The sequence below is a fragment of the Oryx dammah genome, unplaced genomic scaffold (assembly GCF_014754425.2).
Source record: "Oryx dammah isolate SB20612 unplaced genomic scaffold, SCBI_Odam_1.1 HiC_scaffold_25, whole genome shotgun sequence".
NCBI lineage: Eukaryota > Metazoa > Chordata > Mammalia > Artiodactyla > Bovidae > Oryx > Oryx dammah.
In genome coordinates, this window is record NW_024070209.1 from 93,257,170 (window position 1) to 93,329,258 (window position 72,089).

General features: G+C 46.2%; 1 protein-coding gene, 1 long non-coding RNA gene and 1 other non-coding gene across 5 annotated transcripts in view; 1 reads left to right on the forward strand and 2 right to left on the reverse strand.

Moving 5' to 3' along the window:
* The window catches only part of LOC120851972 (spermatid perinuclear RNA binding protein), a 145,136-nt gene extending 131,225 nt beyond the window's left edge, over positions 1–13,911 (reverse strand). For 2 of the 3 annotated variants that reach the window (XM_040225086.1, XM_040225084.1), the window contains exon 1: positions 13,752–13,911. The gene's annotated coding sequence lies outside the window, so the exon portion shown is untranslated. Of the gene's footprint in view, positions 1–9,895; positions 13,440–13,751 lie in introns of those variants that run through there. The other variant, XM_040225085.1, reaches the window with a different exon arrangement.
* A 36,630-nt stretch (positions 13,912–50,541) lies between these two features.
* TRNAY-GUA lies at positions 50,542–50,613 on the forward strand. Its single transcript has one exon. It is a non-coding gene; the product is annotated as a tRNA-Tyr (tRNA).
* A 7,564-nt stretch (positions 50,614–58,177) lies between these two features.
* Positions 58,178–72,089, reverse strand: part of LOC120851975 — a 20,003-nt gene continuing 6,091 nt past the window's right edge. The window contains exon 2 of the long non-coding RNA XR_005718447.1: positions 58,178–58,328. This is a non-coding gene — a long non-coding RNA (uncharacterized LOC120851975). The remainder of the gene's footprint in view (positions 58,329–72,089) is intronic.

Consider the following 72,089-nt stretch of genomic DNA (forward strand, 5'->3'; position numbering starts at 1 on the left):
TAAAATGGAAAAGTCAATCCAAAAGTGTTATGACTAGTCAATACTCATGCAAATCAATTTACAATTTTAAAAAGAAAGTAACAATTCACAAAAAATTAATGAGAAGGCAAAAAAGAAATATAGCATTCTAAGAACACACCTCAGAAACTACACTGCAATCTCTTCTAATTGTATATATATATATATCCATTAAAGGGTTCCAAAGGTTATTTCCTATTTTGCTTTTCCTGTATGGAATACAGGTATTAATTGGTCAGGAGAAAGTAGTTATTACTGGAGACACTACCAAGACCAGTGAACTCAACTACTCTCCCCTTCTCTTATACACCTTCCTGCTAAAATAGTCCTGGCCCACCCCCAAACACCACCCTTATGGCAGAAAGTGAAGAGGAACTAAAAAGCCTCTTGATGAAAGTGGAAGAGAAGAGTGAAAAAGTTGGCTTAAAGCTCAACATTCAGAAAACGAAGATCATGGCATCTGGTCCCGTCACTTCATGGGAAATAGATGGGGAAACAGTGGAAACAGTGTCAGACTTTATTTGGGGGGGCTCCAAAAATCACTGCAGCCATGAAATTAAAAGACACTCCTTGGAAGAAAAGTTATGACCAATCTAGATAGCATATTCAAAAGCAGAGACATTACTTTGCCAACGAAGGTCCATCTAGTCAAAGCTATGGTTTTTCCAGTGGTCATGTACGGATGTGAAAGTTGGACTGTGAAGAAAGCTGAGCGCTGAAGAATTGATGCTTTTGAACTGTGGTGTTGGAGAACCCTTGAGAGTCCCTTGGACTGCAAGGAGATCCAACCAGTCCTTTCTGAAGGAGATCAGTCCTGGGATTTCTTTGGAAGGAATGATGCTAAAGCTGAAACTCCAGTACTTTGGCCACCGCACGCGAAGAGTTGACTCATTGGAAAAGACTCTGATGCTGAGAGGGATTGGAGGCAGGAGGAGAAGGGGACAACAGAGGATGAGATGGCTGGATGGCATCACCAACTCAATGGACATGAGTTTGGGTGAACTCCGGGAGTTGGTGATGGACAGGGAGGCCTGGCATGCTGCTATTCATGGGGTCGCAAAGAGTGAGCGACTGAACTGAACCCCCAAACAAGAAAATCCCTTCCATTTGTTGCTGTTAGCCAACTTTTGGAACCAAACCGACATGGATTCAAAAAACAAGTTCACAATTTACCAGTTAAGTAATGCCAGAGTTACTGAACAAAGCCTTAGTTTTCTTATCTGAAACAGAGTAATCTTTCTGAAAGGCTAGTGTAAAGATTAGAGGTAATATGTATAATGCATGTCGGCTCGTGTTGTTAATCATAATATGACTGACACTTTCTTTGTAATGCTGTTGTTGTTGTAAATAAAATATGTCCACTACTAAATAATATAAAAAAAGTTCTCTCCTTCTGGCAAATCAGAGATGGGTGACCTCTAATACAAACCTGCTATTGCTGACCTGGTCAAAGTAAAGACATTTATTTTCATTATTTAAAAATTTTTATTTTAATCGCTTAAATTTTTTTCAAACTGCTTAATGGGTCAGGGGTTTCACTTTGGAATGACAGAAATGTTTTGAACTAGTTAGGGTGAATGGTTGCTCAACATGTGAATAAACTATATGCCACCAAATTGTTCACTTTAAAATGATTAACCTAAAAACAATAATTGTCAAAGGAGACAATCTCCACACCTGGAGATTAAGAAAGCTATTTCTCATCCTAACTCTGCCGCCAGTGAGGTGTGTGATTTTGAACAAGTGCCTTAACCACATCTGTCAAAGAACAAAACAAGACTAAAAAGATTCTTACAGGTTCCTCATAATATTAAAATGGTACACTTTATATTCTTGGCAAACAAATTTAGTGAAAATTGCCTATGGTCAAAAAAATTATAATATACGCTACATCTGCTAAATTAACTACCATATGTACAATATAAGCACCTCCTTTGGACTGAAAAATGTAAGTTATCCTAAACAAGAAAACTTGCTCATTTCAGGGTACTTGGGTCCTGCAGACTCCTATTCACTGGGAAGTAAGAACAGACTCTGTAAGGACAGTGCCAAAACCATATTCACTGACATTATGATCTAAGCACAAAGGAGAGATGACTAATGTGGTAAACTCAAGGTCACCATTCCAAACCAAGCTGGTGAAGTTGCAAGTTCTCAACTAACAAACTCAATGATGCCTTTTTATTCAACTATTTTAAAAGGCACCAAGTATAAAATTATAAATATCATGCATCATTAGACAGTCTATAAATAAAAACTGTATACCTTAATCAACATTATTTTGCAAATAATTCTTTTTTCCTATAAATAACCTTGGGGTTAAAAACTCCTCCTGCGACAAGGCTCATGAAAATGATATAAATCTAAAAAGACCTTATTCTGTTTTTGAATTTGCCTGGAATAGAAGCTAAATCCTCTTGTTATCTTCTGGTATTTTGTTAAGTGTAGGTTGTTAAAGAATTGTTTTGGCAACGAACACCTTAACTACCATCAATTAGCATAGAAGGCTTGTCTTCCTCTCCGATGCCTGTAAGTCCCAAGGGGAAAGAAAAAGAGCAGTATGGCCTGATCCTGCAAACCTTTTCAGTCAAAGCAATCTCAACAAAGTGATCAAGGTAACGAGTTGGGAACTCTGTTGTTTTCACTGCTAAGATATCCACAGCTAATGAATCAGCAGTAAAGGGACATTCAAAGGGCAACATTTAAGTTGTTTCAAGCTGCTAAAATGCTTTACAACTTAGAGAAGCTCATCTAACAAACAGTGAAACAAGCAGAGCCACTCACAAATCAAGAGTTTTTGGATGACTTGAAGCTTTCCAAATCAGTTATCAAGACTCAGACCTCCGGAACAGTTTCAGCAGCTGAATCACTTCTCTGTCATTAATTGTATCAAAATGAAGGCACAAAGCCACAGATGCGCATCCTTTCTAAAGATTCCTGATTTTCTATCAGAGCAACAATCACCTATGATGTCACCACCACACTTGCAAACTGAATATCAAAACTAAACTAAAAATGTCCCTGATCCCATCTCTTCTGGGTTCCCAACTTCTCCTCAGGGCACCCCAGCCTGACCTGTCAACTACACTTGAAACCTTGTAGGCTTGGAGCTCAGCCCTCACATCCAGCTGCCAAGTTTCATCAATTCCAAGGCATCCTTTTTTATACCCATTTGCACTACCTTTATCACGTTTTTCCTCAAACTGTTATAATGGCATCGTTAATCACTATATGTGTTCTGGCCCCTCTTTTCGCATAAAGTTGTCAAATTCATAAAGAAAGCTCTAATAATGTCATCCCTCCACTCTTGCTTAAATCAAAACCTTTCACTGAAGCCTCACTATCGACAATAAAGTTTGAATTCCTCATTCTTACACTCAAGACCTCTATCGGTGACTCCAATATTCCACTCCAAACACACTCCACCAATTCCTTTCATATTCCCCTATCTTTAACTAATTGAACCACTTTGTTCTTTTCCACAGAAATCATTCTTATTTTGCCAGTGCCGTCCCCTCCATATGGAATTCTCTCCCTCTGTCTCATAATCTAATCCCAATTTTTACCTGTGACTCAGCACAGGTACCACATACCAGAAGTCTCTCCCTATTCCCCTTAGCAGAAATAATTTCTTGCTCTTTTAAATTCCTCAGCCATTTTATCTCTTAAGTACTTACTTTAAAAAATTTATCGATATCTCAAAATCATACCATCACCTACCCTCATAGACTAAATTTTTGAAGGTCAGGGTCAATGTTTTATCTTTGTATCCTCCAATGCAACTAGTACATAACAAGGACTCAAAATTATAATGAATGACTGCCTATTAGCAGTCTCAAGAAAAGATATTCATGAAGAAAACAGAAATACATCATAAAAACTTAAAGGTACAACACATCCAAGGGAAAAACCAAAATCCCAACTATAGCATCCATTACAAAGTGACAGACTATAACTAATAAAGAATAGTTCACTGAACAAATTACTCAAGTGCTTACTTAGTGCTAGGCACTATTCTAGCTGCTTTTGAATCTACAGAACACAAAGACAACATTAACCCTTGGTTTTACGGAGCTTATATATACTAATGGAGGGGAAAAAGCAATAAACAAAATAAGCGCGCAAAATATACCATAAGTTAAATGGTTTAAGTGGTATGGAGAAAAAGAAGGTGGGAAAGGGAGGGCAGGGAGGGCCGGAAACAGACGAACTGCCATTTCGACAGTGTGGTAAGAGAAGGTCTCTGGTTTCCTAGGTGGCACAGAGGTGAAGAATCTGCCTGCCAAGACAGCAGACGCAGGAGACAATCCCTGAGCTGGGAAGATCCCCTGAGCTGGGAGTAGAAAATGGCAACCCACTCCAGTATTCTTGCCTGGAAAATTCCATAGACAGAGGAACCTGGTGGGCTATAGCCCTGGGCGTTGCAAAGAGTTGAACACACACAAGCACACACACGTACACACACACTAAGGCTCATGGAAAGGGGAGACAGGCACAAAGACCTGAAAAAGATGGAGCCACCCATATATCTGAGAAACAGTATTCTAAGCAGGGCAAATAGCAAATACAAAGGACAGGAGACAGGCATGTGCCTCTCACGTGAGAGGAACAAGAAGGCGACTGTGGCAAGAATGGAGTAAGCAAAAAGAAAAGTTCCAATGTCAGAGAGGAAAGAAGGGATCCAATCACTCACAGCTTTAACAGAACCTGGCCTTTTACTCTGAGAAAAGATATGGAATCCCTGAGAGTTCTGACCCGAAGGAGACAAAAATGACTTAGCTTCTTGAAAGAATCATTCTTGCTAGAGTACTGCAAACAGACTATAAGAGGGCAGGAGTAAAAAGGGCCACTGTAGTAATTCAGAGGAGTTGATGTAGACTTAAACCAGTAGCGCTGATGAAAACTGCTCAGAGTCTGGATACACTTTGAAGAAAGGACTGGCAAGATTTCCTGGGGAATCAGATGTGTGTGAGAGGAAGAGAGGCAAGGATGACTCCAAGTTTTGGCCTGAGAAACTGGAAAGATGGAGGAAGCTGCTTTACTAAAATAAAATGTGGAAGACCATGAAAGAGGCAGAGGAAATAGGGAGTTTGGTTAAGACAAGTTCAGTATGAGATGCCAACGAAATATCTAAGTGTCAAAGTACGCAGTAACCTGGAGTTTCAGATAAAATTTGGAACTTATTGGCACATATATCATATTTAAAGCCATGATGTTGAAAGAGATCACCAAGAGAATGAGAATAAAGAGCAGAGATACCACGGGACAGTCCAATATTAAGAGGTAGGAGTGATAAGAAAGAACCAACAAAGGAGACAGAGAAGAAGCCAAGGAGGCAGAAGGAAACCAGCAGAGTGTGGTGTCCCAGAAAGCAGAGCATAAAGCGTCTGAAGGAAGGAGGCGTCTACTGCACCCAGTGCTGCTAACAGGTCAAGTAAGAATTAAACACGGTGGTTTTGACAACAGCAGTGATGAGCTGGAAGTTTCACTGTAGTAGGTTCAGGAGAGGACAGGAAAACTGAAGATGAGCAGAAACAACCTTTTCAAGAAGCTGAAAAATTGAGTTGTAGTTAGAAGAGACAGTTTGGTCAAGAAAAGGTCATTTTAGAAAAACAATAAATGAAATAATAGTGTATATATGCTGACTGGAATGAGCCAGTACGAGAATAATGTTGCTACAGGAAGGAAGGAAGAATGGATATGATTTCAACGGTTACAGAATTTCACCAGAAGAGTCAGATAGCTCGATGAAGAGAAATTTTACTAGGTTAGTGGGCAGTAATTCCAGAGTACTGTTACCCCTTGTGATACTCGAGAAGGGAGGAGGGCACCCTGTAATTCTAATTCACATGCCACAGGAGGCTCAGAAGAGAGGTTGGGCCATTTACTGAGAATCTTCATGTTAAGCATTTTATATGTTATTTCATTTAAAATAACTTCATAAAGTATTATCTTTATGTTACAGATAAGGAACCAGAAGCTCAGACAGCGCTAGTAATTTGATTAACACACAAAGCTGGTGAGTGGTAGAGCTATGTTTCAAATTCAGCTCCTTCTGAGTATTAGATAAGGAATAATTGTTAATTTAGAGGGTTAAAATAGTTTGTGAGGTTCTTTTTAAGTTTCTGATCTGCTAGAAATACACACTGAAGTATTTATGAACAAAAGCATATAATGTCTAAGATTTGCTGTAAATACACCAGCAAAAACAATGACAGATAGTAACTGTGAATGAGGGAGAGATGAAACAAGAGCAGCACCTTGCTGCTAACTGTTGAAGTTAGCTGATGGGTATATGGACATTCACTGTACTGTTCCTTTTTATGTACCTCTGAAAATGCCATGATAAAAAATAAAAATCTAGGACCTGAGTCAAACTGCTTATTACTTCAAAGCCTGTCCTTAATTTCTGCTCAATCTTCCCTTCAAAAAAAAAAAGCCATATGCTTCAGAGCTTACAACTTTCTTATCTTGTTTAATTCTCACTATAATTCTGTAAATTAGGGGTTTTATTCCAATTTTATACATGAGAAAAGAGATCTACGACTAGTAAACAGCAGGAGGAGATCTCTGGGCCAAGTCTTTTCTGTGTCAAAAACATCCTTCTCTTACCCGATCCAGCCACTGAGCTTGCACAGGCCATCTCTGTGCCCACCTATAGGAAGAGCCCACCCAAGTCTAGCCTGTTCCCTCAGATTCACTGCCACTGCATCACCCTATGGCCCTGCGCCTCCTAAGGAGGACAAGCATTACTCCAAGTAGACCTTAGGAAGACACTAACAGAGGCAGGTTTCAAATTTGCCCAGCCTTCAACCTTCCTTGCAAACTGTGGGGACTATCAGGAATTTGATATACAGCTTCATAAAGAGTGCTCTGAAAGTCTATCTCTGCTCTAGGGTCAACTCTTGGTTCCTCCATTTCTTTAAATGTAATACTCTGCTGTTCACTTACACAGCTATCACAGGGACCAAAGTCCAGGTATGTGAACCCTGAGCTCTAAAAATAAAAGACACTACTAAACAATAATGCTGACCAATTTCAAAAGCCTATTTTGTATAACTCCACATTCACCCCAAAGCTGGCTTATCAGAAAGCATCATGGTTAATACTCATTTTTAAGATACTATCTTTTAAAAAGCCTCATCACTAGTATGGGTATCTGTTCTTCCACCCAAACCTTGGCACTGTAAGCTTATTTACAGCTTACATCAAAACAACCAAAAATATGCATAGCTATGGTGCCAAATGCTTATTTTCTCTAGCTGCTAACCTACACTACCAAAACTACAACACCTTTCCCTTCCAGTTCAATAGCTTCGCTAACTGAACCTGAGCTGTCCAGGTTAAGAGCTACATGGTTCCATCAAGTTAAAATGTAGATTGCCTAAGCTCTAGAAGCCTAACACTGCATAATTAGATGCAATGTTTGAGATTTATCTGGAATTATAAACATCTTAAGAATGAACTGCCTTCATCTTAACTTTCAGAAACAAAACACTTCATCAGGTCACCACTATCCAGCTGTCTTAAAATATAATGATTCTCAGGCAGGCTGACTGAACATAGGTAACCACAGTTATAGGCTTCATTTCCATGTTTAGGGCCAGTCTATCTAGGGAAGGATCTGTTCTTTACTGAAAACAATATTATTGAGCCCTACTAAGAAATCTCAGGTCTGACACAAAACATACCTTTAAGCCTAAAGTCAACACGTGTTTGCTGACTTAAACGGACAAAACAGGTAAGCAACACAAAAAATAAAAATAAATCTAGACAGTCTTTAGGACAATTACTTTCTGCTTTATGTCCATAGTATTAACTGTTAAATTCAACTCATAAACAAAATGCTGATCTAACCAACTGGATATTGTGTTTCCCAGCACCTAGAAAACTGCAAAGAACAGGAAAATCTGCAGGTGCAGGAAGAAACTCCATCTTAACCATGACCCAGAAATGCCTTAGAATTTATCACACAACCTGCTACAGAATTCTCACTTCTCAAATGGAAATGAACCATGAAGTCACACAATGCAAAGCTGTGATTTTATTACTGATATAATCTACTGTACCCTTTCAAGTTGTGCTAAAGTTAACTAAAGAAAGCAGATGTTCTACATAGTGTTAGTTATGTCAGAAGTTAAGAGAATTTGAATACCAAATAACTAAAATTTGAAGCTGCTTCATTCACTCTGCAACACACATATTGTTAGACATCATAATTCTCAAAAATGATACACTTATAAGGCAGAAAACCAACAGAACACTATAAAGCAACTTTTCTCCAATTAAAAATAAACTTAAAACACCAATACAGTGTTTTAAGAAAAACACCAATACAGCATACTAACGCATATATATGGAATTTAGAAAGATGGTAACGATAACCCTGTATGTGAGACAGCAAAAGAGACACAGATGTATAGAACACTCTTTTGGACTCTGTGGGAGAGGGAGAGGGTGGGATGATTTGGGAGAATGGCACTGAAACATGTATAATATCATATGTGAAACGAATCGCTAGTCCAGGTTCGATGCAGGATACAGGATGCTCAGGGCTGCACTGGGATGACCCAGAGGGATGGTACGGGGAGGGAAGTGGGAGGGGGGTTCAAGATGGGGAACACGTGTACACCTATGGCGGATTCATGTTGATGTATGGCAAAACCAATACAATATTGTTAAGTAATTAACCTCCAATTAAAATAAATAAATTATATTTAAAAAAATAAACTTGAAAAAAATGATACACTTAAAGGCCCCTCAAGACAAGAAATAAAAAGCATGAAAGTGACAAATCAGGTCCTTTGGTCACCTTATTATTTAATGTATGACCTAAAAGTTAAAGAATTGCAAATCTTTCAGGCTCAAACCATTTAAGTATTCAGCTCACCATTAATCTGGTCTCAGTATTTTATTCCTTTCTATTTTAACTGACATAAATTTAACATACATCTCTCAATAAACAGTTTTCTAAAATTAGACTGTGAAGCCTCTCATAATTACCTGTCAGAAACAGTTTTTCTACAGCTGAATAAATTTTTAAAAACAAGCAATTTTCCAATAAAAGGATCCATGCAAAACAAATGAAAACAGAAGAGCAGTAAGATGGATAACGGTGTCCAAAATGTTATAAAAGGTAGTAAATGACTAAGAATAGATCAGTTAGCATAGAAAGACTATTGTCAGGGCTTCACATATTATCAAGCTCAAGCAAATTAATGCCTAATAAAGCAACTTACTATTTACATTTTTGCAATGTCAATCAGGACCAAAATCTGGAGGTTTTTTACAATAAACCAAATAAAACATTTTGAAAGCATTTAAAAATTATCCCCCCACAGAGCATAACCTGTCAATGGGCTTAAGTAATGTCAAATAGATACGGTGATTATTTGCTAACTAAAACTTGAAAAAGGAAAAAGTATTCAATAAATCTGAAAAAGGAGGCTTAATGCCACTAGAAGCAATAGCTCCATTTTTCTGTTCAAGTCACCCAAAATTAATCAATTTTCTACAAAAAACCATAGGGAAATGTATTACATGTATTATTTCTGATTTAGAAATTGAACTCTGAGACATGAAAAACATTCTGTCCCTGGAAATTCATACTTAGAATGTCTCTCACAAGTTTCTGCTTAGACTCAAGAATTCAAATCAGCACCAATACTTAGCTGCACAAATGAGCCAGGAAAAATCAGTAGACAGTAGAGCAAAGAATGAACAAACTTCAATTTGCAGATATCTCTAAAATTCACAGAAGCTTCATCTCTATCCAAGTTTCTCACTACAAATTAACCCACCTAATGCCAAATTATTATTTGACCAGGCTAAAATGAAATAAAGAGTCAAAGAAATAACAGCTATTACCCCTACTTACATAGTGCTAACCTTCCTGAAAGGTTTAAACTTGTTTTATATAAACCATCTCAATTCTCCTGGGAGGTAGATAAAGAGTCAGGTTTCTGAAGGAGAAACAAGCACAAAGGGATTAAGTATCTTGTCCAGCAAGTCACCAGTGAAAATAAAACCAGACCCAATTATTTAGCCTACAAAGTCTAAACAACCTGCTTGCCTTGGTTCATAAACTTAGGATAATATTTTAAAGTGCCCACAAATTATCCCAAACCTTAGAACTTCACGGAACAATACATAGAAACAGAACACTAAACCAGAATTGAATATTTTGAACAAGGAAGTACTACTTGCTCCAAATCAATTAAATGAACCAACACAATGGACTTAAAAAATACAAAGAGAAAACAACAGTCAAATGGGAAAGAATTTTCAAAGGTCACTCTATTCATCTTATATCTTACTGCTCAAATTCTCTGCCAGGAAGCCAAAGGGGTCAAACATGTTCATTATAATTACATTAAATACATGTATCAAATCTCAAAACACTGCTAAGAATTTCAATAAGAGGCATCTATATTTTTAAAAACTTTGTCCTCCAAAAATAAAATCTTATAGCAATGCCTTTAGAGCATTATTTTGCTGCCTTCATGATACACTTCAAATTTGAATTTTAAGAATGATTGGTTTCCAGTTTATTTTTAAAATATTTATACTTACAGATAGAGATTACTTAAAATGTGGTGTTCTGTTCAGCCTCATTATGTTTAGGCAAGATTCCCACTTCCACTCAAACTTATTTGAACTCACAATGGCTGCATTATTCAAACTAACAATTTAGATACTTCCTAAATGGACAAAAGAAGAAAACTAATCAACCCAGAAAGCTTCCCAAGGTACCAAAGAGGACCTTTCATGTGAGATCATACGAGGTACCATATTAAACACTACCCAAAGCCCACAAAGCAATAATTGAAGTTACATCTGCAACATGATTAAATTTTTTTTTTGCAAAATCTGACAAGACTGAACCTTCAACTATCAAAAAGGAAATCGCTTTCCAAGATTCTAGAAAACACTGCTTACTGAGGCAGTCTCAAAGCAGTTTCCTTAATCCTTTCAAATCCCAAAGAATCTAACACAAGCCACAGAACACTGAACAAGTCCTGCTGAAAAGTCTGTGTTCAAACACCTAAAGGTTATTTCATATGTCCACATAACCCCCAAAGTCGTTCCTCAATAAAGCTAACACCGCACTCCCCAACTCAAACTAAAATAACAGAAAATCCAAAAGCCTCTACTAATAAATTTTACTTGAACTATTCGGGAGACAACCGAGGATCTGTTATCTCCACCTTGAAAGTCATAAAGCTCCATTCCTGCCACTTTTAGAAGCTGGATGTATTTAATACATTACCTCTGTCTGCCTCTAGCATGGGACTGAGATATTACATCACTCAAATGCCTGAAAACTGCCCTATTACCCAGAAAGCACCAAGGTACCTGATACACCGCACCAAGGTATCCTTTCCTCCCTCTGAAAAACAGCCCTCAAACACGCTAGGCCCTGCTCTCTTGCAGAATCTTCACAAAGAAACCTGCCCTGAACCTGCTGCAGTCCTGCTTCTACTCACTCCAGGTGCTCTCCTCTGGACCCTGCGTGGCTCCTCTATTTGCCCACTCATCAGGGCAATGTGCTAGAATGATACTCCACCCACAGCTCCTCTAACCTGGGAGTGTGTACTCAGCTCTCCCTTATCCCATCCCCATTCACTGGGTTCTGGAACTAAAACCAAGGCTTCCTGATCTCTCTGATCCTAGAAGCATGAACTTTCATATATGGTAAAGGGCTTAATATCCTCCATTTTCCATTAACATCATTCCAGGATCCACACACACCCTCACACACTCTCCAGTTCCTCTAAGGCAATAATTTAATCCTCTCCCTTTAGGGTTTTTTCTCCCCCAAATTCTACACTCTGCCCTTCCACATACTTTCACTGACCCAAAACACGGTGGCTCCTTTAGTCTCTCAGGACCCAAAGTTTTCCAGGCTTTCCTCACATTTCAGCACCCACTCCTTCCACACTCTTTCAAGCAACCAGTTTTCCTAATTCTCTCCAGCCTGAATAGTCATTTCCTGCTCTAAACCTGGGCATCCTACTTCCCCCACCACCACCCCAAACCCAATCTACCCCGTTCTAGTCACAGACATGTCTACACACATACCCATCTCACCCTTGCCTTACCCCACTACTGCTGGCACTGGGCATTTTTCAGCATCCTCTACCCAAAAATATCCTATCTTCCCCCTTTCCTTCCCTTTGTTCCCTCCTACCCACTTCTACCACAGCCCCCAAACCCATGCCTCTCTCCCTCTCATACTGTACACAGACCTGTATACTTCTTCGAACTTACCCCTACTGCACCCCTCTACTCATCTCCCTTCAGCACGCACCCCCCACCCCCTCTCTTTCCTTCTCCCCAACTTCCCTCCACAGGTCCTGCCCTAGAAACACTTCCATCCGTCCTCACACCTCACCTGCCACTCCAAGAACATTTCCCTCCCCCCACACACACCTCTGGCCCTCCGCACTGCACTCCACTGGTCCCCTGCAAAGTCTCCCCAACCCTTAAGTCCCCTCTCTTGATACTCCCCACCTTCATTCATACTTCCTCCAGAACACCCTCCTTTTCACTCACTCTGATCTCTACTAAATGCCCCAGCACCTCCTCTCCGTCCCCACCACCCTTCACTACCGTCAGGACTTCTCTCCCAAACCCCTCAAACTCGGGCCCTGCTCCAATCGCCCGCCCTCTACTCTTCTCCCCTGAGCGCCTCACCAGATCAGATACCCGCTTCTCCTCTCACATGCTCTTCCCTGGCAGGGCCCATCTGTCCAGCCTCAGCACCCTCCTGCCTCCTTCCTGGACAAACCCTGTCCTCACACCGCTCACCGGGTCTCCTGAAGCCTCTGGGCCTACCCTCCCGTTCCTCCTGCCTGAACACCCTCCATTTCCCTCCCCATCACTCCAGAGACCCTCCTTCCACCCACCCCCACAACCTCTTTCCACGCTCACCCTGCCACACTGCCCCGAGCCGGACACCTTCCACATTTCCCTTTACATTTCTGTCCACCGTCTTCCTGCTATCTGGCCCCACTCCGTGCCCCTCACACGCAGCCCCGGCCGGGACATCCGCCTCTTCCATGCCTCCCTCGATTCCTTCCAATCCCATCACACTCGCCCCCTGTCCTCCCTAAGCCTCCTTCACACCCTCCCGAACCCCCACAAGCTGCCCCCACTCGCTCCGGCCCCCATGGGTCTCCCGAATCTGCCCGAAAGGCCTCACCCTCCAGTGGGCCAGATCCCTCCACCCTTCCTTCTCACCCAAATCTGCCCACACCCTCCAGCCGCCCCCCGTAGCCTCTCCCCCAGCCCCTGCCCCCAACGTCCTCCAACACCTGCCCAGAGCCCTTCACCCTCCATCCTACCCAGAGCCCCCAGCTTCGGGTCTCCTCACACAGCCCACGCCCTCTCCCCGCTCGGGGCCGGGACCCGGCCCCCCCCCCCCACCCTCCACGAAGGTGAGGAAGACTGCCGGCTGCCCTTGCCCGAAGCAGCCAGGGCACCGCAACTGCGGCGGCGGCGGCGGCGGCCACAATGCCGGAGCCACGGGGGCCGGGATTGCTCCCTGCTCTCCGCCGCGGCCGCCGCTGCCGCCACCGCCACCGCCGCCGCCGCCGCCGCTGCTGCTAAGGACGCACAACAAACAATGCGGGGCCCGGGCCGGCACCGCCAACCGCCTCAACCGCCGCCTCAACCGCCGCCCGCCCGGGACGGCCCGCCGCGCAGGCGCCTGCCCCTCCGCTGCAGCCTACCCGCACCGCCGCGCTCTGCCCGCGCCCGGTCCCTGCTCCCGCTCCGCCGCCGCCGCCACCTCGTCAGCCTGCGTCTCCGGCTCCTCAGCCCAGCGGCGGCGGCTGCGGCGGCTGCTGCCCTGGTGGCGCTCGCGGCTCCGGTCTCCGCTTCGGCGGCGGCGGCGGCGGCGAGCACGTGACGCCGCCGAGCGCGCCCATTGGCCGGGCCAGGGGGCGGGCCCCGCGGCTGCCGGGGAACGGAAAGCCCGCCCCCTCACTCGTCGCGCGCCCCCTCCACGCGCGCTCTGCCGCACCTGAGAGCGCCGGCCAGCGCCCGCCGCCGCCGTGCCGCGCCGCCGCCTGCGCCAACTACGCACCTGGGAGCGCGCAAGGAGCACACGCTGGTGGCGGCCGCATGCACCTGCGAGGAGACGCTTACGTAAACTGCGTCCCTGCCTCCCTCCCGGCGGCAGGCCCCCGCCAGCGGCAGCACCTGAGCCCTACTGCGCTAGCGGCGTAAGTGCTGCGGAGCGGGGACGAGCTGCGGAAGGGAGGCGAGCGAAATCCACGGAAACTTCGTAACGTCCGAATCTGGGAGCGGCTCCGGGTCGCCGCTAGGGCGAGCCGGCCTCTCCCGCCCCGCGCCCCAGTGCGCTGTATCCCCGACCTCGCGGCTACGCAAATGGAGTAGGTGCCGTAACGCCTCCTCAGGTGGAGGAGGGGGAAGTTAATGAGCTTTGACTAGTTAAATGGTTGAAACCCAGCCTCCACCCCGCCAGCACCAACCAGCTGTGTGACCTTGACCAAATTACAGAACCACTCTGATCCTCAGTTTCCTGGTCCGGGAAACTGAGACAGTAATTCTGATTTAGGAGCCGTTGGGATGGAAGGAAAAAAAAAAAAGAGAGACAATAGGTGAAAAGACAATAGGTGCGAATTCTTCTAGCACATTGCAGGTACTGAGCAGAAGTTGCATTTTAGTCAACAACCTCCTCTCCTCCCACCCCTCAGGGACCTCCCTGGGACTGAGCTGGGAGCCAGGGCTTCTCTGACCTCCTTAGAGTTAGGTCAGACTTTGCTGAACCCTGGCCCGGCACTGCCTGGGAAGAAAGGAAGATTTGCTTTTTATTTTACCAGTCACTAGCTGGCACCTTCTTGGCACCCAGCAATCTGCCAGCGAGGTCGGACCCCTGTCTGAGTGCCTCCTGCATGACAGGTGCTGTGCTGGGGGCTGGGATGCACAGGTGAATCAGATAGGAAATCCCTTGCCCTAAAGGAATTTCAAGCCTAGAGTGGAAACGACCTGACCACTCAGTGCCAAGGCTTGAAGAGCTGGGGGTACACCAAGGATCTCCCACAGCAGCGCCATCAGGGGCCCTTCCACCTTTTAAACATACTAGGCCCAAACATTTTAACACTTTGCTTCATTCACAGAATAAAGTGTAAACACTCTAAATCAACTTAAAAAGCTTGAGTGATCTGATCTTAAGTTTAAGTGCCCTTTTCTTTCCCTCCTCCTCTAGGCCAACTTGACCTTCCAGTCACAATGAACTTAAGAATTGTAGTTGACATAGTATAGGGTTAGGGTTAGGGTTAGGGTTGGCACTTCTGAGCCTCCTGAGCCAGGTGCTAGGCCCCAAATCATTTTCAACACCCTCTCCCCACCCCCAACCACCATACCTTTATTTATCCTACTGAAAAAACTCCTTGGTGTTCTTATCAGCCATCTCAGAATGTATTCACCCCAGAACTCCTTAGTTGCCTCCAACGCACTGTCTAAACTCCCTCCACTTAGCACAACAGCCTCATGAAATGATGAATTCTTATAGCACTAGACTGCATTTTTTTTTTTTTTTTTTTTGCTGTCTGTTGTCTTCCTGGACTATAAGCATCTAGAAGACAGGGTCATCTCTCTTCCTGGGTGGGATAGGGAACACGTGAGATGAGATCATTAAAGATAGGCTTTTCAGGAAGAACATGAGTCTGCTAGGGGAAGGAGGGACAAGCTGCAGTGAAAAAACCTGGGTTCAGGGTATACTAGCTGTGTGACCTTGGAAAATCAGTCTCCCTGGGTCTTACTTATCTATCAAATGAGATAATAATATTGCATACAAAACATGGTTGTTGTAAGGATCCAATGAGAAATATATCTCAAGCACTAAGTATGATGTTTGGTACTTTGTAAAATGTAAAAATGTTCTTAAATGGAGGACTGGATAGCATTAAGTATTCAATAGTATCTCTTATTTCAGTATCTTTTTTGGGGGGAGGGGGAAGGGGACACAAGGGGCAGCAGGTGGGATCTTAATTCCCTGACCAGGGATCAAACCCATGCCCCAGCAGTGGAAGCAAGGAATCCTAACCATTGGACCACCAAGGAATTCCCTCCAATATCTTTTTTAACTTAAGTATAACTGATTTACAATATTGTGTTAGTTTTAGGTGTACAGTAAAGTGATTTCAGTTCTGTTCAGTCACTCAGTCATGCCCAACTCGACCCCATGGACAGCAGCACACCAGACCTCCCTGTCCATCACCAACTCCTGGAGCTTGCTCAAACTCATGGCCATCGAGTTGGTGATGCCATCCAACCATCTCATCCTTTGTCATCCCCTATTCCTCCTGCCCTCAATCTTTCCTGGCATCAGGGTCTTTTCCAATGAGTCGATTCTTCACATCAAGGTGGCCAAAGTATTGGAGTTTCAGCTTCAGCATTAGTCCTTCCAATGAATATTCAGGCCTGATTTCCTTTAGGATTAACTGGTTTGATCTCCTTGCAGCCCAAGGGACTGGTTTGATCTCCTTGCAGCCCAAGGGACTCTCAAGAGTCTTCTAACACCACAGTTCAAAAGCATCAATTCTTCAGCCCTCAGCTTTCTTTATGGTCCAACTCTCACATCCATACATGACTACTGGAAAAACCATTGTCTAGACGGACTTTTGTTGGCAAAGTAATGTCTCTGCTTTTTAATATGCTGTCTAGGTTGTTCATAGCTTTTCTTCCAAGGAGCAAGCATCTTTTTATTTCATGGCTGCAGTCACCATCTGCAGTGATTCTGGAGCCCCAAAAAATAAAGTCTCTCACTGTTTCCATTGTTTCCCCATCTATTTGCCATGAAGTGATGGGATCTAATGCCATGATCTTAGTTTTTTGACTGTTGAGTTTTAAGCCAGCTTTTTCACTCTCTTCTTTCACCCTCATCTTCAAGTAAAGGCTCTTTAGTTCCTTTTTGCTTTCTGCCCTTAGAGTAGTATCATCTGCATTATCTGAGGTTGTTGATATTTACCCTGGCAATCTTGATTCTAGCTTGTGATTCATTTAGCATGGCATTTCCCATGGTGTACTCTGCATATAAGTTAAATAAGCAGGGTGACAATATACAGCCTTAATGTATTCCTTTCCCAGTTTTGAACCAGTCTGTTCCATGTCCCGTTCTAACTGTTGCTTCTTGACCTGCATACAGATTTCTCAGGAGGCAGGTAAGGTGGTCTGGTATTCCCTTCTCTTGAAGAATTTTCCACAATTTGTTGTGATCCACACAGTCAAAGGCTTTGGTGTAGTCAATAAAGCAGAAGTAGATGTTTTTCTGGAATGCTCTTGCTTTTTCAATTTAGTTTTCAATATATATATATATGTGATTTAGTTTTATATATACATAAAAGTCGGAGAAGGCAATGGCACCCCACTCCAGTACTCTTGCCTGAGTATATAGGCTGCAGTCCATGGGGTCGCTAAAAGTCGAACATGACTAAGCGACTTCACTTTCACTTTTCACTTTCATGCGTGGAGAAGGAAATGGCAACCCACTACAGTGTTCTTGCCTGGAGAATCCCAGGAACAGGGGAGCCTGGTGAGCTGCCGTCTATGGGGTTGCACAGAGTCAGACACGACTGAAGCGACTTAGCAGCAGCAGCATACATAAAAGTGATTTAGTTTATATATATGTTCATATTCTTTTTAAATTTATTTCCCACTATAAGTTATTACAAGATATTAAATATAGTTCCCTGTGCTGTATAGTAAACCCTTGTTATTTATCTATTTTATATGTGGCAGTGTGCATCTGTTAATCCCATACTCCTAGTTTACCCTCCCCTCCCCCTTCCCCTTTGGTAACCAAAAATTTGTTTTCTATGTCTGTGAGTCTGTTTCTGTTTTCTCTTATTCCAGTATATTTCCTGGTTTCCAGAGTACTTGCCCTGAGAGGTACAAGTCAGTCTGGTGTTCTGATTCTTGGTTTCCCCACCCCTTCCCCTACCCTAGGCCACAGTAGAAAGAAGCTAGAAACAGAAAGGTGGCCAGTCTGACCTAAGTGGGGGGTGGGACCTAGGGGATAGGACATCCCTCAACTTTGTGCCATCATCTTTCTAAATCTACATGTACCTCCAGCCATTCTCTCATCCTCCCCTCTTTTTACAAAACCTAGCTCTTCTCACCAAGACCAGGTCCTTCCCCTGTGCCTGGATGCCCTCCTTACCTACCCTCTAAGGAACTTCACCCCTTAATGTGCCTCTGTTGTGGTCAGCCTCTTCTCCTCTCCTGGATTCTTTCCATTGTCTTCCAAACAGTCTCTTCTATTCTTTATAGAAAAAGAAGAAAAGAAACAAGATCCCCAGGTGATCACATGCACCTTGCTGTTTGAGAACCATTGACCCAAAACCAACAGCTTCAGATGCCAACTAGAGGAGACTTGAACATCACAGCAAAATTGTGGTTGCTGACACGATTTTCTAAAATGGTGAATAACCCTTGGTAGAGTCTGAACACAAAAAGGTGTAATCTTCATTCACTTTGCATAGTATTTGCCTCTCTGGAATATTAAAATCATGCTAGAATGTACTTTGTCTTTGTTTGAAAAAGGGAGTTAGTTGTTAGGCTTAGATAATTGTACACAGAACTTTCACCTATGTAAATGTCCAGTGTGACATTCCAAAAATCATGATGCCTAATTGTCCATACATTGGAGGATATCTAGCATTTTTCACTTCCCTGCGATAAATGCCATTATGACTACCAAAACTCCACCACAAATATCTAAAAGCTCCAAGTGAGGAAATTCTCTGGCGGTCCAATGGTTAGTACTCCATGCTTCCACTGCAGGGGGCCCAGGTTCAATCCCTGGCCACGGAACTCAGATCCCACATGCTACGAGGCAAAAAAAAAATTAAAATTTCTTGAACCGAAGAAAAATGAAAATGCAACATATCAACTAAATTTTTTAAAAAAAAGATTAAAAATAAAAGCTCCAGGTGAGAACTAGGGCTCTAGACTTTCATTCAACAGCCTGTTCAGGATATCTATATGGACATCTCACAAGTTACAAAACTGTTCAGAAGTGCTGTATCTCTTCCCCGAAACCCTGAACCTATTGCCCCTCCTGTTCCCCATTTCAATTCTCTCGTTGAGGCTATGATAGTTATTGAATGACCAGTAGACTGAAGGGTTCACATGGGCAGAATGTTTCTTTGATTTGTTCTCTTTGTATGCCTTAGAATAGTGCCTGGCATAGAGTAGGCACTTAAATATTTATTGAATGTATGCCCAGCAGACTTTCCCAGCCCTACCAAACCTCAAAAAAGACAAGAAAATACCAGGAATTCCAGGTCAGAAAGCCCCACTTTCCAGAAGGACTTCTAATATCCCTGGTACTTCTATCAGTTAAAGATGCAAACAGCCCATCTATGGCTGACAGTTTCCACCAAAGTTCTCTCACAGGAGGTCTGAGGATAAAGCTCAAATTCATCCACTTCAAGCATAACATCTCTTTGAAGTTTCACCTTTTATCTTTTAAATTCATAGACATCTCACCTTTTATTCCCATGTTTAACGTGAAAATAATGTTTTAAATTACTTCCCTTTAGGAGGAAAAATTCAAAGCCCGGGACTTCCCTGGTAGCACAGTGGATAGGAATCTGTCTGCCAATGCTGGGAACGTGGGTTTGATCCCTGGTCCGGGAAGATTCCACATGCCATGGAGCAACTAAGCCTGTGCACCACAACTACCGAGCCCGAATGCTGCAGCTACAGAAACCCATGCATCTAGAGCCTGTGCTCCGAAACAAGAGAAGCACCGAAATGAGAAGTCTGTGCACTGCAGCTGGAAAGTAGCCCCCATTTGCAGCAATTAGAGAAAGCCTGTGCAAACAATGAAGACCCAGTGGGACCAAAAATAAAAATAAATAAAAAGTTAAACAACAAAAAATTTTAAACCCATTTTTCCAACGCTTCAAGAAGAAATTCACTCTAGAAGATATTCCTCATCTATCAAGTGGCTCTGAATAGTCCCTGGCACACCACCACCTAGCCCTGATGGTAATTACACTAACAGCCAATATTTATTAAGCACTTATTATATTCTAGGCAGTACATTATGCACTTAACATGCATTATGTCTTTTTTTTTGGCACTCAGGATCATAGTTCCCTAACTAGGTATTCAAACCCTTTTAATGAAAGTGTGGAGTCTTTAATCATGGGACAGCCAAGGAACTCCACATCACGTCTTTAATCCTCATAACAATCCTATAAAGTAGGATTTTCATTTTCATTTTAATTTAAGGCTCCAGGAAGGTATGTAACTTGTACTACGGCACAGAACTGACAAGTTAAAGACCTGGAATTCAACTTGGTGTTTTCAATCACTGTGCTGTCCATTCCAGTTTGAAAAGCAAGTTTCTTGACTTTTAGGATAAGATTACTTTCAGACATCAGGAATGCCCTAAGAAATCACCCAGCCCCAGTACTTTGCAAACTAGGGAAAGCACTGCAGTGTCTGGATCTCCGGGTGCACACATTTTTAGGGTCCACAAGTTCTAAGAGAAGTTTCTAAATTATGTATCTTATAACCTACAAATAATAATAATATAAGCATATTTTGGATGACTGGGACAGCCATCTTATGAGTGATTCCTGATGCCCTAAATTTAGTGCTCATGTTGGTCCAAAGGGATTGCCTAAAATGATGGGTTTAACATAAAATGCATATATTTTAGACTAGGGGTCAAATATTCAAGCCAGCAAGAAATCATTTTCCTTAAAACAGTGATTCTTAACTAGGTGTAATTCCTTCCTCATCCTCTCAACCCCTCTTCTAGGACATTCAGCAATGTCTGGAGGCTTTTTTGTTGTTGTTGTTGTTGTTATAACAATTGGCATCTAGTGGGGAGGATCCAAGGATGATGCTAAATATCTTACAATACACAGAATAGCTCTCTTTCCCCCCATAACAAAGGATAATCCAGCCCGAAATAGTGGTGCCAAGATTGAGAAACCAAGCTTTAAAAGGAGTTCTATGAGGGAGAAAGAGAACAGAGTAGAGGGAAAAAGATTGGAAGTGAGGCTTCTCTAAATGAGCCTTGTTAAATAGCTTTGACTTTGAAATCCCATAAATAATTTATGTAAATATTTAAATCATTAAGTCATATAAATTTTTAAATAATCCCTAATATGAAAAACAAGCCAAAACATGAACATAACTTTATATGAGGTTGATAACATGCCCGCAGGAAAAAAAAAATTACCCCAACTGACCTTAAAAGAAAGTACTTTTGACCATACATCTTCAATGAGATATATTCTAAGCATAAAGGAAAAAAACAGTAACAAAGAGATCTTGAATTTCTCTCAATAATCTTGTTTGTTAGGAATGATACTGGCATTGTTGTTTTAAAATGTCTATCTTGGAATAAAACAGTAATTATTATCTCTCGTGGTCCTATAGGTTGACTGAGCTTCACTGAGTGATTCTCACTTGGGGTCTCTCATGAAGTTACAGTCAGAGGTCAGTTGGGGCTGAACTCCGCTGAAGTGTTCAGTGGGGCTGAACATCTAAGATGATTCACTCATTCTCTTAGCTGGGGAGCTCAACTGAAATGTTAACTGGACTACTTATATTCAGCCTCTTTGTATGTCTTAAGATTCTCACAGCAGAAGCTCTTAAAGCTAGCCCTACAACTGGCCCAGCATCATCATCCCTGGGTTCAGTGGATCACAGTAGTCACAAGCCCGACCAGACCCAAGTGGGTGGAGATACAGACTCCATTGAGGAGTGCTACATATGCTCAGGGAGGGAAGGAACTGATGGCAAAGACAGGCCTCCCATACAGAGATTAGTACAGCGCCACTATGGGAAATGGCCCTACCCCCTGTTCATTGCTCTGTTTAAACTTCTCTCAAGGGATTTCCCTGGTGGTCCAGTGGTTAAGACTGCAATGGGTGTGGGTTTGATCCCTGGGTGGGGGGAGGGGTTGGAGGGGAGAGAACTAAGATCCCACATGCTGCAGGGTTTGGCAAAAAAATAAAAATGAAATTTTCTCAAATCCAGCCTATTCTCTCCATCCTCCCCCTCTCCCCACCATTATCTTGGTCCACCTCTAAGAGTGGAGGCCTCATCTCCGCTTATTCTGTTACTGGATAATTATTGCATACTCCCTGAAAGTTTTCCAGAAGACCAGATAGCCAAGATAAAATGCAAGCCTTAGTAAGGTGAAGCTACTCAGTGGCTCACTGAAACATTTAAAGGAAAGAACTGCCAGGAGGTCCTCTTATGCTGCCACCACTGGTCACTATGCTCCTTTCAAAGGCTCACTTCTTAAAAAGAGGTCACAGAAATCGTCCTTGCTGAGTCCCAGTGAGTTTGGATTTCTTTAAAAATAGCTTGTGCTTCAAGTACAAAAAATAACATCTGAGACGTTTATTTAAGTGTGAAACACACCTTTGTCATGACTCAGTACAGGCTGAACGGAAGTTTATTAAACTTTCCAAAAAAGAAAAATTTCCTCTTGAACCAAGAAAGCCTGAGAGACAACAGCTTGGGTGGTGGTGGGGGGCGTCGGGAGGGAGCGGTAGGAAGAAAAGAGACAGACAGGTGGAGCAGAAAGAGAAGCAGTAAAAGGATCTTGCCCATCATGTGAAAGCAGCTTTCACATGGCGGCCCTTCCACCTTGAATGACCTTCCTCCCCTCAGCCAGCCCGATAATATTCCTGTCCCCCTTGCAGCCTCATTTAAATTTCACCTCTGTGAAGCCTTCTCTGACCCCTCCAGGCAGAGTTACTCCCTCCCTCTTTGTTCTCAAAACACTTTGAATGGGTCTTTATTATTAGCACATTGTATTGAAGTTGTGGGTTTACAGGTCTGTCTCCCTTCTTAGGCTGTGAACTCCTCAGCATCTCGGCGGCAGAGACGCTGAGTGAGTCATCAGAGAGCCCCTCGGCTTGGCGCCAGGCCGGGCTCGGGTGGGGTGTTGGGAGAGGTTGTTGATAAGAGATGGTCTTGCTGGGAGCCGCCTTCCATCCTGAGGTCGAAGCTTTCATTCCTCGTTCTACTTTCCAAATGCCTCCTGACTCTCCACACCCTCCAAACGCCAGATCTTTCAATCTACCTGCCTCGGAGCCCTTTTCAAGCTCTGCCCTCACTCTGGATACAAAGGAAGAACTGTGCTTGCTGCTACCTGAGGCCTGCTGCTGCCCTTGTCCACCGGATCACGTGCTCTTTGTTTCTGCAATTGACCCCCTTTCATGCCTGCATCATTGATAATTTTCCCTTTCCAGTAAACTATTCCACCAACATACAAATATTCCACTTTTTCATAACTAAACACACACACACACACACACACACACACACACACGACTTTCTCTACAATTACCCTATTCTATCCTCACCCCACTGTACTCTGCTCCACTTAATCTTATCAAGGTCATCTGTGTCTTCCATGTTGTTGAATCCCTGTGGTTAGTTCTTTCTCTGCCTCAGTTTACCTGTCTAATGCACCCCACCCCCTGCCTCTTCCCCACTGCCTTGGCACTGTGACTCTGCCAAGCCTCAGCAGCATCCAATACCACTGTTCTGCTCTTTTCTGGAAAATCTTTCTTCCAGGTCTTCAGGACTTTCTGGGAAATCTTTCTTCCAGGACTCCATGAACCCTCCTTATTTTTCCACCTTCTCAGTCCCGATGGGCTGCATCCTTCTTCTGTTGGGGTTGGAGTGCCCCAGGGCTGGGTCTTCAGACCTCCTCACTATCACACCTACTCCATAAGAGATCCATTCCAATCTCAAGATCTGACATAGCCCTGGAGACTGCTCAGATTGCCATCTGCAACCCCAGCCTGGACTCCAGAAGCATCTCAAGCTTCACATATCTAAAATCAAACTTGTGACTTAGAGAACAGATATGTGGACATGAGGGGGGCACAGGGGGCGGCGAACTGGGAGAACGGCGTTGAAATATACACACTGCTCTGTGTAAAATAGCTAGCACAGGGAGCTCAGCTCGGTGCTCTGTGATGACCTGGGAGGGGAGGGGGAAGGGGGGAGGGAGGCTCAAGAGGGTGAGGATATATGTCTACTTCTACTGATTATACTGAATAATAAATAAATACATAAAACCAAACTTGTGCTTCCCCCCAACTCATCTATTCCTTCACCAGGGATCCCACATCTCAGCAAATTAAATGGCACAACGATTGACTGAGCTGCTAAAGCCAAAAGCTTTGGACTTTATTTTCTCCTCCCTCGCCTCATATCCAACAGTTCAGGAAATTCTATCAGCTCTGCCTTCAAAATATACCTGGAATCTGATGTTTATTCACCACTTTCTCCACTACAGATGTTGTCCAAGCAATAACCTCTTAACTGGTGTCCCGGATTTCAATCTTTTCAACGCAGCAGCTAGTATCAGCCTTTGGGAACAAAAGATTATGCTCTTATATAAGATACCAAAGACTCTCCCTTTCCAGAGAGTCTATCATGTCCTACAAAGTCCCACAGTCTCTGACCCCTACTGGCCTCTCCCACCTCATCGTCTTTGAATCCCTCCCTCACTCACTGTGTCCCAGCTACATGGGACTCCTTACCACTTCTCAGATGAAGAACGCTCCTGTCTCAGAGCCTTTGCACTTGCTGGTCTCCTCCAAACATCTGCATGGTTTACTCCCTCACTCCCTTCAGATTTCTGCTCAGATTTTACTTATTCAAAGGGGTTTTCTGGACCACCACATCTAAAATAGTTCTCTCTCATTCCTTATCCAACTTTATGTTTCTTCATAGCACTTTTCAATTCCACATTGAACCATAGTATATTGATTTGCCTTATATTGCATGTCTCCCCTGCCCCTAGCTAGTAAGTTCCATGAGAGTAGTACTCTCTCATCATCAGTTACAGCTTTATCCCCCTCAATGCCCCTGGTGACTCAGATAGTAAAGAATCCACATGCAATGCAAGAGACAGAGGTTCAATCCCTGGGTTGGGAAGATCCCCTGGAGGAGGGCATGGCAACCCACTCCAGGATTCTTGCCTGGAGAATCCCACAGAGGAGGAGCCTGGTGGGCTACAGTCCATGGGGTCACAAAGAGTCAGACACAACTGAGCGACTAACACACACAGAGCCGGACATACCGGAAGTGTTTAATCAATTCTTATTGAATGAATGGCTAGCCACCTGACTGACTGAATGAATGCATTCACTTCTTTTTACTGCCCTGCCCTAGGCCAGGCTTCAGCATTTTCCATCTGTGTGGCAGACTGTGAAATAAGTCTACAAATTCCTCCTATCACATGCACACCCCTTTGCAACGTGACTTTGCCTTGCCTCCTATCAGGAGGTGGAGCCTCTCTCCCCACCCCTTGAATCCGGGCTGGCCTTGTACGTTGCTTTGGCTGGTGGAATCAAGCAGAAGGGTTAGTGTATGACTGCCAAGGCTAGGCCTTAAGACATCTTGCAGTTTCTGTCTCCACTCTCTTAGAACACTGTCCCCAGAGCACCATGCTGAGAAGAAGTCAAGGATGAAAGACCATCTGGAGAGAAGTGCGACTGCTCCAGCCAGCCTGGCTCCCAACCAGTCCACCAACTGAAAGCCACTGTGTGAGGGGCACCAGTGAGGTCTGCAGGAGAACTGCGCAGCCAATCCACAGAATCAGAAGAAATAACAAATCATTGCTTAAAGCCAGGAGATTCGGGAGCTGTTCTGTTACACAGCAACAGATAACCAATAGAATCTGCATAGTTGCAGTGGCCTCTCCTCTAAGTCTTCTTCCTCCTGTCTTAACTCCAGGTCATCCCCACAGGTCCCCAGAGTGGCCATTCTAACTTGAATTCACACCAGATGAACAATTTTCTTAAGTCTTCGGTAACTCCCCATCTTACAGAGTAACACTGAGCCTGTGTTGTGTTGTATGAAACCCTCCAAGATCCAGCCTCTACAGACCTCTTCAACCTCATCTCCAAACACAGTGGCAACCTCTGCTGGGAAGAGCAGTTCTCAGACTCTGTGCATTAGAATTACTTGGGGAGCTTCGAAAAATTCCAGTGCCCAGGCTCCTCCCTCAGAGACTCAGAGATTTAACTGGTTTGAAATGGAACCCGGGCAACGGTATTTTTTAAAAGCTCCCCGGGAGGGATACTAATGTGTAGTCAGGATTGAGAATCATTGAGTTAGAGGATCTAAAAGTGTATTTTAAAATTGCTGATCTTGCCTTCAAGGAAATTCAGAAGCTTCAAGGAAAGATTAAATTATGCTCAGTGCCCTTTTAGCATTAAGTAAGCAATATTGTGTTCTAAGTTTTGGGAAATTGGTAACAGACTCTATGAGAACATTCTTTAATTATTTGAAACATTGAATTATCAATACTTTATTTCTTCCACTCTAAGACACACCCTTTTCATAGTTTAATATTTCTGAAATCAGGCTCCATCTCATCACTAACATGTACATTTAACGTTATTTTGTTTCACCCAAAAAGCCTGTAATTAGACTAACGGTGTGTCTCATTGCCTGTGGTGATCACAATCAAGGAAGTACCTTTCTGCGGCATGGCACTGTGCAAGTGCTACAGCTTCTTTGATCCCAACTGATTCTCCCACCAATCTGGTGAGGCAGAGTTTTTAACTATGTTTTATAAATAAATCATTGCTATGGTGTTTTTTTTTTTTTTTATCATTTCCCTTGGGCCAGACACTGTTCTAAGTATTTTGCAAATACTATCTCATTTAAACCCCACAGTGACCTAAGATGTGCGCACCTTTTATGCACAGAGAAACAGGGCTGAAGATGCTAAGTAAATTGCTTGGGGGGTCACACAGCTGGGAGGATAGGGACCACAGTCTAGGGGATTCTGAGCGTGCTGTGGGGTTTTCAGGAGATGGTCCTCCCTGCTTATTTCATAGAATAAAGTGCAAATGCCTTAACATACCATTCAATGCCTTTACCATCTGTCCCCAAATTATATTTCAATGGTAATGAAAAATCCAGAACTCCCAGGTAGAGAACAGTCATCAGCTGAGAAGAATCCCAGTAACTAAGAGCCCACAGTGTGCCAGAACTCTGCTCATATTATCTTTGATCTTCCTAACATCTGAGAGTATTTGCAGGGGGCTTGGGTTGGTTTTGTTGCTAAGCCCTGCTCCTCTTTCCTCAGGCTTTTCCTTTGGGTAGCACCTCTGTCTCTTAAGGCTTTCCTGGTGGCTCAGATGGTAAAGCATCTGCCTGCAGTGTGGGAGAGCTGGGTTCAGGAAGATCCTCTGGAAAAGGAAATGGCAACCCACTCCAGTACCCTTGCCTGGAAAATGCCATGGACGGAGGAGCCTGGTATGCTACAGTCCATGGGGTCACAAAGAGTCAGACATGACTGAGCGACTTCACTTTCTTTTTTTTTTGTCCGGTAGCCTGCAGTCTTAGTGGGGCTGTCAATTAAGATTTCCCATCCTTGCCTGGTCAAGGAATAGGTGAGTGACCTGAGTTAGACCCATCACCTTTTCTAGGAATCTGAACCTTGAACAGAGTGAGGCACGGTCAGAAAAACTGAGTCAAGTTGAATCATCCCAATGATAAGGCCCTGTTAATAATAGTAATATTTATTGAGTGTTTACAGTACAAAGCACTAAGATAAGTGTTGATGGACATTAATTCACTGAACCCTCACAAGGATCTTACAAAGGAGGCCTGATAACCCTCCCCTCTTCCCTGTCTAGCAGCTGAACAAACTGAGCCAACAGAGCAAGGCCCCACACCCCTTCTGGGCAGAGCTAGATTCGAACCCAGACAGCCTGACTCCAGAGCCCCAGGCTTCCCCAGTAACTCCATCACTCCTCTGTTGCACTCTTCTTTAAATTCTGTCCTTGAGCCTTTTCTTTCTGAGCCTGGCTCTTTGTCCTTGCCTCAAAGTCATCCACATCACAGCCTTCCAATAAATTCCCTTTATACTCATGAGCCAGAGTAGGTATCTGTGACTAAGAAACCCTAACTAATTAAAGGAGTATCACTCCTGCTTGTCGGTGAGGAGTCTGAAGCCCTGAGGAGGTTAAGGAACTAAAAGCAGGTTAAGGACCTAAATAATACCTATCATTTAGGAATAAGTACAGTAATCACAGTAGCTAGCATTTTAAAAAGGCAGGCTACAAGGCAGGCTCTGTTATCTCCTTTAAACATCACAACCCCCCCCGCCCCCCCTCCACTCTGTGAGATAGAGTTGTGTTTTTTATTGAGATATAATTTACATGCCACAAAATTCCTTCTTTTAAAGTGTACAATTCAGTGGTTTTTAGTATACTCCCAAAGTGGTATACCCATCACCACGATCTCATTCCAGGATATTTTCTTCACCCCAAAAGGAAATCCCATACCCATTAGCAGTCATTCTCCATCTTCTTTCTGGCAACCACTAGTCCACTCTCTGTCTCTATGGATCTGCCTATTCTGGACATTTCATATCAGTGGCATCACACTGTGTGATCTCTTTGACTGGCTTCCTTCACCGAGTACAATGTCTTCAAGGATCATCCTCACTGCAGCATATATTAATACTTCACTCCCTTTTATTGATGAATCTATTGTATGAATGTAAAATCCATCCACTGTATGGACATACGGCATTTTTTTAAATCCAGTTATCAGATGATAGAGATCTGAACTGTTAAGAATAACACTGCTTCGGGACTTCCGGGGTGGTCCAGTGGTTAAGAATCTGCCTTGCAATGCAAGGACTGCAAGTTCAAGCCCTGGTTGGGGTACTAGGATCCCACATGCCACAGAGAAACTAAATCCGTGTGCCACAACTACTGAGCAACTACCGAGCACCCCCCCCGCAACAACTAGAGAATCCATACACCACAACGACAGAGGTCACAGGACACAACAAAGATCCCGCGCACCACCGCCAAGACCAGAGGCAGTCAAATGACAAGTAAAAATGAATAACACTGCTGAGAAGATTCCCGTACAAGTTTTTGTGTGGATCTCTGTTTTCATTTGTCTTGGGTAAACACCTGGGAGTGGAATTGCTGGGGTCATATGGCAACTCTACATTTAGCCTTTTGAGGAACTGGGCAGGGCTATTATTATCCTCACATCATAGGTAAGAAAATGGTGCTCATATTGGTTAGGGCACTCAGAACCACAAGGCTTAAAAGTGGTGGCTGGGCTTTGAGTCTGGTCTGGCTGTCACAAGCACAGAAGGGAAAGAAGGCTTTATTCTAAAAAAGATCACTAGCAGTGTGGGATTTTTCAGGAATTTAATGCTGCTTCAACCCTCAGCAAAACACATCTTCATCATCATCACTGTGATTACTATTTGCTACTGTGTGTTCAGTGCCTGCCATGTCATTGGTATTTTATACACTATTTGTCTTAAACCTTCAAACAGGGATGCCTAGTGGGGGTCAGACAGCTCCCTGTTTGTTTCCTGCTCTGCCACTTGGGCAAGCAACATAACCCCTCTGAGCCTCAGTGTCCCTATCGGTAAAACGGGAACAATAGGGATAACTATCTTATAAAATGATTATGAGGTCACATGAGTTAGCACAGTAGAGTCAACAAATACTAGTTTTAACAAAAGCTTGTAAAGACCTAAAACCCGTCTCCCACACACATTTTCCAGTTGAGAAATGGAGATATTTGATGTAGTCTTTACAGTCGTGTCCAACTCTTTGCGACCCCGTGGACTATATAGCCTGCTAGGCTCCCCTGTCCATGGCAAGAATATTGGAGTGGGTAGCCATTCCCTTCTTTAGGGGATCTTCCCAACCCAGGGATCAAATCCGGGTCTCCAGCATTGCAGGCAGATTCTTTACTGTCTGAGCCACCAGGGAAGCCAGGAGTGGAAAAGGTGATGCTTTTTCATCTTTCCGCTATTGGTCAATCCCCTGCTTTCCCCAACTCCACCCAAGGACTACTCAGACATCTTGAATTTCTCCACTCTGCCCTCTTGACCAACCTTGGGGCACCTACTGATGCCCAGCCTACCCTCCCTTTCCCTCCGCATTGGACCGTGTCTCCCAGGATATCCCCTCCTCCAGGAGCTCTGGCTGGACTTTAACTCTCAGGCCCTGGGCACGTACCAGGAGACAATCTTGTGGAAGGGAAAGAGTATGGGCTTTGAGTTCAAATTCTAGCTCCATCCCTTAGAGGTACAGTCATTCCCCTGGTTCTTAGCTTCCTCAAACGTCAAATGGGAAAAGTGGTTATACCGTGCTGGACTGCTGCAAAGATTTGTGAACGCATGTCAAGCATCAGGTGCCTGGTGCACCACAGGCATCAATACATGCTCACTACCTTTTTCTATCCCTGTTCCTCTCATGGGGTGATGAGGAGAGGTGGAGGCTTCCAGAAGACAAAGCTCACAGACAGAGTCTGCAGGGCTGGGGAAACAGCTTGGCAGCTGGACTGAGAGCAAAGGAGGCTTGGGGGTGGCAGAGATCAAAGGCTAAATTATGCAGATTATTCTTTTGTTCCTTGTAGTTTGCACTTGCCTTGGTGCCTCCTGGGGCGCAAGGAGAAGCAAGCTCACACCATATGCACACAGATACACAAAAGCACACATGTGCAAACATGCACACAAACCCAGATGCACGTGGAATATATCCTACTGCATCACACCAAACAAGCACATGGTCGTGGGCACCCTGGTCTGCTCACAAGTGCGTGTGTGTATATACTCCAAACACATACCCTTCCATGCGCTCACGCAGTCATTCAGGGGCTCACGTGCCCATGAAAATGGGTAAATGGACAACCATGTGGGTCCATGCAAGCACATGTACGTGCATAGGCACGCGTGTGTTCACAAGCTCACAGTTCCATACGAGAATGCACACAAATTCTTGTCCACGTGTGTGCACCCTCTCAAATTCCCAACTCTAAATAGAAGCATAAGCTGCAACATATGTGCCTCCCTGTCGTGAGGAGAGAGGAGGCTGTAGAAAGACAGCTTTGCAAGATCACGTAGAGAAACTGGCAGGGGTTCCAAGTACTGCAGAGAAGGTTGAAGGGATGGCGATTGTCAAATAGTGGACTGAAAGAGGACAGAGGATGAGATGGGTCTCTGAGGGAGAGGAGATGACCCCTGAAGTCACCCGCCTTCAACTTGAATCCAAATTGACCAAAGGTTTATACCAGGGGCTCCCAGACTTATCGATCACCAGGGCTATTCACAGCCAAACAAGGCTCAATAAGAACACTTAGCATCTCCAATAGGTCAGGCACTGTTCTAAGCTGTGTGCTTAAATCATTTAAACATCAACAAAAATAATGCTTAACATTAATATTATCATTATTGATGTTATAATTCTCCTCGATTTTTAGACTGGGGAAGCAAAGACTATCTGCCATGCCCTCAACGATGGGACACCCAGATCTGGCTTGACCTCCAACTTATGACCTCTCTGGACTTGCCATCTCCAGATTTCCTACTGTGCCCCCTCCTCCCTTCTGGAGTCTCCACCATCCTCTGAACGCAGGTTGGCTCTGCTTTACCCTCAATCATTCATTCATCACCATGCAAAACATGAGTCATTTACTCCTACTCATGGTACAGACTAAAGAAGGTTAATATGGTTGGGGTATTGGAGGTGGGGACAGAAGGAGTTCAGACCTACCTTACTGGGGAAGTGACTTTTTTCAGCTTGCTGAAGTATAATTAATATGTAATAACTGCACATGTATTGAAAATACACATTTGGCACATTTTGATGTATATTGATACCCACAAACCATCACCACACTCAAGACAGTAAATATAACTATCATATACAAAAGTAAGAGATGACTTTTCAGATGAAACATGAAGCAGAGTTGACTCCTCCAGGTGATGGAAAAGTAGAAAGGGAGAAGGAAGAATATTTTAGGGAGCACAGACCCTTCCAGCTAAGATCTTTTGAAAGGAAAATCAGGTTTCATCTGAGAAACTCAAAGAAGCTTGGAGATCCCCTGGAGGAGGGCACAGCAACCCACTCCAGTATCCTTGCCTGGAGAAACCCATGGACAGAGGAGCCTGGCGGGCTACAGTCCACAGGGTTGCAGAGTCGGACACAACTGAAGTGACTTAGCATGTACACAGCAGACACACTCAGTGGTGGGCGGCAGGGAGCAGAGGAAAGTGGGAGGAACAGTTCCCAGGGGTCAGGTGACAGGAGCCAGCACTGGCCCCACCCTGAGGTTGAGATCTCTCCCAGGGACCTCATCATACTACAGGTGGGGACCACCCTGGGAAGGAGGCAAATGGGAAGCATTTCCTCCATGGACCAAGACTGCAGGGCTTTCACTCATCCGGGGAGGTTCCTGTAGCCTATTTCTGGAGGCTGACCCTGCAGAACCCATGGTAGCACTTAGCTCTGAGCATTCAGCCTGCTTGTTAGCTGGGAAGTTTTTAAATTTTTAATTTGTATTTCAAAATCTGTAAAAGTTTTTAAATTCTTATTTTGAAGTTTTTGTTTGTTTGTTTGTTTGTTGATAGCTCAGTTGGTAAAGAATCCACCTGCAATGCAGGAGACCCCAGTTTGAGTCAGGAAGATCCACTGGAGAAGTGATAGGCTACCCACCCCAGTATTCTTGGGCTTCCCTTGTGGCTCAGCTGGTAAAGAATCCGCCCGTAATGTGGGAGACCTGGGTTCAATTCTGGGTTGGGAAGATCCCCTGAAGAAGCAAAAGGCTACCCACTCCAGTATTCTGGCCTGGAGAATTCTAGTCCATGGGGTCGCAAAGAGTCAGATACTTTTACTTTCACTTGTTATTGCCATTTGTTTGGGTTTTTTTTTTTGGTCTTACTCATGGCCTGCAGGATCTTAGTCCCTCTACCAGGGACTGAAAGATTCTCAGTCATGAAAGCACGGAGTCCTAACCACTGGAATGCCACAGAAGTCTTGAAGGTATTTAAAAATAACCATAATCCCACCTGCCTGGATATGACCAATATTAACATTTGGGGGCATATTCTTCCAGATGCTTTTCCATACCTAATTATTACATATATGTACATATAATTTTTAAGGGATCACACTAAGGGCAGGTTTTTATCTATATTTTATTGCTTCAGTCATGTCTGACTCTTTATGGCCCTATAGACCATAGCCTGCCAGGCTCCTCTATCCATGGGATTCTCCAGGCAAGAATACTAGAATGGGTTGCCATGCCTCCTCCAGGGGATCTTTCCTGACCCAGGCATCAGACCTGTGTCTCCTGCCTTGGCAGGTAGGTTCTTTACCACTAGTGCCACCTGGAGAGCCCAAAATTTAACAATATGTTATACATGTTTCCATATCTATAAATATAGTACTATAACAAACAACTCTTTATTATATATTTTAAAAGTGCTGTGATAGGCTTTCTTGCTTATATACTATACACAATTCCTTAATTATTTCCTTAAGGTATCCAAGGACTACAAATACATATCTTCAAAATCAACTCTATTGAGAAATTATATATGTTTAATAATTTTGATATATATTGCCAAACTGCTCTTCAGAAAGCCTGAACCAAATTACACTCAAATTTTCAGTATATGAGTGTTTCTTTTACCAAACTGTTGCCAAAACATATTGTGAACTAGCAGGTTTTTCTTCTAAAGTTGGTCAGTTAAAACATAGCGTCACACAGCTTTTTAATTGCATTTTTAATAGCTAGCAAGGTTGAGCATTTTTTATTAGTCATTTGTATCTACTTGTATGGATTTCCTTTCCCTTTTTTTTAATTGTAAAAAATAATTTCATGGCTTCTTCTAATTATTAAAGTATTACATTCTTACTACAGAAAATTTAGAATAACAATAAAGAAGAAAATAAAATTTAGTCAGAAACCCACAATTAATCATATTGTGGATTTTTTCCAGGTAGAGTTAGAAACAGATCACATATTTAGAAAACCCAAATAGGATCATGCTCTATATAGCTTTATATACTGCTTTTAAATGCATTATAGAACAGTAATTTTCCCATGCTATTAGGTATGGATTTAAAAACATGATTTTAACATGTGCAAAAATGTAGTTATACCATAATTTACTTAATAATTATCCTAATTTAGACATTTAAGTCCTCCCAATTTTCTGTGGTCATAAATAACAGATTAATAAATACCTTTATTCTCAAGTTTTTTTCTTCTTTTATTATTATCTTTAACATAAATTCCTGGAGGCAAAATTTTTAGATAAAAAGGTACATATAATTTTTTAAAGATTTCTCATAACTTAAACTCTGTTTCAACATATACTGCCATTACCATATTTAAGAAGTACCTGTTTCTTGACACTCTTGCCAATATTAGGTGAAATAAGGCATCTCATTATTATTTTCAGTTTTGTTCATTTCATTACAAATGAGCCTGAAAAATGAAATGATAGTATGTCTTATTTTTCCAATCAGCTAGTGGTGACAGAGGCTGGAGGTAGTAGGTCTTCCTCCACCACTTACCATAGAACTAAGCACAGTTTTTCAAAAATCATCTTTGTTGTTTAAATCACATTTTAAAAGAATTTTAGTAATATGAATAGCTTTAGTTAAAAACTTACTGGTCTTAGGACTTCCCTGGTGGTCCAGCAGCTAGGACTCCAAGTTTCCGATGCAGGGGTCCCAGGTTTGATCCCTGGTCAGGGAACTAGATCCCACATGCTGCAACTAAGACCTGGCACAGCCAAATAAATAAACGAATATTTAAGCAGTGCTAGTTGCTCAGCCGTGTCCGACTCTGTGACCTCATGGCCGTAGCCCATCAGGTTCCTCTGTCCATGAAATTCTCAGGGAAGAATACTGGAGTGGGTTGCCATTCCCTTCTCCAGGGGATCTTCCTGACCCAGGGATTGAACCTGGGTCTCCTGCATAATAAATAAATAAATAAAAAGAATAAAAAAGAATATTTAAAAAAAAAAACACAAAAAACCTTACTGGTCTTTTCTGCCTCTAGGTTTTTTGACTCCCTCTTGTGAGTCACTCTCCATATATCACCAGAGTGATCTTTCTAAAACACAGGTCTGGCCTAGGGTATTTTAAGGGGGGGGGGGGGGGGGGGGGGGTGGCGCGCAGAGCCTTCTTGAGTCGTCCTCAGAAACCCTGCTCAAAACAGCAGCAGTGATGCAGCTTTTATAAACAGTAGCCTTATTCATAAAAGCACACCTGGGCACTGGGAGTATGAAAAACCTGGAAGACAGATAGCACTTCATGCCAGGAGTATCACACATTGTAGAAAAGGAAGGGATCACAGCTACCCGACAAGGACAAATCCCTGAGCATAACGAGCAATGCAGCGAGTTACAGGACACCACTTCAGAAAGCATGAAGCTAAACCTCACAAGGGTACATGTTACACATTACAAGCGGTGACAAGGAATGGTTTTGGTGATAAAACGACTTAAAAAACAAAATAGGGGTGTAATAAATACAAAAATCAAGCTGGTAATTATAAAAAAATTAAGCACGAGTCTGGGACTTCCCTGGTGGTTCAGCAGTTAAGACTCCACCCTTCCACTGCAGGGAACAAGGGTTCGATCCCAGGTTGGGGAATAAAGTTCCCACATGCTGCACAGAGAAAAATAAAATAAAGAACTTCTTAAAATAAATAAATAAAACACAGGTCTAATGGTGTCAGCTCTACCTAAAACCTTCAATGGCTCACTATCTCTTCCAGGGTAAAGTGCAAGCCCCTCGACCTGAAATTTGCAGCTCTTTGTGGTTTTGCCTCAGTCTTCCTTTCCAGCCTCTTCTCCAATGGACAACCCCCCCACCCTACCTCCCTGACCCTACAACTAATCTCCTAGCCACACCAGACTCCACTTTGCAGCTTCCTATTCAAATTACAAAAGGAGGGCCTTTATCTACCACTGCTCCCCTTGCCCGGAATCCCTTCTCTCTTCCTCACCTGGCAAAGGCCTCCTGAGCCTTTGAGATCCAGCTGAACGTCCACTTTCCATATTCCCCAAAGAGAGAGCAGTCTGTTCTCTCCCCTGGGCCCCATGATCCAATGACCACACCTTGTCGTTATCCTGGACCTGAACCCCCAGCTCCTCCACTGCATCCTTAGAGGCCGAGACTTAGTGCCCACACCCCTCTCCCCAGGAGTCTGGCAGACAGTCAGGGCTTCATATGTGTTTGCTGTTGAAGAACAGTGTCTCTCTGATCATTTAATATTTGATTATAGAGCACACACTCTGACACAAAAGCTGTCATCGAAGACGTACAAATTAAAACACGAAACTTCTCATCAGGATGTCTCCCAGGAATGGCTGGGTCAGAGAGGTTGGCTAGCTGGGAAGGTGTTTAATAAAAACCCCAGTTAATTAACAAGAGAAAGATTCCTTTGTGGTTTGCTTCAAGGCAGAGGACAGCCAGAAACGGGTGCTGGAGACAGATACCAGCTTCGCTTCAGGTTTCTTTCAGAATTTTTAGAGTTAAAAGAGCAACTTGACAGTGTGACAATGTCTAACCACTTTGACCTCCCATCCCACTGCCAGGAGCCCAGACTAGAGAGATACCTGCTCAGTCATGCAAGGACACGCATGTGAGGATGAGCTGTTACTGCCCTGTTAGGGAGAAAGATAAGCAAATCATGACTTACCCAGCCGTGGAATCCAAACGAAAGTTTACAAGTGTAAGGTAGAGCTGTCCATCGTGAGATGACAGTGAAATCCTACCTAGGATTCCATTTTGCAAAACAACAACAAATTACATACATGGGGGGGTGTGTGTGTGTGCGCACACACACACAGAGTTTACAAAGGTCTGAGAGAAGATCTAGGGGCTATACATCTGATCTCTGGGAGAGAATTGTGGGGGAAGGAAGGAGTACTTTCACTTTTTTTTTTAATCATCCCAGCTGTGGGTTGTTTCACTTCTTACAAGCATATATGAATTTTGTAGTTAAAGGGAAGATAAACAGAGTCAATTACAAAGCTGGCTTCCAAGCTGTCTTCTCAACCTTGACTCACAGGGCTTCCTCATTCCAGGGATAATCAAGTTACAAGAATCCCTAACCACTGTTAGTTGTGTTTTCTTTTTTTTTTAAGTCTTTATTGAATTTGTTACAATATGGCTTCTATTTTATGTTTTGGTGGGTTTTTTTGGGCAGGGGGCAGGAAGCCTGTGCTATCTTAGCTCCCTGATCAGGGATGTGATCTGCAACCCCCTGCATTGGCAGGTGAAGTCTTAACCACTGGGCAACCCAGGAAGTCTCAGATGTGCTTTCTTCTCAAGCATTTTCTGTCTACTGGGTGCTTTGACTATCGCAACAAATCCACGATAGATACCATTATTATCACTGCCATCGTACATCTCAGGAAACCTGGATCCATGAGTTTCTTGAATTTATCACACTCACAAATTTTAAAAAATCATACAATGTTAGTGGAAATGCTAGAATGGCCCCCTTATATTCTCCTAGCAGGACTATAAATCGGTACAAGGTTTCCAGGGAGCAATTTGACAATACGCATTAGAATTCTTTAAAATCTGCATCCCTTTATCCTAGCAATTCCTTTTCTAGAAATTTATCCCAAGGATATAATTAAGGGACATGCACAGAGTTTCAGCCACAAGGATGTTCATTTAGAAGATGCTTATGATATTGAAAAGTTGGAAACCACTTCAATAGCCAAGAATAGAAAATTACTTAAATAAATAAATAATGTTTCATTCATATGAGAGAATATGATAAGGCCATTAAATAGTGGTGAAGAAGAATATTTAATGACAGGGAACATGGTTCATGATGCATTTTTAAAAGCAGGTCATAAACAGTATGTATTATATTAGTCCATTTTTCCTCTAAAAAAAAAGAAAGAAAAAACATCGGTAATATACACGCATACAGAAACAGCAGAAAAAAGCACACAAAATGTTAGCACCTCTGGGAAGTGAGACTACTGCAGGTTTTTTAATTGACTCCTTTTCTTAATTGTATTTTTGTATTTCTCCCTTGCTAAATGCCCTACGATAAAAGTGTACCATTTTGAATTGTATTACACTTTTTAAAGGAGATTCATCTCCTTGCTCTTTCCCTGCAGCAACTTTTGTGGTCCTGCCTTTATGCCATCCTCCCTCCAGATCCTGCCCTCTCTCCTCGCAGCAAACACTGCTCATTCTATGAGGACAGCTCTTCCAGGAAGGCTGCCATGATCTCTGCTGGCTTCTGGGTTCCCCAGCTCACACTCAGCTTTCAGTTCTTGCATGAGACACGCATATCATGCGACACTGCCAAAGGGTACTGGGAAGTGGTTCGTCAGCCCAGGAAGCTTAAGGCATCTCCAAAGCAAGCGCTCAGCCCCTGGTACTTTAAATAGATCTGACTGGTACTTGAGTGCCTAAAGCCCAGCAGCCCTCAAAGCCCCGCCCTTGGGCTTTCAGGGGGGCTCTCCCATTCAACCAGCCTCACTCTCTTCTTCATGCTTGGCTCACTAATCTCTTGGTTCTCCCCACATTCCCAGCACCCTGTGGGCTTGCCTTGCTCTGACCACAGGTCTGCCCATGCTTTGGAGTTCAGCTTTTGGTTGAATTGACGTCTGCATAATAAGCAAGATGCCTGGTCCTCCAGCCCTTCACCAAGCACTTGCACAAAGTCAGGGGTCAAACAAGACCATAGCATTTATGTACTAAGTATCGTATTATGTGTTAGGCATTCTGCCAGGTGCTTCACTGGCTGGTTGCCTTTATTTTCTGCATAATAATAATAACCATAGCTGTCCTTTACTGAGTCCTTACTCAACTCCTTACATGAACCCCCATTCTTCCAAGCATGGATGAGACTCTCAGAGAGGCAGGGTGAGTTGCCCAAGGTCACAGAGCTAGTATGGAAGGGGCTATGCCCCATCTCAAACCAATCCTTGTCTGGGCGCCAACTTATCCCCTTACCTGGTACCCTATGCTGCTCCTACAACTACCCTCTGGGATGGGTGTGAGAAAAAAGCAAACTGAGTTTTGACAAGGTTAAATTATGGTTCAAGGTCGTTCCAGCAAAGTATCAGAGGGGCCTGGGAGCTTAGCCCAGGTCCAGTCTTGCCAAGGCACTGGACAAATAGGAGGGTCACAAAAGGGGAGATTCTGGTGGGGTTGAGGAATAGGGCTAAGGTCCCCACCAGGAGGGCAGAGGTCCTGGGCTGGGCTCCAGTCTCATCAGAAGAAGTAAAAGCTGGGAAGGGAAACTTCCTGGGGCTCCCCTCCACCCCAGAGACACCATCCACCTGTCTGGTACAGCACAATCATTTCTAGATCATACCTGAATGTTAGTTACTCAGTCATGTCTAGCTCTTTGCGATCTCGTGGACTGTAGCCCACCAGGCTCCTCTGTCCATGGGATTTCCCAGGCAAGAATACTGGAGTGGGTTGCCATTTCCTTCTCCAGGGGATATACCTGACCCAGGGATCGAACCTGGGTCTCCCACATCATAGACGGCTTCTTTACCGTCTGAGCCACCTGTCTCATCTTAAATCCTCTCTCTAAGGAAAGGAACTTCATAACCTCCTTTCAGTGGATGAGGAAACTGAGGCAGAGGGAGGTTTGGTAACTTACCTAGCTTGGGGCTCCACAGGTGCAAGGTCAGCGTGGACCCCACAGTTGCTTGTACCTCTTTCTGGGTCCAGTCTCTCTGTCCATTCTCCCCTCAAGGCCATAGGCACCTGGGGAGCAGATGTCTTATCCTCGGACACCCAGCTTGAGGCCTGGCTCATAGATGTTTATTGGATGGACAGAGAATTGTGCTGTCTCTGCCCTCTCAGCCTGGTTTGGGGAGAAATCGACTTCACACAAGAGCACAGCATCCACTGTGAAATCTCAAGGCTGCCAGATGCCCCTTCGGGCTCGCCCTGAGGTTGCTGAGACTAGAGGCAAGAACCACCTCAAATCGAGACAAAATGCATTTGTGGTTTTGAAGGAAAGTCGTTAGAAGACAGAATCTGTCTTCCAAGGCCAAGGTTGCGCCAATTCCGTTTACTTAAAGTAGAAAGAAGACAATCCTGCCCCGGTGAGTCTGGGCCGGCTTGCAGGAAGGAGCGTTTTTTGTTGTTGTTGTTGTTTTTTGCTGAGTATCCACTGCGGACCGCAGGAGCGAGCGGATGGGAGGCCGTGGAGCCAAAGCAAACATTCTGAAGTCAGAGATAATGAGAGAAGGTGGGAGGAATGGGAATAAGTTTGGAGGCCAAGCAGGAAACGGGTCTGAAAGGAAGGGTGGGAAAGCAGGAAGCTTTCCGCGCTTTTATGAAAAGATGGCCCTCCATAGTCTGGGGGCAGGTCCGGCTGGAGCCGGGCTGGCTGACAGCAGCACCCTGCTCCGCAGCCTCTTCCCGGCGTGCCCCCTCCCTGCCACCCTGCCCGGAGACGAGGGCTTCTTCTAACAGAGAGTGCCCCACCCCCCAGCCTCTGTCCTTCCGTGGCTCCCTGTCGCCGCTCCCTTAGAGAACCATGGGGCATCCCCGGCTTCCGCGGCCCACGCCGGCCCAGCCCTCTGCGCCCTTTCGGATTGCATCGCCTCCTCTCTATAGCACCACCCTGGGATCCAACGCATCCACCTGCCTGCTCTTCCCTAAATGCACTCTACCTTTCCCAGCCCTTGCAGTTCTTTCTGTGCCCCCCACCCCCACCTGCAGCTGTCTTGCCTCCTCAAATAGCATCTCAAGGGACTCCTGGCTCTACTTCTTGAATCTCCCGAAGTGTCTTCCTGGAGCCGGCCATGCACCAAATGCTGAGTAACTGCCAGGAGAACCAATCAAGTGGCCAGAATGCTGGAGAACGGAGGGTTCTGGACAAGCCCTGTCCGGTCAGCTCTTACACGGCTGGATGTCTTAGGCTGGGTGCCCCGGGAAGCAGCCTCTGAGAAAAGGATTGGGGTCTTAACCGTGCATGTGGGAAGTGAGTGTGTCGGTACAGGATGCCTTCAGAAGCAGGGCTCCGTCCCTCTGGGAACTTCTGGGAAGGGGGACGAAACACCGCTTAAGAGTTACAGCCGCTTCAAGGGGCCAGGATACTGGGTAAGTGCCTGCCATCGCCCCTTGACTGAGGGCAGTGCTGGGGTACTTGCCCCCGGGCACCTGTGGCCAGCTCCTGGTTGGACAGCTTCTCACAGCAGGACCCCCACGGGCAGGCTGCAGGTGAGCGGGAAGGGTGGGGTGGGCAGTGAGCATCTTTGCCTCCAGACCTGGGCTCTGCTCCGCCTTTGCACCTTTGCCTGTGCTGCTCCCACACCTGGACTGCCCTCTTCTGGGCCTCTCCCACCAGCAGGGGAATTCCTGCGCCCCACATGGCCCTGCCAAAGGGCCTCCGGAGGAGGCTTCTCCTGACCCACCCCAGGGGAGTCCGTGCCTCTCTGTACAGCCCCACTCTCCTCATCGCGTGTGTAGTTCCCCCAGCACCGACCCTGTGTTATCACTGAGTCCAGTAGTGGCCCCGGGTCCCATCTGCCTGCCCCTCTGACCCGGGAGGCCCTGTGAAGGCGGGGTTTCCCTCTGGTTCATCTGCGTCCCTAGCACCCAGCAGAGTGGGTGTCCAGTGAGTGAATAATTGAGTGAATAAGCAATAGCAATTCATCGAGTGCTTACTATGTGCTAGACTCTGATCTAAATTCTTTACACGTGATGATATTTAATCCACACGGCCACCTATGAGGGAGGGGCTGTGATTATCACCGTCGTCCGGAGGAGGCGCCCAACCATAGAGGACCTAAGGGACTTGCCCAGGGCCCCGCAGCTCTAAGTGGCCAGGTGGGGCATGACTGGGGACCTTCTCTGGCCCCTCATAAGGACCATGCCCCCACCAGCTGGGCCAGAATAGAGACCCAGCTGGCTGAGGGCTCCTCCAAGCCACCCCGTGCTGCAGAGAGGGGCCTGGAGTCTGCCCTCCCAAGAGCCAGGAAACTGCCCAGGCCCTGGATAAATGGAGCTGAATATGGAGTCCTCCTATGAGGAGCAGCCTGGGTGGGTGTGAAGAGTGTCAGGTCACGTGATTTCCGGACAACAGAGTGCCCCAGCCAGACGGCCCCTAAGAGGCTTCTCAGCTGCTTCTTATCCACGATCCTGGGTGCCCCTCAGGACCCCCTGCTCCAGCCCCAGTGACGTGGGGAGATATGGGCTAGAGGGTTCAGTTCAGGGTTGCAACCAGAGCTGGGGCTTCACATGACGGGTGTGTGACTCTGACCGTGGCGCTCTTTCCAACTGTGTCTCAGGCCTCAGTCAGGGCAAACTTGCCTTCCCTGGGGGCAGAGAGAGAGAAGGGGGAGAGAGAGAGAGTGCACCAATATTAAGTCAGGCTCTCACGTATCAGAAAAACCTCATTCCATCGTCATCACAGCCTTATGAGAATAGGATCATTACCTTCCTTTCAGATTTGAAGGAATGGAGGCCCAGAGAGATTAGGCAACACAGCCAAAGACACACACCAAAGGGCTGGAGAGCTAGAAAGGGGACCCAGTTTGAAATGGCCCCAAAGTGTAAAATCTAACAGGTAGATAGAAGAGGATACTGGAGGGATTGTAAATTCAGTTCAATTGCTCAGTCGTGTCCAACTCTTTGTGACCCCATGAATCACAGCATACAAGGCTTCCCTGTCCATCACCAACTCCCGGAGTTCACTCAGACTCACGTCCATCGAGTCAGTGATGCCATCCAGCCATCTCATCCTCTGTCGTCCCCTTCTCCTCCTGCCCCCAATCCCTCCCAGCATCAGAGTCTTTTCCAATGAATCAACTCTTCGCATGAGGTGGCCAAAGTATTGGAGTTTCTGGAGGGATTGTAAATTAAATTTGGCCAGATCGGATTCTGCAGCTGCACTGTTTGCCTACAACCTACTAATCTATATGCACTTCATGCCAGAGATTCCTCACACCACAGGAGACAGGCTGCCGGAGAGACCTGCAACTCAGTTCACCCTACAGCAGGCGTGAAGTATACAGCCAAGAGGATACACACTTCCTGTGGCCAGAGGCAGCTGATGGCTGGCCGCTAAGGGACACAGTGGTCCCTAAGGCTTGAGCCGTAAGAGATGCCAAGGGTCTGGGCAGCAACCCCTGGGGGTCAGGAGGAGGGCAAGGATGCACGAAAGCATCTCAGAGGACAAGACATGTTTCTGTTAGCCACTGAAATCCCAACTGTTTCATGAAATTTTATCTGGCCTCTGGGGGAAGAAATAGCTGTGCTCCAACAAGAGCAAAAGCACAGATGCAGAGGGGGAAAAAGAACTAGTCTCTTAAAATGCAGAGGTTGGAAGGTGCTTTCCAGAGGCTGCGCTGAGATAAACTCAGCGGTAAAAGAGACATCCGTTCAGAGGATGACCGTTCCATGGTCATCCCAGGACAGGTCTGGGGAAGATGTTTTTCTCAATGATGTGACAGTGAACTTGCAACTGCTAAGAGTCAGCTGTTAAGGAGAGCGGGAATTCTCTTTATTACATTAGAAAGCTTTGGAATTAATAGGGAATCCACCATGCAGGGTGGAATGCACTTAACAAATACCAAAGACATTTAAAAATTTAAGACTAAAGGTTACAACTGTATTTCATCTTTGCAGAGTTTCCCAAACACTTTCACTTGCACTAAAACACAGGAGCTGCAGAATCTTAACAGGGCAGAAGAGTGGCCAGCATTACACATTTTCTTTTAAAACAAACAAACAAACAATCATTTTTTTGAGGGGGTGGAATTCCTTGGTGGTCTGTGGTTAGGACCCCATACTTCCACTGCAGGGGGCATGGGTTTGGCAAAAAAAAAAAAAAAACACCCCCAAAACTAGCTCTTTCGAGATATAATTCACATACCATACAGTTCATCCATTTAAAATGAACAGTTCATTAGTTTTTAGTATATTCACAGAGTTGTGCAAGAACCACCACTATCTAATTTCAGAACACTTTCGAAAATAAACCCTGTATCCATTAGCAGTCATTCCAAATTCCTCCTTTCTCCAGCCCCTGGCAACCACTAATCTACTTTCTGTCTCCACGGACTTACCTATTCCAGACATTTCATATTAATGGAATCATACAGTATGTGGTATTAATGGGTTGAATTGTGTCCCCTTCCCTCAACACACATTGAAGTCCTAATGCTCAGGACCTCAGAATGTGACCCTGTTTGGAAAGAGGGTTGTTGCAGATGTAATTGGTCAAAATGAGGTCTTGAGGGTGGACTAGCAACTGGTGTCCTTATAAAATGGGGAAGTTTAGGGACCTCCCTGGTGATCCAGTGGTTAAGACTCCGAGCTCCCAGTGCAGGGGGTCCAGGTTCCATCCCTGGTCAGGGAACTAGATCCCACTTGCTGCAACTAAATCCCAGTGCAGCCAAATACAAACTTACATACATACATTTTTTGTTAAAGGGGGGAAATTTGGATAAACGGAGATGGTTATGTGAAGATGAAGGCAGAGATTGAGTTGATGTACCTACAAGCCCAGGAGTACGGCAGATTGCCAGAAAACCACAAGAAGCTAGGAGGGGCATGAACAGATTGCCTCAGAAGAAAGCAAAACTGCTGATCCCTTGATCTTGGGCTTTGAGCCTCCCTCCAGAACTGGGAGGTAATATATTTCTGTTGTTCAAGCTACCCATCCTGTGCTATTTTGTTACAGCAGCCCTAGCAAATGAATCGGAGAAGGCAGTGGCACCCCACTCCAGTACTCTTGCCTGGAAAATCCCATGGACAGAGGAGTCTGGTAGGCTGCAGCCCATGGGGTCACAAAGAGTTGGACATGACTGAGCAACTTCACTTTCACTTTCATGCATTGGAGAAGGAAATGGCAACCCACTCCAATTTTCTAGCCTGGAGAATCCCAGGGACGGCGGAGCCTGGTGCGCTGCCGTCTATGGGGTCGCACAGTCAGACATGACTGAAGTGACTTAGCAGCAGCAGCAGCAGCAGCAGCAAATGAATACCCAGGGTCTTTAATATCTGGCTTCTTTCATGTGGAACCATGTTTTCTAGGGTCATCCATGTCGTAGCATGTGTCAGTGTTTCATTTCTTTGATGATCAAATCATATATTCTTTTATTTTTTGGGCCACGCCATGTGGCATGTGAGATCTTGGTTCCCCAGTCAGGCATTGAACCCATGACCTCTGCATTGAAAGTGTGGAGTCTTAACCATTGGGCTGCCAGTGAAGTCCCCAAATCATATTCTACTGTATGGATTTTATTTATCCATTCACCAGTTGATGGGATATGGGTTTCATTTGCTATTATGAAAAATGCTGCTATGAACATTCTGTTAAATGAGGACATTTAGTTTTAATGTGGACATATGTTTTCATTTCTCTTGGGTATAGACCTACATTTCTCTTTTCCAGCTGTGAATCCTAGGCCCCCATGAGACAACTTGCCCAAGGTTACTGCCTAGACCATGGAGAAACAGTCCCTCCAACTTAGATCTGTTTGATTTCGAACTCAGAGGTCTTTCAACTCTTATTAGGATAGACACACTCACACTCATGCAAATTTGTTGACATGTACACACATTACACCCACACACAACAGACAGTCCTTGGAGCCCGCTTCTTTGCCCAGGGTACAGAAGTTCAACAAAATCTATCATCAAACAGAAGTGATGAGATGCTGAGGGAGATACTAAGACTCCCAAAGAATAAATAAGTCAGGACATTGATTTGAATATTACCGAGGGAAAGACCAAAAACATTTAAAGGGGAATAAAGAGATTAGTGATCAGCCAATGGCTCAAATGTGGTCTCCCGTAGCACGCACACAACTTGTATCGATTGCGACGAGGTTTCTGGAAACAAAAGCAATTTACCAGAAGAATAGTACGCGAGTCAAAGATGTTTATGTGAACAGAGCCTCATTTGAAATCTGTCCGGGGCTCTGCTCTCACCATCCAGTTACTCAGCGAGGGCGGGAGTAGCTTACATAAGCAAACTGGCCTCCGATGGGGCGAGCACAGGAAGATTTGATTTCACCGTTTCTGTGAGCGAGCAGGATCAGAAGCTATTCTGAGCGGCCTCAAAGGAAAAGCGCCAGAAATCATAAATAAAGAAGAAGTCAAGCGTGTCCAGTGGCCATATCAAATGTGACATTCCGGCAGAATGTGTGAACACGGTATCTTTCAAGCTGCTGATTCTTTGGAAAAAAAAGAAAATACCTTAATTCCCAGTGACAATAGCATTCACTGCAGTTAAAACCTAACAGAAGGCAAAGCAATGTGGGGCATAAAGAAAAAAGTAACACTTAGAGGATGCAACATTCAGCCTTTCATTTAACAGATATTTATTTTTGATACCTTCTCTCTGCCTGTCATTCTGGCCGCACTATTCTCAAGTCAGTCGCCCTGCTTCATTTTTCCCTGTACTTTTTTATTGCCCCCTGACCATACATTATATGTTTATTTGCTTGTGGCCTGTGATGGTTAATTTCATGTGTCAGTGTGACTGGGTCATGGGGTGCCCAGGTATTTGGTCACATGTTTTCCTGGGTGTGCCTGCAACAGTGTTTTTGGAGGAGATGAACATTTGAATCAACGGACTTTAAGTAAAGCAGGTTGTTCTCTCTAATGTGGGTGGCCCTCATCCAGTCAATGAAGAGCCGAGTAGAGACCGAGGAACAGGGAAATCTGACTCCCTGACTATTTGAGCAAGGACTTTGGCTTTTTCTGCCCTCAGGCTGGAATCTCCACCATGTGCTCTACTGAATTTCAGGCCTTTGGGCTCAGGCTGGAATTATAGCACAGGCTTTCCTGGGTCTCCAGTTTGACAAATGCAGAGTTGAGGGGTTTTTAACCTCTACAATTGTATGAGCCAGTTCCGTACAGTAAATCACTTGCTATAAATACAGAGAGAGATGATAGAGACAGAGGTATAGATGTGTACGTATAGATATCCCATTGGTTCTGTATCTCTGGGGAACCCTAATCTCCCCTATTGGAGTGTAAGTTATCTCCCTTCCAGGTGATGGCTCCAGCCTCCTAATTCATCTCTCTGGTTCTCTTTTTGCCTCCTCCTCAATTTGTTTTCCACCAACTGGGAGGTCATTCTCCTGCTTTAAGTCACCAGGGTTTCCTCTGGGGTCCAGAGGGCCACAGAGTAGAGAGAGGGCCAGGCTCCCTGTTCTGGAGGCCTGACATCTGGCAGCCACAAATGGACACGCTTTCTGACCAGCTCTCTGAACTCAACTGACTTGACTTTTCTCAGGTGCCCTCATGCCTCAGGGATACTTACCCCCCGCCCCCGCCGCCCCATCACTCCCTTATCTACCTGTCAGCCAAACTGGGCCTCTCTGCTCCTTGCCTCCCTCCGAGAAGGTAGGAGTCACACGAGTCCAGCTCAGGCTCCTCAACAGGTCAACCTTGTCCCTAAAGCCTGGTAACAAGCTCAAGCATGTACTCAGCTCACTCGCTGGCACACTGAAAGTGCTCAAAGGCGGGTAGCACTTATTTAATAGCAGCTTTATTGAGATTATTGGAGAAGGAAATGGCAACCCACTCCAGTATTCTTGCCTGGAGAATCCCATGGACGGAAGAGCTTGGTGGGCTACAGTCCACGGGTCGCAAAGTGTCGGACACGACTGAGTGACTTCACTTTCACTTTATTGAGATTATAATTCATACACCACAAAATTCACCCTTTAAAGTGTGAAATTCAGTGATATACTCAGAGTTGTGCAACCATTACCATTACTTGTTTTTAGAACATTTTTATCACCGCCAAAGAAACCCTGTTACCATGAACAGTCCCCTGTTCTTTCTCCCCTCTCTCCACTCCCTGGTAACCACTAATCTGCTTGCTGTCTCCATGGATTTACCTATTCTAGATATTTAATATAGAAAGAATCATACAACATGGGGTCTTTTGTGTCTGGCTTCTTTAATTTAGCATCATGTTTTAAAGATTTATCCATGTTGTGGTATGTCTCAGTCATTCAATCTTTTCTAATTGCCAAATATTATTCTGCTGTATGGATAGATCACATTTTGTTTCTTCAGTCCTCATTTGACAGAGGTTGGGTTGTTCCTGCCTTTCGGCTACTACAAAAAATGCTTCTGCAAACATTCATGGATAAGTTTTTGTGTGGACAAATGTGTGGATTTGGGCGAGTACACAGTAGTGGAATTGCTGGATCATATGGTTACAGTATATTTAACTATCTAAGGACATGCCAAACTGTTTTCAAAAGTAGTTGTAGCATTTTACATTCCCACCAGCCATGTAGCAGGGTTCTAATTTCTCCACATCCTCATCAACACTTGTTACTGTCTTTGTTTTAGCTATCCTAGTGGACATAGTGCTTAACAGTCATTGTGGGGACTAGGGTAAATGTTGTGTGCTCAAGAGTGCACCCAGCCTCCCTGTGGCCCATCCTTCACGATACTGACCCATGTCAGTTGCCAGATTCCTACTTGGCTTCCATCTAGCATCTCTTTTCCTTTTCCTGGCTCCATCCCTCACTGTCTCATACACTGAGACACCCTTCTCTCCGTGCTGTTAGTAGAAACTAGATAAACATGTAGAACCAGGTACAGCTACCTGCCTGAGGAATATGACTGCTGTCTGGACCTTCTGGTGTTTGAAACCAGTGTTCTTGGTATGGACTCCAGCCCACACTGAGCCCAAGTACTCTGTTCCTTTAGATACCACAAGAGGGGACAGAGTTAGCTCTGATTAAGGTCAGTTCAAGATACATACAGTTAATGAGGGACTTCCCTGGGGGTCCACTGGCTAAAACTGTGCTCCCTATGCAGGGAGGGCCCATGTTCGATTCATGACCAGGGAACTAGATCCCACATGCTGCAACTAAAGAGCCTGCATGCTGCAACTTAGACCTGGTGCAGCCAAATAAATATTAAAAAAAAATAATAATAAGTGGAATTTCCCTAGGTAGTCCAATGGCAAAGAATCCACCTGCCAACATTGGGGGGCACAGGTTTGATTCCTGGTTGGGGAACTAAGATTCCACATGCGACTGGGCAACTAAGCCCATACACCACAAGCACTGAGCCCACGTGCCCAGAGCCTGTCCTCTGCAAGGAGAGAAGCCACCGCAGTGAGAGGCCCACACACTGCAACGAAGGACGGCATCCACTCAGCACAACTAGAGAAGCACCGACACAGCGGTGAAGACCCGACACAGCCCTCCCGCCCGAACAATAACAGAAAAAGTACAAAACCTACAAAGCCACGTATTTACCAAAAAAATCTTAAAAAAAAAATACAGTCAACGATGCATGGCAACGGTGCAAATACTGGCTAACATTTAGTTATTCGCCGTTCTCCATTGGCCTGGCACTGTGCTAAGCACTAACACGTATGCTTTTTGTCAATCTTTACGACAATCTTGTGAAGGAATACAGTTATTTCCATTTTACCGATGAGGAAATTCTGTTGAGAGGACAAATCACTTGCTCGAGGATACACAACATGCAAACACTACCATGTAAGCCGCGGATCACCCAGGGCAGAATCTGAACGCTTACCTGGTATACTGCACCTCCCGACGCTTCGGGGACGAGCTAGGCGCAGTCCCGCTCTCCAGTTCCAGGTACCAAACTCTGCAGTAGTTTCCTATTGATGCTGTATGTAACAAGCTAACAGAAACCGAGTTATACACAAACTCCAAACAGCACAAATTACTTATCTTATAGTTCTGGGGGTCCAAGTTCCCTGTGGGTCTTAATGGGCTAGAATGAAGATGTGGGCAGGGCAAGGTGGCATTCTTTCTGGAGGCTCTGGGAGTGAATCCCTTTTATCATCTCTAGTCTCTTTAGGCTGCCTGTGTTCCTCTACTTGTGGCTCCTTCTTCCATCTTCAAAGCTAGCAACTTTTTTGGCCTTTGGTTTTCCAATAATCTCTCTAGGATGACCACTTTGGCTCTCAATTTGAGAAGTTCTGAGACTTTGCAACCCTATTATTTTTTTTTTTAATTGAGGTCACCCGAGGACCAGAATGGGCCAAAGCTACCAAAATGTTCTCAACCCTTATTAAAAATGCAGAAGTGTCTTGACACACGCTACAACTTGGATGGACCTTGAAAACATCATGCTAAATGAAAGGCCACATATGGTATGATTCCATTTATATAAAATCTCCAGAGCAGGCAAATCTAGAGAGACAGAAAGTAGACACAAGATTGCCAAGAGTTGGAGAAGTTGAGGGGAAATAGTAAGGGACTAGTAGGTACAGGGTTTCTTTATGGAGTGATGAAAATATTCGGAAGTTAGTGGTGATGGTTGCACAACTGTGAATATACCACTGAACTGTATACTATAAAAGGATGAATTTTGTGGTATTGCAATAGGAAAAAACAAATCTAACTCCATATTGGATGTTTCTTTTACTTTAATCTTTGTATTCTATTGCTTTTGCTGCAAGTTAATCACCAAAGGCATGTTGTCTGTAAGCTTAAATTATATATAATGGCCCACCTCTGGGAACCCTGCCACCCAGATAATGAGTGTTAAGCTAAAATATCATTGTTCAACTTCTGACCAGGCCCACCTGTGAAGGGTGGCAGGAAGGAAGAAATCAACACATCGCCTACAGTCTAACTGGAACCAGAAATTTACTCCCTCCCCTCTTAGAAGCCTGAATGCTAACACAGAGAAGATGGCTCTTTGGGATATTTATCCACCATCTTCTTGGTCCCTGGTGGCTCAGACGGTAAAGCGTCTGCCTGTAGTGCAGGAGACCCAGGTTCAATCCCTGGGTTGGGAAAATCCCCTGGAGAAGGAAATGGCAACCCACTCCAGTACTCTTGCCTGGAGAATTCCATGGACTGAGGAGCCTGGTTCATGGGGTCGTAAAGAGTTGGACACGATTGAGTGACTTCACTTCTTGGTCTATGGGCTTCCCAAATAAAAATAAAGTCGCTATTCCTTGCCCCAACAACCCCTCTCTCCATTTACTGATGAGCAGTATAAGCTTATTTGGAGTTACATCTCAATTAAAATAAATAAATTTATATAAAATTTTTTTAAAATGTGATAAGTGTAAAAGGTGTTCTTGGGACACAAGGTCTCTTAGTCAAATCTGGGCTTTGGGAAAGGCTCTCCAGAGGATGTGATGGAAGATGAGTTAGTGTCCAATGAAGGAAGACAGAAAGAGCATTCAGGCAGAGGGAGCATGGAGGTGTGAATAAGTATGGCCTGTTGATGAGCCTTGTTAGATGAATGGACAGATGGATGGACAGACGCGTGAATGAACAAATAGTGGAGGGGGGGTGGATAGACGGTAGATGAATGGAGGTGGGTCAGTGGATGCAGTGGCAACACAGGCGTGCATAACCTGATTATGTGATCTTACCAACAGTTATCTCAGCCTTTACGGCTTACTCCCTTGATGTTTGGGTTAGGAATTTAGGGAATGTCAAAGATGAAAGACACAGTATGTCCCCTGGGGAGTCTGCAGTCCTGAGTGCAGAGTTGTGGAGCCACATTACTCTTGCTGCTAGGGGACTTCCCAGGAGAGCCACCAATGGTTACATTTAGGGGACAGACAGAAGGAGGAACTAGAGAAGAAGGTGGAATTAGAGAGCCAGGCAGGAACCAGCCTGGGGCAGCCTCACCAATCAGCTCTGCAGGGAAAAAGAAGCCATGGAACAGGACACCCTCAAGGTGGCATGTCCTCTGGGGAGGGCCCTAGCATCAGACTTAGGAGACCTGCATCCTTATCCCCTTTCTGCATTTGAATCCCTGTATGACTACAGGCTGGACACTAACTCTCTATGCACTCCACTTCCTTGTCTGTTTGATAACAAACTCACCACTTCACTGCAAAAAGGAGGAGAAAAAGTGGAAACAGTGACAGATTTTCTCAGGCTCCAAAATCACCGCGGACAGTGACTGCAGCCATGAAATTAAAAGACACTTGCTCCTTGGAAGAAAAGCTATGACAAATCTAGATAATGTATAGGAGAGACATCACTTTGCCCACAAAGGTCCATATAGTTAAAGCTATGATTTTTCAAATAGTCATGTATGGATGTGAGAGTTGGACCATAAAGAAGGCTGAGCACTGAAGAATTGATGCTGTTGAATTGTGATGTTCAAGAAGACTCTTGAGAGTCCCTTGGACTGCAAGGATATCTGGCCCATCAGTCCTAAAGGAAATCAACCTTGAATATTCATTGGAAGGACTGATGTTGAAGCTCCAGTATTTTCGTCACCTGATGCAAAGAGCTGATTTATAAGAAAAGACCCTGATGCTGGGAAAAACTGAAGGCAGGAGGAGAAGAAGGTGGCAGAGGATGAGATAGCATCAACGACTCAATAAACATGAATTTGAGCAAACTTGGGGAGTCAGTGGAGGACGGAGGAGCCTGGCGTGGTGCAGTCCACGGGGTCGCAAAGAATCAGATACGACTGAGCAACAGAACAATACATGAATGATGATGAATGTGAGCTTGAAAGTTTCAAAGGCCCTTCGGTGAAACGGAGTTGTTGGGGTTTTGAGACTCAGCAAAGCAAGGGCAGAAACATCATTTCAAATCAGTGCCAGGCAGTGTGGTACAGAGGAAAGAGCATAACCCCTGGCCTTGGATGGTACTGGACTCTCATCCAGCCTTACCCCTTACTAGACTGAACGTCTTGGGTTAGTGCCTTAACTTTCCAAGCCTAACTTCCCTCATTTGCGCAACAAGGTTATTAATGCTTATCTCAGAGTTGTTGGGAAGACTTAAGTAAACAGAAAACTGTGTGGACAGCACTCGACATCTATCAATTTTTTTAAAATGTTAGTTTCCATCCCCTGATTTTCTCTCTCTCTGCTTAGTGCACATATTTTAAGTCTTAATCTTCACCCTGTTCCCTCTTCCTCCGAGAAGACCCAGCACCAGGGTTGAGCCCCAGCAGCCGTGAGTATTACATAACCCTGGTCCCTTGGTCATGGTTGATTGGACTCTGCTGGGTGCCTGAATCAGCAAGTGACACATTTGACAGTCAAGTTCACTTGAGGAAACAAAGGACGGAAAGAAGGAAGAAGTTTCCTTCGTGTCTTGACTTAATTTGATCAGCTTCTCACCGAGGCTGTGGGTACCTCTCTAGACTTATCCCTGAGGCTGAAGGCCTGACTGATGTCACCACATCACAGAAGGTCTTCCCTGTGGCCTGTCCCTGACAAGGACCCCTCTGAAGAAGAGAGGGTGCATGGGCAGACAAGAGGAAAGACCCCGCTGAGATGTGCTGACCTTGGCCAGGAATGGCCTCCTCCGGCTGGGCCAGAGATTCACAGGTGGGGGTGTGAGGCAGCCTTAAGGACTAGCGGTGACTCAGGTGGTCCCTGAGGGTTCCTGATAAGGAGGCTCAGGACGATAACAAAGACCAGAATCTAAGCCTCCCGACTCCATTTTGTGCAGACAGGCCCTTGAGGGTCCAGTGCTGCTCTGGTGCCAGGCCACGAGGCGCCATCTGCCAAAGCTGGTCTGCTCTAGGGCCCCCCCAAGCTGACTCCCCCATCTCAGCCATTGTGCTCCCTGCTTCACCCCCCCAGTGCCTCTCTCTTACCTTTACCCCATCTCCTGCCTGCCGCCGCCACCACTTCTTATTCATTCTTGGCTTTCAATCTCTGTTCTCTTACTGTGTCTCTTGGCTTCTGGCCTTGCAAAAACAGAGCTCTGCCTCTCTCCGGAGGCTGCCTCTCAAACCCCGAGAGGGAAGCGTGTTGGCTCCTTTGGTCACTGTTATCTGTGTTCAGTATGTGGGGCTCAGCCAGGCTCCTCCCCAAGCCACTGGCCCACCTGCGGGGTGGCTGCCTTTGTGTTGGGTACACACCTTAACCCAGTGTGCAAGGGTGGGTCAGCCAGGCAGCTTTATTCTAGAAGGGGCCTGGGCCTGGCAGCTCTCAGAGCATGCTACATCTTTCTCTAACATACCTGGGGAAGGAGCAAATGGGATTGTGGAGGTGACTATGCTTTGAAAAGTATAATGGGCCTGCTGGCACAGAATATCTACTCTTCACCACATTAACAAGGCCATCATGTGCTGCTCCTAGGGAACTTTTGCTTCCCTAGGACTTGTGGCCAAGGGCAGTGGGTACCAATGGCCCTGGTCTGTGATTTCCAAACCCCTCTCCAGGGAAGTTGCTGGGACAGCCATCCCCCCTCCACCTTCCCCACTAGTGCTGCTTCTTTGAGAACCCTCCTTACCTGCTTCTCTGCTGCAGCTCCAGTCTCTCTGGGCTCTCCCGACAAGGTGCACAGAGCCTCACGCTGCCAGAGCGCTCGCAGGTGCTTGCACTTTAGCGCTCCTTCCACGGGGACCTCAGAACATTCCCAACAGCTTGGGAAGCAGCACCCTCTTCTTTTCAGCCTTGCCCACGGGGAGTAGGGAGAGGACGCTTGGCCCTTCACTACCTTCTAGCTCACATGATCTAGCCTGTTGAAGAGAACGCCTCTTCCTCTGTCAAGGTCCCAAATTCCAGAGAAAGGACCAAGGCTGGTTCAGCCTGTGCAACCAGATATAGCCAAAGGCCATGTTGGAACCATCCTCACAGACAGGCAGTGGGCGACAGTGGACGGGGCCGTCCAGGACCAAGCCTTCACCCCGAGGAGCCCGCACATGTCACAGTCCTGTGCTACCAGATCTCTGATCTCTCCCTGGCACGTGAGCCAGTGACCCAGACTGGCATCGGTCACATGGACTCTGCTTCCTTGTGGAGCTTCCTACACCCACCTCCGGCCTCGGAGGTAGACTTTCTTCTCTCCCTCTTTTTCCTTTGACTGTTATTCTTTACACCTCAGGGCTGGACTCTCAGCCCCCAATTCCCTTCACTTGTTTTGGAATCCAAGGGACGAGGGGCGGGCAGGGTGGCCAGCTGATCAGATGGGTGACCCTGATGTCTTGGAGTTCCCAGGCTGCTCTGCAGCTTAGGCTGCCTTCTCCTACCTCTAGATATACTCTTTTCTTCTTCTTGCTAATAGCCATCCTGAGATAATAATTCACATATAATATAATTCACCACCTGTTTAAAGTATACAATTCAATGTCTTGTTGCATATTTTGTGTTCACAATTATGAAACCATCACTTCAATTTGCAACATCCCCCTCCAAATCCCCAATAGCATCATTCACTCTTTTTTTTTGCACCAATTCCTCCCCCCACAGCTATAGACAATCCCCAATCTACATTTTGTCTGCATATATTTTTCTATGCATGACATTTCATAAATGGAATCATACAACATATGGTCTTTGGTGACTGGCTTCTTTCTTTTTATATTTTTTATTTTTATTTATTTATTTGACTATTTTTTAGTTGTCCCATGCAAGATTTTCGATCTTCATTGCAGCATATGAACTCTTGGTTGCAGCCTGTGGGATATAGTCCCCTGACCAAGAATTGAACCAAGGTCCCCTGTGTTGGGACCACCAGGGAAGTCCCTTGGCTCCTTTCACTTAAGATTTTCAAGGTTCAATCACATTGTAGCAGATATCAGTACTTTATTTCCTCTTATGATGGAATAATATCCCATTGTATGGACAAACCACATTTTTATTTATCCATTCATCAGCTGGCAGATAGTTGAGTTGTTTCTTCTTTGGGGCCATTATGAACAATGCTGCTGTGAAAATTCATGTAAAAGTTTCTACATGAATACATTTTCATTTCTCCTGGGTATACAGCTAGGAGTAGAATGACTGGGTCATACAGTAGCTCTATGTTCAACTTTTTGACGACCTGCCAGGCTGTTTTCCAAAGCAAGTGCACTATTTTGCTTTTCCATCAGCGGTGTGTGAGGGCTCCAAGTTCCCCACATCCTCGCCAAGACTTGCAACTACTTGTCTTCTTGACTGCAGGATTGAGAAGTTCTTACTGTCCATCCTTGAAGGACTTGCTCAGAGGCCAGCTCTTCTACAATCCCCTCCTCTCTCCCTGACTTCTCTCCTTGGACTCCCTGCCTCCTTATGATTCCATGTAATGAAACATTTATAAAACTCCAATGATGCCAAGGGAAGGCCTCCTGCTGGGGCTAGAGTCAGAACCAGTCCCCTCTGGCTCATGTGTGATTTGAATGGAGATTAGTGAAAGCCCAAGCGAAACCAGCCCTCCAGAAGCTGCTGTCACAAGTGAAAGCTTCCATTAGAACTGTTCCTCTAGGACAAGGGGCTGGACCTGAGCTTACTCAGGGCTCCATTGATTTGTAAAACAGAAACTCACTTAACTCCATACAGAGACTTGTCAGGGGGTGGAGCAGTATTTGGCATTCAGTCTCCATTATTCTCAAAACAGTACTTAGATTTTTTTTTTTTTTAAGTCCACTTTTCACCCTCTCTTAGTCTATTTGGTTTAGGTGGGCCTGGACCCAGCCAGAGGTAATGGCCCCTGTTTGGCCAATCACAATAATGGTTTAGGGTCATGTGACCAAATCTGGGCCAGTACAAATCAGTCCTGGGACCTTTTCTAGATGAGCCAGTGAGTCAGCAGAAACACTGATCTGCAGAGGGGAAAAAAAGGAGATATGCAGAGAAAAAGCAGGAACGGGAAATTGTGTGGCTTCAGGGAGAGAGGTCAGGAGCGAGAGATGTGGAGTCAGAGGCAGCCTTTTCATTCCTATGGTTTCTGGCTGTGCTTTCTGCAGTGGATTCCATGACATTCCCCCTTGTTTTATTATACACCCCATTTTTAGTTGAAATTCTTCACTAGTCAAGATTCATTCACTTTTGTATTGATTCAGTTTTGTATCAAATTAGCTTAAACAAGAAAAGGGAGATCTCTGGGCACACAACATCGGAAAACTCAAGGGATGAATCCAGGTATGGCAGAATTTAGAACCTCAAATGACATCTCAGTGAAGTAGTCTCTTTCTCTGTCTTGGCCTCCTCGTTAGGTAGGGTTTCTCAAGAGGTAGACAAGATGGCCCCAGAAAACTCCAGGCTGTATAGAGACCCCGGAAGACAGTAACTCCTTCCCAATAGTTCAGTAAGGTTAGAGACAGATTCCCATTAGGCCCCAGATCTGCCACTGCTGTTAGTGCTGTTTGTATATGCCTTGGTGGTGTGTGCGTGCTCAGTCGTGTTGGACTCTTGGTGACCCTATGAACTGTTGCTCACCAGCCTCCTCTGCCCATGGAATTTCCCAGGCAAGAATACTGGAGTGGGTTGCCATTTCCTCCTCTGGGGGATCTTCCCGACTCAGGGATTGAACCAGCGTCTCCTGCATTGGCAGGCAGATTCTTTACCACTGAGCCACCTGGGAAGCCCTTAGTGCTGTTTACTTTCAGCCTAATGGGGACAGGGGAGGGGAGAAGGAGAGAAAAAGGAAGAAAGGCATAGGATTTTTAGTACCTATTGGCTTGGGGGTCACTGTTCAGCCCCCTTTACCTGTGATGGAGCCCATTCACAACCTTGGCTGACTGCCAGTAAAGGAGGGCCAATCGTGTTCAAAGAACATTCCTTCTGTGCCTGAGTCTTCCTGGCCTTGAATATGCAAAGATGGGCAAGATTTGGGAGAGGGCCTGAGAAGGTTGAATTGTTCTGTCTAGGAAAGTAGGACAATTTGGAGGGAGTTAATGATAATAATAATAATAGCTAACATTATTAACACTCTGCTAAGGGCTTCCCATGGATTGCTTTATGAAATCCTCACCACCAATCCTGTTATCTTCAGCTTTTATTATCCTCAGAGAAAGATGAAACTGATGTTCAGAGAGGTTAGGTAACTCTCATATTATCACATAGCTGATGAGATGCAAAGCCAGGCTCACAGAGTCAGGCCATATGGGAGCAGAGCTCTTGCATTTAACCACTGGACTATTTTGAGTCTCAAGGAAGAGAGGTGTGAAAAAGAAGATGAAGAAGAGAGCCAGGATTATTGTACAACACAGGGAATGTAGCCAATATTTTATAACAACTAAAAATGAAGTATAACCTTTAAAAACTGTGAATCACTATATTGTACACCTGTAACTTATATAATATTGTACATTGACCACGTCATTGCTGTTTAACAGCAAAGTCATGTCAAACCCTTTCGTGACCTGATGGACTGTATCCCACCAAGCTCCTCCAGCCATGGGATTCATCAGGCAAAAATACTGGAGTGGCTTGCCATTTCCTTCTGCAGGCGATCTTCCCGACCCAGGGATTGAACCCACGTCTCCTGCACTGGCAGGCGGATCCTTTACCACCGAGCCACCAGGGACGCCCACATCGACTATGCTTCAATTAAAAAAAAAAAAAATTAAAAGGAAAAGAAAAGGGCCAGGCTGGGGAACTGTGTGAGATAAAGGGGTCCATGAAAACTTCTCAGGGGTGAAACTTTAAAGAACAGGACTGTCCAATGTCTGTTTGAAGTTTTTATTGTCGCACTTGAAACCTTTCCTCTGACTTCCTGAAACCTCCCTTTGCCTGCCTTCCACACAAATACCTCTGCGGTGGGTTTCTGGTGGAAATAGCAGAAGGCGACGGCCACATTCCACGTCTCAGTCAGGGCGCTGTGAAAACAAAACAGCAGACCTGGGTCAGAGGCCCGATCCAGACACTAAACGAATTTAGCAGAAGTCGCTGCTCTGAGGCAGAAGGGAGGGAGAAAACGTAAACCAGAGTGCTCCAAAGCATAGGCGGTATCTTTGCATTCCCACAGGGTGTGGAATATGGCTTTGAACTGATATTTTTTAAATCATAAAAGATGGGGGGGTGCAGCTGATACATGGGTTATGTACAGAGGGCAAACTGAAGCTGAGAGATGCCCCAGTTCCCCACTCGCCTCCCCGTGCCCCAAGCCTTGGGCTGGCTGGGTTTTGAAGATCGACTCCAGTTTACACAGGGCATGGAGAGGGCCAGTGACTTGGGCGAGAAAGGGACCAGGGAGGGACTTGGGTTCCTTGGGTCCGAGTGTCAGAGGCAGAGCATAAGCCCTCTTGTGGGAACGGACACGGATGAACTTAGGGGGAGTGGGCTGGCTTTGCTACCTTCAGTGGGGAGGGTCCCGGGCCTGGCATGTGGCTGTCTGCAGATGGGCCTCAACTGGCTCCTGCTGTAAGCTGAGGAGACAGGGGGGCAGCGAGCCAGGCTGAACTTGGCCAGGGACTCCGGTAAGAGACTCAGACCTGCCTGGTAAACTCTGATGAGGGGAAAGTCTGGAACGCTGGGCTCTGAAGGGGAGGGGGGATGGGGGGCTGTCTCAGAGGCGGCCCTGAGAGTCAGCCAGAGCCGGAGGAGGGGCGCAGGAAGCAGGGAGGTAAACTTGACCCGCTGCCCACCTGGGCAGACTCAAGGCTGTTTGGTTTCCCAGAGCAGCTGAGAGATGCGTCTTGTCAGTTGCCAAAGGGGCCAGAGCCCGGCTCTCAGGCGAGTTCCCGCAGCTTTTCCTCCTTCTCCTGAACATTCCATTGGCTCCTCCGAGGCTCCCTTCCCGTCTTCTCCCATTCTGCTTTCCCTCTGAGGCTGCAGCGTTCCTTCGAAATGATGATGCCCAGATGTCCACCTTCTGAGAGTCCCCAACCTCGTACCCACCCCTGCCCCCACATTGCCACAGATCCCTCAGCCTCAGAGGCCCCGATCCACACTCCCCTCTGCAGCCCTAGGCCTGGGGAGCAAGACTCCCTTCCGCAGCCCTTTCTCTCCTTACCTCCCCTGACCTCCAGGAGAGAGCTAGAACTTGAGGTCAGGTCCCCGACTAGCCCTGTTTACCAGTGGGTGGGCACTGGGGGAATCCGATCCCGCCCATGCCTATGTCTCCTACATTGAAGCTCTCCTCTTCCTGTGCCTGGCTCTCCCTCTGTTGTCTTCCCACCCTGGCTGCAGAGGTGGTTGGCTAAGTGTGGCCTGAGCTCTCTGCTGCTAGCTGCTTCCTCTCTGGAAAGTCATCTCCATGACGCTGCGTCAGGCCTATCCCACCTGGCCCAGCGAAGGTGATGGGATCCTGAGATTCGGCCTCAGCCTTGGAGGAGAGGTCTCCTTGGTCCTTAAACCAACCTGGGTTGGGGGGCGGGCTCGCCATTGATTTGAGGGTGTAACCGGCACGAGCCAATAACACGGTGACCTGCATTTCCTGAGATAGGCCACCCCCAGACCGTGCAGGGAGGGGTGAGTGGAGAGACAAGTGTCCCACTTCCTAGGTCCCGCTGCCTGATCCATTCAATAAAGCCTCATTCCGGCCTGATTTCTAACCATCTTTCCCCTTCAAAGCAGACTCTTTTTTGTGTTCCCCTCATAGACGGTTTATTAAGGACTTTCAGGTCCCTGGGTTACAATTATGGCACAGCTTTATGTTTTCAATAACAGCGACCAGCTGGGCTCTGCAAACCCCTCCACCAGTGGGGAGTTATGCACCTTTGATAGTATTTGGTCCAGTTTCAAACATTCAGACACCTTTTGATTATGAAAGCAATTTTTCTCTCGTTAAGGTCTGGTCATTTCAAAACTTCAGGCTCAAATTTGATCCCAAACTTTCTTCTTCCTCCACAAGGTAAGCTAACCTGGGAGCTCTGGGGGCTGGAGGTGTGAGTGTGGGGTCTGTCACACACACACACACTCATATACACACCCTTCCTCTGGGCTCACCCCCTAGGGTTGGGGTCAGGGGAGCAGAAGCAGGGAAATGGCCATCCCTCTAGCAGCACCTGGCCAGGCTGTGGTTCCCCTCCTGTGAGTCATGGCTGTGGTGTCTGCAGGTCTGGAGGTAGTAAGTGGAGGCCCCCAGGTCCCTCTGACCAGGGACCCAATCCCAGGCCTCTCCCGCGGGCACAATTGGTCCCTCCCAGACAAAGCTACACCTTCCAGTGACCCCTCACCCACATCCCTCTAGTGCCAAGACACCAGCCTCAGGCTAAGAAGGTTCCAGGGAGCCCGTCACCTCCACCGCCTCCCAACCCCCCACATCCTGTGCTTGGCTTGAACCTCTCTGCCCCTCAGGTACCAGAATCCAAAGGATTCTACCCTGGCATTGTGTTGTTGAGTGCCCCTGTGGTGGCCTTGGGGCAGGTGGCAGTCCATGGCTAAGTCCATACCATTTGGGTAAAGATATGTCAGTCTCCCCTTCTTGCAGTCACCCCCAGACTTTACGGTCAATACCTGTGGGCTCCCATTTCTCCACGCTGGGGAAAACCACCAGGCATCTGCTCTCCAGCCTTCTCCCTGCAGGTCCCTGAGTGGGGGACAGAGGCATCTTGTGATTGTTAGTTTCCTCAAAAGGCAAGTTTCTCCAGGCTCTGATGCTCTCAGTGGTAAACCCACCAAACCTGTTGGGCCTCTCTCCCACAGGGGCCCAGAGTCTCAGGGTGATCTCTGGACAAAGATTCCTATCAGGACCTCCCGCTGTGCTGTTCCACCTGCCCACGCTGGGCCAGGACCCCAGAGACCCCGGAGTCATCCTAACCACCTTTCTCTTCTCACTGCCCCGTGACAAACCTCTCCTAGACCGTCAGATCCACCTCTCTGCTCCCTGTTCAGCGTTCAGTTGGGCCCATCTGTTCTCACCTGGACATGCCTCTCTGCCCCAGTTCCTTCCACCGATGGCAGTGACCATCCTGAAACTCCTCAAATGTTAATCTAGTTATATTCCTCCCTCTACCATTCTCTGCTGGTTCCCTAATACTAGGGAATATTCTAGCTCCTGCTCCCACATTCTAGGCCTCTCTCAACTTGAGCTCCAGCTTCCTCTCCAGATAAGTCCACACTTGTTAACCACTGCTGGCTTAATCTAGTACACAGCCTGACCACTGGTCGTGACTAGCCCCTGGCTCTGTGTTGAGGGCTGTGAGGATGAATCAGGAGGAAGGAGAGTGGTGTGATCAATTAGTGATGCCTGCCATGGGCCCCGGCTAGCAGAGCTGCTGGGTTTTTGCCACCCTGTTCTACCCAGGGATCCAACCTGGGTCTCCTGCATCGAAGGCAGATTCTTTACCGTCTGAGCCACCAGGGAAGCCCTAGTTGTTCCAAACTGTCCACCTTTTCCCACCTGGAGGCCGCCCTGGACTCTCCATAGCACACTGCCTCCGTAAACTCTCCACTTGTCCCCACCCTTCCATGACTTCACACGTGCCGTCCCCGCTGCTGAGACTCCCCTCCACTTGTCCTCCATTGTCGAGTAGCCCCTCACTTTTCCATTTTTCTAGACTTAACGGGGGCAACCTTGCATCTTTTTTGCCCAGATTTACACTGTAGCCCACCATACCGATTAGTAGGACCTCTTTACTCTCATAAAGTCCCAGTCTGCACTGTGAGTTATGTACACTCACCCTGATTCTAGCACATATGATGCTAGAGGTGCCTCCTGTCACTTCTAGGGCTGTCTTGCCAGTATCCAGCCCAGTGTCGGGCACAGAGAGGTATCTTAGACTGGAGTGGAATTAAACTGGCAGGAAGAAAGAGAGAAAGCAGCTGGCAAGGTGAGAGGCGGAGAGAGCTGGTGTTGACTGGCATTGGAGTGGGCCCCTGGGACCCGAGTGGACCAGTCAGTTCCCTGCATTACAGGAAGCCGGGGCTTCCCATCAGCCCCTCAGCTCAGGCCCCTCGGGGATGGGCCGAGATACAGAAACTCGAGGTGGGAGACTATAAAAAAACTGACTGAGGGGGCCCAGATCCTGCTAGCCCACCAGTGTCATCAGAAAGTAAGACATCTAAAAGTACAGCTGCAGACAAACAGGAAGTGGGTGCAGCCAGGAGGTGGCGAAGACACAGCTCTTGGTCTGCACTGCCTGCCGCCCTGAGGGTGTCTTGGCGGGGGCACTGGCACCCCAGGATCTTCGCTCTGGTAGTGCCCCCTGCTTGGAAGGTTCCTCCTTCCCTGGACTCTTCCCCCTATGGAACTCCCCTTCTGGAAGTTCTCAGCTTCAAGGACACTTCAAGAAAGCTGTCTCTGATCTGTCACCCCTGCCCTCAATCTGGATAGATTAGTTCTGATCTCTCCTCCACGGCTCTGTCCTTAGATCATTATTTCTGTGATCATCTGCCTAACGCTGACCAAAGCCCCTCATACAACCTGGGTCAGAGGGCTTAAAGTCAGGCGCCTGGGCTCAGATTCCCAGGCATGACCTGGCCCTGCATGCTCTGTGCTTCCTCTGTAAAACCTTGCCTGTAAAATGGAGACAGTTCCAGCAGCCGCCTCTCTGGGTGGTTATGTTGGTAGTGTGCTTTGAAGCACATCACATGTCTAGAACCTTCCGTGACACCTTGTAAATCGCCTTATTATCAGCATTCAGCACTATTACTTGAATCCTAAAGGAAATCAACCGTGGAATATTCATTGGAAGGACTAATGCTGAAGCTCAGTTCAGTTCAGTTCAGTCGCTCAGTCATGTCTGACTCTTTGCGACCCCATGAACTGCAGCACGCCAGGCTTCCCTGTCCATCACCAACTTCCAGAGCTTGCTCAAACTCATGTCCATAGAGTCAGTGATGCCATCCAACCATCTCATTCTCTGTCATCCCCTTCTCCTCCCTTCAATCTTTCCCAGCATCAGGGTCTTTTCTAAGGAGTCAGTTCTTTGCATCAGGTGGCCAGAGTATTGGAGTATTGGAGCTTTAGCAACAGTCCTTCCAATGAATATTCAGGGATGATTTCCTTTAGGATTGACTGGTTGGATCTTCTTGCAGTCCAGGGGACTCTCAAGAGTCTTCTCCAACACCACAGTTCAAAAGCATCAATTCTTCGGCACCCAGTTCTCTTTATAGTTCAACTCTCACATCCATACATGATTACTGGAAAAACCATAGCTTTGACTAGACGGACCTTTGTCAGCAAAGTAATGTCTCTGTTTTTTAATATACTGTTTAGTTTGGTCACAGCTTTTCTTCCAAGGAAGAAGCGTCTTTTAATTTCATGGCTGCAGTCACCATCTGCAGTGATTTTGGAGCCCAAAAAAATAAAGTCTCTCACTGTATCCATTGTTTCCCCATCTATTTGCCATGAAGTGATGGGACCGGCTGCCATGATCTTAGTTTTCTGAATGTTGAGTTTTAAGTCAACCTTTTCACTCTCCTCTTTCACTTTCATCAAGAGGCTCTTTAGTCCCTCTTCACTTTCTGCCATAAGGGTGGTGTCATCTGCATATTTGAAGTTATTGATATTTCTCCTGGCAATCTTGATTCCAGCTTATGCTTCATCCAGCCCACCATTTTGCATGATGTACTCTGCATAGAAGTTAAATAAACAGGGTGACAATATACAGCCTTGATGTACTCCTTTCCCATTTTGAAACCAGTCCATTGTCCCATGTCCAGTTCTAACTGTTGCTTCTTGACCTGCATACAGATTTCTCAAGAGGCAGGTCAGGTGGTCTGGTATTCCAACTCTTGAAGAATTTTCCAAAGTTTGTTGTGATCCGCAGAGTCAAACGCTTTGGCGTAGTCAATAAAACAGAAGTAGATTTTTTTTGGAACTCTGTTGCTTTGCTTTTTTGATGATCCAAAGGATGTTGGCAATTTGATCTCTGGTTCCTCTGCCTTTTCTAAATCCAGCTTGAACATCTGGAAGTTCTTGGTACTATTGGAGCCTTGCTTGGAGAATTTTGAGCATTACTTTGCTAGTGTGAGATGAGTTCAATTGTGTGGTAGTTTGAACATCCTTTAGCATTGCCTTTCTTTGGGCTGGGAATGAAAACTGACCTTTTCCAGTCCTGTGGCCACTGCTGAGTTTTCCAAATTTGAAGGCATATTGAGTGCAGCACTTTCACAGCATCATCTTTTAGGATTTGAAATAGCTCAACTGGAATTTCATCACCTCTACTAGCTTTGTTCCTAGTCCCATTTGACTTTGCATTCCAGGATGTCTGGCTCTAGGTCAGTGATCACTCCACTGTGGTTATCTGGGTCATTAAGATCTTTTTTGTACAGTTCTTCTGTGTATTTTTGCCACCTCTTCTTAGTATCTTCTGCTTCTGTTAGGTCCATACCATTTCTGTCCTTTATTGTGCCCATCTTTGCATGAAATGTTCCCTTTTAATCTCTAATTTTCTTGACGAGATCTCTAGTCTTTCCCATTCTATTGTTTCCTCTATTTCTTTGCATTGATCCCTGGGAAGGTTTTCTTACCTTTCCCTGCTATTCTTTGGAACTCTGCATTCAGATGGGTGTATCTTTCCTTTTCTCCTTTGCCTTAAGCTTCTCTATTTTCTCAGCTATCCTCTATAAGGCCTCTTCAGAAAACCATTTTGCATTTCTTTTCTTGGGGATGGTCTTCATCACTGCCTCCTGTACAATGTCATGAACCTCTGTCCATAGTTCTTCAGGCACTATGTCTATCAGATCTAATCTCCTGAATCTATTTGTCACTTCCACTATATAATTGTAAGGGATTTGATTTAGGTCATATCTGAATGGTCTAGTGGTTTTCCCTACTTTATTCAATTTAAGTCTGAATTTGGCAATAAGGAGCTCATGATCTGAGCCACAGTTAGCTCCTGGTCTTGTTTTTGCTGACTATATAGAGCTTCTTCATATTCGACTGCAAAGAATATAATCAATCTGATTTTGGTATTGCCCATCAGGTGATGTCCATGTGTAGAGTCGTCTCTTGTGTTATTGGAAGAGGGTGTTTGCTATGACCAGTGCATTCTCTTGGCAAATCTCTGTTAGCCTTTGCCCTCCTTCTTTTTGTACTCCAAGACCAAACTTGTTACTCCTGTGAAGAGTCAACTCATTAGAAAAGACCCTGATGCTGGGAAAGCTTGAGGGCAAGAGGAGAAGGGGGTGGCAGAGGATGAGATGGTTAGATAGCATCACTGATTCAGTGGATATGAATTTGAGCAAACTCCCAGAGATAGTGAAGGACAGGGAAGCCTGGAGTGCTGCAGTCCATGGAGTTGCAAAGAGTTGGACACAACTGAGTGACTGAACAACAACATCTATTACTGGAGGGCAGGGCTGAATTGATACTCTTGCCACACCCTGGAGCCCCAGTAAAGACTTTGACTTGTTTATCAAGTGAACACATTTTTTTTAATGTACCACTTGGTTCCAAAAAAAAGACTTAAGGCCATGCGACAACACGTGCTATTGAGAGTTTTGCAAATGTTAGAGCAAGCTTAAAATGTTAGTTATTTTTCCTAGGCAGCCCTGGTCTCTCCGCATGGATAACCATCCCTCCCCACCACGCCTGGTGTGAACTGGCAGGAACCCACTACACTGGGGCTCCCTCCCTCCCAGAGTGCCTGCCTCTGGTCACAAGAAAAGTCTGTGTCCCAGGGCACTGAACTGAAATGTGCCTCGGGTCACTTCCTGCTGCTGGGCCCGGTTCTGCCCTTCAGGCCTTGGCATGAGAAAACCTGCAGGAGATTTGAGCACAGGGGACCTGGCAAATCCTGGATCTAAGTGTAGGGTGTGTGTGTTGGGGGGGTGGAGCGAGGACCTGGGGAGGTGCTCCGGGCTGGCTGGCCATCCCTCTTCAGGCCTCTGAGGGTGAGTTGGACATGTGAGGACGACGGAGCTGTGTTTTAGTTAAACCGTTGCTCTTGCAGGAGTCCCAGGGAGCCTGAATAATTGACAGTGTGGTCAGCAGCTGACCGCTATTTTCAAGCGTGGTGGAAATTGACTGGGTCAACATTTACTGCCCCAGCCCCAGGAGGCCCCGGGGGTCAGAGGTGAGAAACACTGCCGCGTCCTGAGTCCTAACCAAGCAGTGGGACCCGAGTCAGGCAGACCCCTCTCTGTGCTCAGCCCCGTCCCTCGGCCACTCTGCTTCTCTTCTGTGGGGCCAGAATCTGCTCCTCATGGTAGGTAGATGGGGAAAGTGTCCACAATCAGAACACGGATACAGACGATGGGCAGGAGGGGTGGGGTGAAGAGTCCGATTTGGGTCTGAGGGGGTTGCCGCACAGTCTGGAGGAGAAGGGGGTTCTGGAGCTGATGGAGCTGGAGCTCCAGGAGGCTGCACCACCAAGTGGTCCGCAAAGCTACAGGAGCTGATGAGGGCATCCAGGGTGAGTGCAGCACAAGAGGCCTGGAAGGCCACTGACATTTAAGGAATGGGGGTGGGCCTGGGAGAGGAGACCCCAGAGGGACAACGAAGGAGCTACCAAGGAGGAGCAGTGTGGGCCAAGGTCAGAGTGTGGAAAGCTGCTCAGAGGTTAGGGAGGATCAGGACTGAAAGGGATCAGTCTTCCGGATCTGGGGGGCTTATCAGGGCCCCCTGTGAGGGCAGTTGTAGGAGTGTTGCTGGGTGGGTGGGAGGAACCAGGGCCATGAGTGGAGCCGAAGGGTGCCCACCACATGGGTGATACCCAGATGCACAGGGCCATGAGGGGAGCCAAAGGGCACCCAGACATGGGTGATACCCAGTTGCAGCTCTGGCATCATCAGGAAGACAGGATTTAGACCCAGATCAGCCCTATATGTATGTCCTAAGTTTGTATCTGATATTAATTCTTTCTCAGCCTAGTCCCTGCTGTCTTCACTAACCTCTTCCCCCCTACAATCGTCATCCAGAGAACTCCTATTCACTCTTCAAATCCCACTTCTAATATCTCCTCCCACCCCAGGCAGTTCCTGACGTCTGCCCACGTAGAGCTAACCCCTCTCCCCTCTGTGCCTTGGACTTTCTTTCTTCTTTTGCATGTGTGTGGTTGTTCATTCATTCATGGACAGGTGTTGACTGCACACCTACTATGCACCAGGCACTGTGTGGACCCTGGAGGTTCAGTGGGAACAAGACAAATGGTAACAAACTCCATTTCCAACCAGCTGAGGCAAAAACAAAAAAAGTGGGCAGCTCAAGCAGACAATGGATAACCAGATTGCTACTGGGCAGGGCCGCAGCTGGGCCAGGGGTCAGGATGCTGCCAGCTCCCTCCCCTTCCCCCCTACCCCATTTTACGCCTTTCCTCTTTCTGTGTCTTCAGCTTTCAGCTTCCTTTCCTACTCAAATTGCCTTCCCCCACTTTGTGGAAAACAAAACTACTCTTAACTCATGAGTCCCCACCAGGGAGGCTGTAACTGTTCCCCCCAGGTCTAGTTTTAAAAAGACAGCTTCGGAGAAGGAACTGGTTGGCCAGGTTTGGGTCAGGAGTCTTGCTTCCTTAATAAATGAGCTGATACTAGAGAGTGAGTCTTGTGACAGTGACCTCCCTCTAGGGACTGCCTGGCTCTGCAGAGTGGAGAGAGCTCACCCCTGGAAGAAGTAAGGACCTACTTCCAGTAAGAACCATGCAGGGAGGATGGGATGGTCCTCAAACCAGATCCTAAGGCAAAGGAGACCTATGTTGTAGACGAAGGAATACTGGTACCAGCAGCCTGGGGGCTACAGTTCAGAGGGTCCTCACCTTCTTGGTGTTCTGGACCCCTCTGGAATCAAGGGAAGAGTGTGGGCCTCTTCTCAGGATAATGGTTTTAGAAGCACAAATGAAAATACATGGGATTACAAAGAATACCAATTACGCTGATTCTTGAGGAATTTAACTGTTGAAGGAGTGAAAAGGCATTGGAAATTTGCTCTGAAATCTCCTGGAGGGGAGACCTGGGAACTCCGGCCTTTCCCTTGAGGGTGGAGGCTGTTAGACCTGCCTGGGGCCTGGAATGGCCCTGAAGGAAGCTGGTAACCAAGGAGATCCTTGGAGGGAGGGGGTCGGTGACCAGGTACAGCAGTCAGGATTCTTGGCAGCCCCGTCAGTGGAGACTGACTCTGGTTAATGTAAAGGAGGCGTTTGGGAAAGTGGCAGATGGGACATACGATTGATGGGGGACTGGAGAAACAGGTTTGACGGGAACTTGGAGAGTGCCCGCCCAGCCAGGATGCCACGCTGGAGTGTGCCACTTGCCAGCTGGTCGCCACGGCTCCTGCTGGCACCTGGAGATGGTGCCGTTCTGCGGCAGTGGCCTTGAAAGGTCCACCTGACTCTGGGCCTCCGTGCCACTCCGACAATTCCCAGACCCGGGAGGGCGTCCAGACTTTGGGGCCTCCCTGGTGGCTCAGCGGTAAAGAATCCGCCTGCAGTTCAGGAGACCCAGGTTCAGTCCCTGGGTTGGGAAGATCCCCTGGAGAAGGGAATGGCAACTCATTCTAGTACTCTTGCCAGGAGAATCCCATGGACAGAGGACTCTGGCCGGCTACAGTCCATAGCGTTGCACAGAGTTGGACACAACTGAAGCAAGTCAGCAGCAGCAGTCCGTATTCTAGCTACAGAATACATGTCCCGGTCAGTGTCTGCAGTGGCGGGAGTCTGCTCACCATTGGGGACCGTGTGTGTGTGTGTGTGTGTGTGCGTGTGCGTGTGCTTGCACATGTGTGTGTGTACATGAGAACTGAGGTCCTGGAGCTCAGGCCTGGGGTGAGGTGACATGTAGGCTCTCGCCTCCCTGGAAAAGGAGACACTGTTGGCCCAGAGAACAGGGCCTTTCAGGAAATGAACCCCTTTTCCCCATTCCTTCTCTGCAACCCTTTAGAGACAAGGGCTGCTGACTCCTCCTGGAATGAGTTAGCCAGGGCCCTGGGAGTCTCAGACTGATCATGGGTGGGGATGGGCTCTCAAGAGAGAAGTCACAGGCATCCAGTGATCAATGGATAGGGCTCAAAAAGATGAGATCTTGGGGCTAACCCAAGTCCAGTGGTTAAGACTCTGAGTTCCCAATGCAGGGGTCCTGGGATTGATCCCTGGTCAGAGAACTAGATCCCACATACTGCAACTGAGGATTGAAGATCCTGCATGCCCCAACTAAGACCTGGTGCAGCCAAATAAATAATAACAAAAAAGATGAACTCTCACCCAGAACCTCAAACTGGGGGCATGGGTGACCTGTACCTCCGTTTCAGTACTCTCTGCCCACGCAGCTTTCAGCCTAGACCAGGCCAGCTGTTCACCCCTGTCTCTTCTTCCTCCGAGGCACACAGCCAGGCTACACTTCCCGACATTTCTTGCAGTTAAGTACTGAAGGTGACCTTGGATCAACTGATGCAACACGGACAGAAGTGGCCTGATCCACTTCTAGGCCCATGTTGTTGTTTAGTCGCTAGATTGTATCCAACACTTTTGTGACCCCATAGACTGTAGCCTGCCTGACATTGTCCTCTGTCCATGGGATTTCCCAGGCAAGAATACTGGAGTGGGCTGCCATTTCCTTCTCCAGGGGATCTTCTTGACTTAGGGATCAAACCCACATCTCCTGCACTGTCAGGCAGATTCTTTATCACTGAGCCACCTGGGAAGCCCAGAAGTTTTTATAAAAACCCATAAAACCGTGCAAGTCTCCAAATTCTTCTCCCAGTTAGCCAAAAGCAGATGATTCTGAGGCTCTCTAGGAGGGTGAAGCCACAAGGAGGAGGGAGCCTGGGTCCCTGAATCACCACGTGGAAGGCCCATCCGCCCATCACCCACCACAACATCTGCCCCATGAGCTGGAAAGAGAGCTCCTCTGTGCCATGGAGACCAGGGCACAGCTCTGCAGTAGTGGAACTTCACTGACACACTCAGAAGATGACCGCTGAGCCAAGCTGCTCCCCAGTCATGAATGAAGCACTGGCCTGTTCTGGGCCTCAGATTCCTCGACTACCAACAAAGACCTACTGTGCAGCCCAGGGAATTCTACCCAATAAATATTCTGTAATAAACTATATGGGAAACGAATCTGAAAAAGAATGAACGTATATATATGTATAACTGAGTCACTTCTGCTGTATACCCAAGACAAACACAGCACTGTAAATCAACTCTACGCCAATTAGCAAAGTCACACACACACAAACATTCCTTGACTAGATGAGAGCCTGGGCCAGGTAATCTCTAGGGAGGGACCTTTCCTTCTGGGGCAAGGCAGAATTTTAGCTGCACCGTTGCAGGCACACACGCACACACATACACACCTGCACTGTAAGCAGGCCCAGGAATGGGTTTGTGACCGTATTTTTCTCAAGACCCAAATAAGGATAGCATCCTGGAACCTTGTTTCTAACAGACATAAATGTAACGAAACACAAGCTGTAGAGCAGTAAAATGCGAGGACCAATTCCAGTGATAAAATGCGCTGCTTATCTGTATTTTTATACGTTCCAGGGTCATAAAAAGAACTACATTCTCATCAGATGGTGTCCACGCACAGACAGCGCTGCAGGGAAAGAGGAAGTGGCAGCTTTTGTTCTTATAACCTTGTGATCCTGCGGGACTAAACAGCCATCCTTGTTGGCGGGTTTCTCTGACTCCTCCAGGGCTGGGGGAGGGGGTGGGGTGGGGGGGTTGCAGCAGAAAGGGGACAACAGCAGATACTGTGGAAGATGGCTTCTCCCCTGGCTCCTCCTGCTTCTCCCCTTTCTTACAGGGAGAACTGTACCAGTGAGGCTGCGGTCTTGCACTGGTACTTCGTCACAAAGGTCCTTGATGCCAACAATGGCTCACACTTATCTACCAGGCTCTGCTTTATGTGTACATAGTACAAACTCATTCCAACCTTCTGATATACTTTCGGCAGGGGGCATTACAGATAGGAACCCTGGGGTGCAGAGAAGTTGCGAGCTTGTCCAAGGTCACACAGCCAGCCAGTAAACAAGTTGATGTCTCACCCAGCCAGCTCTGGCTCCACGGCCGCCTCTCTAGGTTGGGAGAAAGATGCTGATCCTTATTACAAAAGCCACCAGAAGCAGAGGAAAGGAGAATGAAAGTGAACAGAGACTCGCTGCTGGGTGGTGGCCCCCACGGGACATCTGGCAACGTCTGGAGACATTCTTGGTTGTCACGAGTGGGAGGATGGATTACTTTCCTCTATCCATCCAGAGGATAGAGGTCATGGCTGCTAAACATCCTGCAAGGCCCCAGACTGCCCCCATCTCCAACAAAGAATTATCCGGCCCCCAAATGTCAATAGCAGCTAGGTTGAGAAAACCTGCTCTGAGGTCAGGCAGGCCTGTCACCTCTGCTGTCTCCTAGCTGTGCAGCCTGGGGCAACTGGCTCACCCTCTCTGAGCTTCATTGTCTTTAGGAGAACGCTGGGTAGGGTATTAGTGAGGCAAAGCCTGATGCATAGGAAGTGCTCAACAGATGCCGACTCTTGTTGTCTCCACCTTAGCCTTCCCTGCCCTTCCCCATCCTCACCCGCCCCAGGCCCTGTCACGTTTCTTGACCAAGAACCAGAACTGGCCCTCCCCAGTGAGCCTGGGAGACTTAAGGAGTTTATATTCCCCTGCTCAATCCTGGATGTGCCGCCGTCTTCAGTGCCTCTAATTACTTATTTAAAGGCTATCGATTCCTTGGCTGCTGCTCGGAGGCCTCGCGGAATTGCCTGTCTCACAAAGAGCAGAAGCGCCTCGGCCTCACGGCTGCAGCCCCAGCCTA